The following is a 70401-nucleotide window of genomic DNA, read 5'->3' on the forward strand; positions in this document are numbered from 1 at the left end:
TTTCTAGAGGGAAGCCATTTATCAGGGAATATTTGGTGTTATTCAGCCTTTAGTATATAGTCTTCTGCTATAGAATTCTTGTGTACTACTAGGCCATATGGCAAACAGTTAAGCTTCTCAGACCTACTGCTGATCTACTAGGTAACACCCCTACAGTGCCTAGGAGACAGGTGGACTGTATATACATAGCTTTGTTTCTTATGCAAATGAAACTCAGACCATCCCTTTGCTTCAGGCCTAGTGGCATTCCAGAACTATTGACTCAGGACAAAAGAGTTTGTTTTTGGTTTTTGTTTTTTTTTGTGTGTGTGTGTGTGTGTTTGTTTTTTTTTTGTTGCTTGTTTGTTTGTTTTTGTTTTTGTTTTTGTTTTTGTTTTTGCATAACCAGGTGCAGTAAAGACTGGAGCAGAATTCCTGGTCCGGTCAGAGTCGCATGGACAGAGAGAGGAGAACAAGGCAGAGTTTCTATAGATGAGAAGGCAGACTAGCTCAGGTCAAGGAGTAAGGAGCAAGAAAAAGTTCTGCAGACTGTAGGTGGATTTGAACCAGGTCAGGAGAAGACAAGAAGAAGGAAAAATGGAGGATGAAAGAACAGAGGATGAAGATGAAATCAAAAGAGTAAGAGCTTAGTTATTACTAGGGCTATGAGAGGACAGAAAAAGAAGGGACAGAGAGGAACTGAGTGTCAGAACAGAACTGAAGCTATGTAGCTAGAAGTTCGTTATAGAGAAATAAAGTAAATGGACGTAAGAAACTGGTGTACATAGATTCTTTTCCCTCAGATAACTCCACGCTGGACGTAGCATCTTCCCAGGACTTCTTCAGGACTCTGGGAAGGATTTTCTCAAGACAGGCCCCTGGGAAAATTCCAATAACTGGGTGCTCAGCAAATGCAGACTCAGAAAGGCTGGTAATGTGGCTCAGTTGACAGAGTGCTTGCCTAGGAGGCACATGGTCTTGGGTTCCATTCCTAACAGCACATACACCAGGTGTAATGTTTAGGCACATGCCTATAATCCCTGCTATAAATAAGTAAATACATGCAGACTCAGAACTTAATGATGCAGGAAAGAGTTTCCTGAAATGCCAGCTCTGCTCTTCCCCTTCAGACTAGAAGGAAAACCCCATGCCCAGTTTCCTCAGCCCCTCCTGAGGCCAGGACAACTTCCGGCTGATTGCTTGCACAGCACTTCCAGCCTCTCTTCACAGAGCACATAAGGGAAAACTCAGCCCCACATCATTTCACTCCCTTTCCCCTTCAGCAACCTGGACAAGCACATGCAGAGGGGCAGTGTGCACCCCAGCTCACAAACTACTCATTCTTTCATCCTGCCAACCATCCACTTCCTTCCGATGTTCTATCCATCACCCCCTTCTCCAGATCCCCCTGTGGTGGTTAATAGTGAAGATCAAGTTGATAGGAGCCAAACCTCTGGGCTCGCCTGGGAGGGAGTTCCTAAATTGAGTTAATGAGGTGGGAAGACCCACCCTCAATGTGGCAGATCCCTTCCAAGGGCTAGGGTCCTGAGCTGAATAAAAAGAGGCAAGCAAGCTAAGCATGAGCACTCATCTCTGTTCCTAACTGCAGATGCTGACTGCAGATGCAATGTGACCAGCTGCCTCAAGCACTTATCTCCATGCCTTCCCCACCACGATGAATCCAAAGTGTGAACCAAAGTAAATCCTTTCTTCCTGAACTTGCTTCTGTTAGCTATGTGTCACAACATTGAGAAAAAGAACTAAAACACATCCCCATAGCTTGGGCCACATCCTCAAGTCCTATGTGACTCTGACCCACCCTGAGGTTCCACTGTGCCACAGTCTCATCTGTCAGCTGTACCAGGTAGAGGTAGCTCAAATTCTCAGCGGGCTGTGAGGACATGGTCTATGCCCTCAGCACCATAAGCCTGCAGTTTGGGCTTGATAAATATCTACTTACCAAATTAAGATAAGAACTTCAGGCTGGGCAGTGGTGCTACACTCCAACACTCCAGAGGCAGAAGCAGGCAGACCTCTGTGAGTTCACGGCCAGCCTGGTCTACAAAGCAAGTTCCAGGACAGCCAGGACTGTTACACAGAGAAACCCTGTCTTGAAAAAACAAAACAAAACAAACAAACAAAAAAGAGCTTCATCCTTACTGCACCCTTCTGGTGCAGGCAGGCTGATTAGAAGCACTCCATAGAAGCTCCAAGTTCCCCAAGGTCAAAGCCCAACTCCAGGCTGCCCTTCCCAGGTGGACTGCATACCCAAATCCTCATCTCCTATCCTCACAAAGCTCCTCAACACCCAGCTCCCTACCTGACAGGATACTTGATAGGTGTTCTACTGAATGAGTGAATGAATGGGTAGTGGTTTGAGAATGCCGCCCACCATGGGCTCATATACTTGCATGCTAAGTCCTCTGTTGACAAACTGTTTGGAAAGATTAGAAGGTGTAGCCTTGTTGAAGGAGGTGTGCCACTGGGAGTGGGCTTTAAGGTTTCAAACACCCACACCAACCCCAGTGTCTCTCTGTTTTTCTCTGGCTCTGTTTTTCTGGATCAAGATGTAAAGCTCTCAGCTACTTCTCCAGCACCATGCCTGCCTGCCTGCCTGCCACCACAGTCTGCCATGATGACAATGGACTCACCCTCTGAAACTGTAAGCAAGTCTCAATTAAACGCTTCCTTTTATAAGCCTTGGTCATGGTATCTCTTTCCAGCAATAAAACAGTAAGACAGAATGAATTCATCTCTTTCCAGATTTCTGAAACTTGCCCTCCATTCCTCTGGCAGTCAGTGCTACAGGAGATCAGAAGGCATGCAAGTCCTGCCCTGGGTGACCTGGAAGGTCTCCCGGAAGAGAAAGGAGTTAGTGAAGTTTGGGATGGCACCACTAAGCACAGACGTCATGCTGGGGATGTGTCCTCCACGTCTGGCCCCTCAAGGGACACAGTTGGGGCTCAGAGACAGGATGGGGAGCTATGGAAGATAGCAAGGCCAGATTGGTAGACTGTGGCTCTAGGGAGCCACTGAAGGTTCTGGGAGAGAGCAGCTTGACCAGCGCTTGGCTTTGGAAAGGAACAGTAGAGTGGAAGCCAGGAGGCAATCCATTATCTGGGTGTCTTCCGAGCCCCTGGGTGCCAGCATGTTTTATCCAGGGCCTAACATTCTAACTGTGGTCAGGTAAACTTGTCACTGTAGCATGTGACTTAACTCCCTGCAGCCAACTCTAGGACACTGGTAAAAGTATTAGATAAAATAAGGCAGCTACTGACAGAGGTCAGTGGTGACCCATGCCTCAGCCACAGTGGATCACAGTCAAGGGACTGGGAACTAGAGTCCTGGCCAGGTGACCTGGGTTCAAATCCTGTCTGCACCATTTAGTAGCTGTGTGTCATTGACCAAGTGACTTAATTATTCTGTGCATAGGTTTCCTCACCAGTAGCACAGGGATATCTAATGTTACCATTTCCAAGCACTCTGCAAGGTTTATGGGAGACAGTACAAGAAGACTCAGAGGAGTTGGTACTCTCTCTCTCCTCCTAACACATGTGAATTCCTGGAGGGCAGGAATGAGGTCCCTTTATCTGACTCATGACTGACCCTGGACCAGAGGACCCTGATTCATCTTGTGAGTGCCCAGCATTTGCAGAAGGCCTCTGCTCAAGGTGGGGCCTTCCCTGATGTGTGTTGAGGGTGCTGGCATTTCCCAAGTGATACAAGACAGCAAATAAAAAACCACGACCTGTGACATCCTGCTCTTGAGTAATCTGCCCACAACTCTGACTTCCTGACTAGGCTCCTTGCAGCTTGATGGGCCAGAGGTTGCCAGAGAGGGGTCCTATGCAAGAAGGTACCAGATCCAGTCCCCTGCTCAGGAGGCCAGGCAGGAACACTGAGAGCCTCAGTTTCCCCTTCTAAAAAGAAACAGAATGGAGCCACCAATGCTCTTAAGTCAGTCAAGGAAATATGAAGCTTAGCCCTGCCCGCTTGTGCGTGCAGTGGCCGTAGGGTGCTCAAGCAATCCCTTAGGATTACAGAGCACATGCTGGAGACAGAAAGACTTGAATCTGGGACTAGAGACTGGCTTGTGGTTACAGCACTTCCACATAAGTGTGAGGACTGGAGTACAGGCCCCCAGAAACCCCATAAAAGTCCAGTGGAAGTAAAGGCCCACCTATAATCCCCACAGAGATGGGGGACCCCCAGAGTAAGCAGGCTAGCAAGATTAGCCACATCAGTGAGATCTGGGTTTGACTGAAAGACCCTGCCTTAAAGAATAAAGTGGAAGAACAATAGAGAATGATTCTTCAGTCTCGGGTGTTCAAGAGCACACATGTGGACACACACACACACACACACACACACACACACACGCACGCACGCACGCACGCACACGCACACGTACACGTACACATACACACATGCATACCATACACACGAAAAGTCTAAAAAGAAAATAGTTCAGGGAAAGTGTGTGGAAACAAAAGCAGAGACTCCTTTCCAAAGCAACATATCCTTATATACAAATTTTGAAGTCAAGGTACCTTTAAAATTTACATATTTGTTTAACTCAACAGCTTTTACGATCAAATCTTTTTCTGCAGTTAAAAATCCCAAAGACAAGGCAAACCAGATTCTCTGTGTAATATCCATCTTTGTAAGACTGAAACGCTGCTGTGGCTGCTGGCTCTGCCCACCTCAGCTTCCCAACATGGCGGTGGTTCAGTTTACCGCCAGCTCTGTGTCTGGAGCCATGTGTACCATCAACTATCAGAAGCAGTTCTATCAAAGCAGTGCATAGCCCAGAAACCTTTTTTTTTTCTTTTTTTTAAACTAGCAAAGACTAAATCTACCACGCAGCAGAGTAAAGTGCCGCTTGTAGACTCCTCATTCCCGCCACACTGCAGGTCAGACGCACACGCCAGGAACCCGCCATAGTAGCTCAAACTGGCAGGCTGCCGCTAACTTGAGAGAAACAACTAGGAAGCTGTTTTTAGCTCTGTTTTAGAATCTTTTTTCTCAGGTTTTAGGTGGAAATTCTTGCCAACACGTTGGACGCCATTTGTAGTTAGAGTTTTCCTGCCTGGCCCAGTCAGGACAAATCCCTACTTGGATAACTGTGGTAATTCTAGAGCTAATACATGCCGACGGGCGCTGACCCCCCTCGCGGGGGGGATGCGTGCATTTATCAGATCAACTTTTATAACTGTGGGCCTGGCGGGTAAGAGAGATTTGTCCTGACTGGGCCAGGCAGGAAAATCTAACTACAAAAGTGTTATGTGGAAGGGCCGGCCTGACACAGGAAGGTCTCAAAAGTCATCCCGCACACCTGGAGTCCAGGCTCTGTGTCTACTTGCCTAGTGATAGGGTGAACATGATGCACGCCAAGTTTGAAGACCCTGGCTCTTTCCATTGCTGCACCTGGAGCCATGGGACTTGCGATCCCGACACTACCACTGAGCAGTGAGGCCTGGGCCACTCACTCTAGGAGTAGATGGCTGCATATCAACCACCACCTTGCCAGGCCTCTGGGAAATGGAACCTCCACTCCCATCTATTCCCATCTGGAACAGCTGTGGGTAGAGATGCGCTTCATGGCTCAGCCTGGGACCAAGCTGCAGAACTATGGGCAAACCTTGCCATCTTTGTTGGTTTAAGCCACTCAGTTCTGACACTCGTGGTTTTTTTGGTTTTGTTTTGTTTTTTCTTTGGGGGGGCTGTTTTTAAGACAGGGTCTCACATAGTCCAGGTTGGCCTCAAACCCACTTAGTAGCCAAAGGTGACCTTGGGCTTCTCATCCCCTCCTTCCACCTTCCAGGGGCTAGGATTACAGACATGAGCCACCATGCCTGTTTTTTCCTGTGCTGGGAATTGAACTCATGGCTTTGTGCATGTTAGGCACTCATTTTACCAACTGAGCTACACTCCCAGACCTTTCTGTGATATTCTGTCCCCTCTGATTATGGAGGATGGCTTGGATCTTATAAATAAGAACTCTGAGGCCAGAGAGATAGCTCAGAGCCTAAAGGTACTTGCTGCCAAGCTTGGTGACCTGAATTCAATACCTGACTCCCATAAGGTAGGGGAGAACCAACTCCTCTTTCCTACACACACACACACACACACACACACACACACACGCACACGCACACGCACACGCACACGCACACGCACACACACCATTCAAAATAAATAAATGTAAACACTTATATTCACAATTCTTACCAGCTACTTTTTTCTTTCTTTTTTAAGATTGTGTTATGCTGTCTTGAACTCCTGGGTTCAAGTCATCCTCCTGTCTCAGCCTTCTGAGTGTTGGGACCACAGGCATGGACCTCCACACCCTGACCTTACTGTCTACTTACAATGTCAACATGTTTGTAAAGCAAGCATGGGAACCAGCAAGTGTTTGTGTTGCTCACTTGGGCTAGCCAACTCCCCAACCTAGCCATAGCTCCCTCCACACAGTGCCCTGGGGGCTCTGTGAGGCACAACCTCCCAAATGTGAAATGGAGAGACATGCTCTAGATCTTGTTTCATTTGGGGGGCCCTGGAATGATGGGGAGAGCAGGACACAAGGTGTCTCTGTCCCAGTAGATTCCCCTGCCAGGCAACTGTCCCACATACATGTTCTAGACCTTGGTCTACCTGAATCTCAGAACACCCTCCTTCAAGGAATGTGACTCTGGCTGGCTTAGCTGTGTCCTTAGTGCCTAGCCAGAGAGATCAGAAAAAACCAAACCAAAACAAAAAACTACAGCTGACCCAGCCTCTTGATGCTATCCCTGTCTGTCCAGTAAAGAAGGAATTCACGGGCTGGGGTGATGGCTCAGTGTGTAAGAGTGTGAACTGGATAGTTTATGTCAACTTGACACAGGCTAGAGTCATTTGAAGGGAGGGAACCCCAACTGAGAAAACGCCTCCATAAGATCAGGCTGTAGGCAAGCCAGTAAGCATTTTCTAAATTAGTGATGGATGGGAGAGGATCCAGCCCATTGTGGGCGTGCCATACTGGGCTGGTGGTCCTGAGTTCTGTAATAAAGCAGCTGAGCCAGCCATGTGGAGCAGGGCAGGAAGCAGCATCCCTCGATGGCCTCTCCATCCACTCCTGCTTCCAGGTTCCTGCCTTGTCAGAGTCCCTGTCCTGGCTTCCTTCAATGATGGACTACAATGTGGAAGTGTAAGACGAATAAACATTTTCCTCCCAAACTTGTTTTTGATCATAGTGTTTCCCTGCAACAATAGAAACCCCAAGACAGAATACTTGGTAAACAAGCATTAGGACCTGGCTGGGTTCGAATCCCCAGCACCCATGTAAAAAGCAGGATGTGGCTATAAACACCTATAACCCAGAGCTGTGGGGGTGGAGACAGGAGGCTCATTGGGGCTTGCTGGTTGCCAGCCTAATTCCAGACTAAGTGAGAGTCCCCATCTCCAGGGAGTAAGATAAAAAGAGACAGAGAAGAACACCTGGCCTCCATGTGCAACACACAGACATACACAGACACAGACAGACAGACAGACAGACAGACAGACACACACACACACACACACACACACACACACACACCAAATCCACCTCCTTCTTAATTCCCACAGCACTGTGACCACAATCTAACTGAATCAATGTAAAGAAGGAAAGACGGATCTTTGGCTTGTGGTCTCACAGGGTTTCAGTCCATCAAGGCAGGGGAGTGTGTGGTGAAGGCTGTTCACATGACATGGAGGTAGTGACTCACAGCTGAAACTTGCCTCAAGACAGCTTATAACGTACACAGCATCAACGTTTACCCCTCACCACAGAGACAGCTAGGCCACCTGGATGCGGGGCGGGAACTGGAATCAGGAGGTGAGAGGTTGAGAGCATGGACTCCAATCTGGAACATTCCAGCGGTGGGCTGCTGAGCCATGACCCAGAGCCCAGCTTAGTGGTCATGGCTGTTCGTAGGAAGCATGGACACAGACTGCAGGAGGGTTTGGGGAAGTCAAATGCTCTTAAAAGGCAGCGACTATGGAGACGGCCAGTTGAGCTAGACGCTTCATCCCCATCACCTCTCAGCCTTTTGCCAGGTGAGAAGTCAGAGCACTCTGTCAATCAGGAAGCTAGGTGCAGGAGTGAGGCTGTGTGGCTAGGCATCGGCTGAGCCTGAACCTGAAGGCCTGTCTTGCCCATAGCCACAACCTCCACTATCTCCATCCATGACAAAGTGTCCCCAGAATTCGCTAGGCCCACTGATAACTCCTGTGATGCTCAGGTGACAGGAGTTATGCCCAGGGACCTGCGGCCTTCCCTAGACTTCTCCATCCACGTTTGGAAGACACCAGAAGAAAGAGGAACCTGATTCCCCAGCTCCCTCCTCCACTGTCTCCCCAGCAGTACCTAGGAGTGTTGTCTGGATGCCTGCTCAACTGCTTCCTGTTCCCAGCATCCCTAGCTTCCCCCTGAAATCTGCTCTTGGGACTTTTGATGCCATGTGATTTGGCTTTTGTTACTCACTCTGAAATGTTAATTATACTTACAAGACAATAAAACTAAGCCTGGAATTGTGTTCTTCTGATAAAATCTCAGTGCCTTGTGATGGCTCACCAAGCCTCCTTGGGCAAACTTCTCTCTGCCCACCTTTCTCTCCCCACCCTGGGCTTCCTCTATGGCTATATTCTTCCTGAATCTCGAGTTCAGGAGCTTTTCCACATCAGGGCCTTTTCACAGGCTAGTCTTGCCTTCTGATACTTGCTGACTTATTTCACTCAGATGGAGCAAGTGGGCATTTCCCCAGGGAAGCTGTCCCCAACCTCTTCCTTGTAGACACTCTGTCCCAGAGCCCAGATCAGGCTAATTCAGACTATGTACACCAGGTTGGATTTGAACTCACAGAGATCCACCTGGGAATAAAAGGCATTTGCCATCACATCACAGACTGGATCTTGAGCCACTACTGGACACAGGATCCCTGGGAGGAAAGCTGTGTGCCAGGAACTCTTTGCTAGCCTGGGCCTGGCTCAGATTGGGTGCTTTGGGGAGGGGCCACTATGAAGAAATACCTTGAACGGTGTGATCTGGAAGACCCTAGAACCACGAGGGACCTCAAAAATACACCCAGAGTTTTAGATGTCTAGCACATAGCAAGTCCTGACTAACGCAAAGGGCTCCCAAGGCACCTCACACAACAAGTAACCTGCCCATTGTGGGGGCAACTCAACTAGCATCAGGCTAGTCCAAACGTAGGTTTTGGAGCACCAGCCTTGGAACCAACCATCACTACGAACACTTATTTTTTTCTGAAACATGTGTCGAGTCTAATGCCCTCTGAGAAGAGACCCTCTCTCGTAAGAGGAAGAAAGCCTAAGAGCACAGGAAGAGCTCACTCTGGACAAGTGGCCACTGGTGTGGAATAAAAACCCAAGTCACTAGTCATAAGTGACACCCATGGGAAGCCCCACTGCGCTCTCAGGTTGAGACCAATACCCATTTCACAGATGAGGAAATAGAGCTGTGGGGTGAGTATGGTGAGGCCCCTCAAAGGGTCATGCTGAGATTCAACCACCATTGTAGCAAGAGTAGGAGGCAGGGACCCTAGGAATGCTGGGTCACTCAGGGCACTCACAGTCCATAAGACTGTAGGCCCCTCAGGAGTGAGTCCACACTGTCTGAGGACTGGAAGTTACAATGAGAACAGGTTGACCTACGTTTTACCTACTTGCCCTGGTTTCTGCTCCATAGTTGAGTCAATGTGAGAGCCTCTTTAGATGAGGCTGCCCAGGGTGGGTTTCCTATCTGCCAGGACCATGAGCCAAAATAAACCTTCTTTCTTAATACATTTCCCAGTCTCAAGTGTTGTGTCATAGTAACAGGTGATGATAGCCTTCAAGTGATCAAGCAAGCTCCTGGTTGGTCAGTGGGAGAGCTAGGATTTTAACCCGAGTCTGAGCACCAGTTCCCTAGGAGATCCATGGAGAACTGCAGCTGGAGACTGCAATACTGCCCGGTGTGAAGATGACCAAGAACCAGTCCTTGCATACTCACTGTTGGGAAGGAAGAACAAGAGGGAGAGGGAGGAGTTTGGGGGACTTAGCCCCCTTGTCCCATCACAGGGACCGGTGCCAAGTCTTGGAGATTCTACAGGACTGCCTCAGGAAGCAACAGCATCCAAGGACTGAGCACTTACCAACTGCAGACAACTGTTCAGAAAGAGGTGTGGGGGGGAGTTCCTCACCACACAGGGCTCCCCCCCTGAGAACAAGGGCCCATCTCTTCACTATCCTGGACATCATAGAGCTTAGGAAGGTCCCATCGGGAGCGCTCTGTCTCCTGACCTGACTACATGGCCAACCAGCATCTGGTTCAGTGTCAGGCTGAGGGGAGGCACAGGTGTGGGCGACGGTCCTAGGAACGGAGAGACAGGAGCCAGCGAGGAGAGACTCTGGGCTAAATTGCCTGTAGCTGGAGCTCTGCCCTGCTGTATGTGCAGGGTGGCAGGGCCTTTCCTGCTCAGCCATAGAAGCCCTGGGTTCCACAGACCCCCAGCTCTCCTAGCAACATGGAGTTTGCCCTTTTGCAAAGCTGTGTGGTCCAAACCTGCCCGTAGGAAGAAAGTCCTAGAGAGGCCAAGGATTTCTTCCTACAAATACCAAAGGGAGCCTTGTGAACAGAGACATTTATTTTCAACATCCTCAGAGGACAAGCCTTTATCAGGAAGACACTGCCTGGATGGACAAGGAAAGAGTTAAGGGGCACACAGCTGGTCACAGGCTCCTGTCCTCAGCTGTGGGTGCCCATGCACATGGGAGAAGAGAGACAACTGCCAGCCTCTGTGCTCAGGGGTCCCTCATCACTCATTTCTGCAGTAACCAGTCTGTAGCCTCACACTTCTACATTTTTGCAGGCCCTTCTGGATTTTTAGAGGGTCAAAAACTGAGTGAAGGGTCACTCTGCAAAGGAATATGTCACTTTGTTGAAGTGTGTGGCAGTCTGGCGTGGTGGCTCAAGCCTGAAATCACTCAGGAAGCAAATATAGGAGGGTCAAAGATTCAGGGTCAGCCTGGGCTACATATCGAGTTTGAGTGAATACAGAAAAAGATCCTATCTCAAAGAGAGAGAGAGAGAGAGAGAGAGAGAGAGAGAGAGAGAGAGAGAGAGAGTTAGTTTAGCAATATCTTCCACTCAGGAGTGTGGCATCCATGCATCCATGTGGTCATCATGACATGGCTTTAGGGTCACTGTGTATGTCCACACATCCACTGTGTACTTGCACAAGGCAACTGGGCAACTATCCAGCCCCCACACACATCCCTTCTGGCCAGTATCCAGACCCTGGTATAAGGCCTCTGATGGAACCCTGGTGGCACCCAGCTGCTCCAACTTTCCCCCAAAGATCCAGGCAGTTTCAGAAACTCCCCTCGTGATTCCTCACAGGGCCCCAGCTTCCTCCAGAAGTGAGCAGCTGGTGAGTAAACAGAACTCTCCCTGCCTGGCCCAAGGGTAAGTCCAGAGTCCCTAGGCTGCAACAGACGTGTCATCCAGTCAGCTACTTGTTTGTTTTAAGAGGCTGCAGGTCACTGGGAGTGAGCCAGGCTGGGAGTCACAGCAGCTTTAGTGCTTAGTGTGAAATGCTGGGGTTGAGGATATAAATCAGCCCTGCGACATTTGCCTGGAATGTGCAAGGCCATGGGTTCAATCCCCAGCGCCTCAAAAGGAATTAAAAAAACAACTAAGAGCAGAGCTCCAGGCATGTCCACCAGTGTTGCCTCCTCACAATGGGTACAGAGTACAACAAGCAATGTGACCAGGCTGCCTCCAACATCCAGGCTCCAACCTGCTAAAGCAGGGAAGCTAGATGCCAGGCCCGATCCTGGTGGCTTAAGGACAATGCTTCTTCATTTCCAGGGTGGAATCGAGGGTGGTGCAGAGAAGGGAGGACCCCCAGGACGGCAGTGCTCCCACCTCCAGGTGACAGGAAGTCCCTGGGCAAAGCAGAGCCTCTAGCAGCGCTGGGTTGGGGAGGGAGGTAACTGCAGCTGCCTGGGGGTCCAAAGATACCTGAGCCCCAAAAGGCTGCATGGTAGGGTCATCCAAGGACAATGAGTTGTATCTAGCCCATGCTGTAGGCTTCAGAACGGGGAGGTTGGGCCAAGAGAGTCTCACTGTGCACTCCCTGGGGTGCAGTCTTGTGTCCCACGGGTGCAGGCTGTCACGGTGCCAGTGGTGACGCGGGTTTGTCCTTTAACTTCCCTTTGCCTCAGGAGCAGGGCAATAGGTGCTGGTTCTGTTCCCCACAGGGAGCCGTGTGTACAGCAACTGGAGCCTGGTAGCATGCCAGTAAAGCCATCCCTTGAGACCCAGGGAGAGAAGGCAGGGCACAAGGGTGTGGGCAAGGAGGCTTGGAACCAGCCCCTGGCTTCTCCCTTAGCAGACACTAGCCTGGCACAGGAGCCATGTTCTTGATAGCAGCTGAAGGCTTCATCCTGGGCTATCCCACTGGATGCTGGAGCTTTAGTTCGGGCCACAATAGCTTCCCAGCTTGGAGCTAACCTGATCTCCAGGGTACACTCAGCTGCTCTCTAGCCCCAGCTAACACTGGGTGTCACTTCTCGGAGACAGTCGTGGGCCGGTGGTCCTCTTTTCCTCCTTCTTCTACTGAGAACATGACCTCAGTGCAGCTGCCCAGAGGTGGTTCTGTCTCCTGCTCCGGGTAGTGAGGGGCATGGTCCACTTCCAATTCAGCTTCTGACTCAGGTTCGGGTGATCCTGCTGGAGCCCGGCCTTCAGGAACTTCGGTCTTCACGGAGCCCACAATCACCGTGTCTGCCTTCATGATGTAGATTTTCTCTGTAAAGTAAGAGGATGGATGAGGGAAGCCATACCAGGGCCTCAGCCCACTTACACCTCACTTGCTGGGTGACTTCAGACAGATAAGTCCACCTCTCCTGCACAGAGAGATTTTGGGGGGCCGCTCATAATTTCCTAGGCATTTCATCAGAGACGAGCAGGGAAAGAACGCAATCAGTCCAAGAAATAAGCAGTAAAAGAGGCCAGGATAAAAAGAATACTAGGAGACACAGCAGAGCCACACATGTCCCTGGCTCTTCTCAAGTGCCAGCTCTAAGGCCCATTATTCCCATGAACTGCCCTTCACTACCACTACCATTAATCTAATCCACAGCATGGCTTCTTTAAGAACCAGAGGCTGTGTTTCTGTGGGCCAGCTCCTGAGCCTCACTGCCAGCCAGCAGGGTGGATGGTGAGTGACAAGGGGATGGATAACCCAGTTCTCAGCACTAGGGCATGCTACAGTCCTTAGCACAGCTGATACAGGGGAATTGCTGGAATGGCCTTTCCATGGGGGGAGTCAGGGAACCTTGGGGAAACAAAGCCTTTTGCACTGGGAAGCAGAAGAAGTCTGGATTCACAGGAGCAGCTGGCTCTGCTCACTGGGCATGGCACCTATGGCTTCAGCCAGGGGCTGCACCCCACCCATGCCCCATCCTGCAATGGACCCTGCAGATGGAATGGGGAAGCTCAAAAAGGAACTTAAGAGTGAGGGTGGGTGGAGGCAGGGGGCACATGGACCCCTGCCTCGGGTTACACCCTCAGATTCAGGAAGCCCAGAAGTCTCCCAGATGCCCTGGCATGCCTAAGAGCATTGCACCATGCCAGCTCTTCTATTTTGGTTTCTCACACACCCAGGAAAGAGAGAAGTAGAGGAAACAACAAGAAGTGGTGGGAAGGGCATCAAAAAAACACCAACTGTGTCCCCCATGGGTCCCACAGAAAGAGCAGGCCTCAGCCCACACCCCACATCCTCCATCGAAGCTTGATGGAACCTTCAGCTGAGGGGCTGGCCAAAGATGGGAGCCAGGCTGTAAATCTGGAGAAGCTGAGATAGGAAGACAGCAAGTTCAAGGCCAGCTTGGGCTACAAAGAGAGTGGGTTCAAGGCCAGCCTGGGAAACTCAGTCAGATTCTGTCTCAAGGAAAAATGTAAAAGGAGAGCTGGGGGCATGTGCAGAATTGCAAGCTCGGAACAGCAGCAATTGGCCGAGGCCTGAGGACAGGAAGTTCCAAGGTCATCTGCGAAAAGCAAGCTCAAGGTTAGCCTGAACTACTTGAGACCCTATCTTAAACAAACAAACAAACAAACAAAAACCAAAAAACAGACAAATCCAGAAAACAGACAAAGGTCAGGGAGGCAGCCTAGCAGGCAAAGTCCTGGTCATACAAGATAAAGACAATAGTTCAGATCCCCAGCAGCCATGTAATGCTTGGGTGGGTGTGGCAGCAGCCTGTAACAATAACATGTGGGAGGCAGAGACAGGGGATCCCTGAGCAAGCTGGCTAGCTGGCCTAAGAACCAGCAAGTTCTCAGTGCCAGTGAGAGACCATGCTGGAAGACGTAAGGTGGAGTGTGATCAAGATAACCAAGGTCAACCTCTGGCTTCTGCATACACACACACACACACACACACACACACACACACACACACAAACCAATGAATAAATAAATATTTAAGAGAGAGAGGAGGTATTGGAAAGTAATGTGGGGAGAGAGGTGCTTGGAGGGCAGAGGAAGCCAAGACTAGACTCAGGCTGTTGCCCTCTCACGTGCCCACCCTCTGGCTCCACCCATCACAGGCTGTCTCCCCCCCCCCCCCCCCCCCCCCCCCCCCAGCTGCTCAGATCCCAGCTCCAGGGAAAGTGTCCTATTCAGGTGAAGGAAAGGAGAGGGGGAGCACACAGGCAAAGAAAAAGGCTTAACCCCCTTTGTTCTTATTGGGAACGGAGTGGGGAGGCTGAGCTTCTGGTGTGTCCTAGAGGATCTCCAAGACCTTCCCTCAGCAGCCCCACCCTACCCCCAGCCCTTGCCACCTCCCCCCCTGCACAGGCTCTGGCTCTGTCTCCAAGTTCCAAGCCCTTCAGTCTTCTTGGACTCAAAGGCCAGAAGGACTTCTTGGGAAACGGAAAACCTTGGCAGTGTTTTCTCAAACACATTCTTTTCAAATAGTTACCGAAAGCTGCGCAGCAAACATTTCTTTGAGACAATGACAGCTGGAGAGCTCTCACCTCCACAGAGGGCCATGGACACGTGAAGAGCCCTCACCAATGCCCTTCCAGCCACACAGAGTAGGTGACAGGGCCCAGGGAGCATGGGCTCTGGAGAGCTGGGGGCCGGGACACTGGCTGGAGCAGCTCAGCAGAGAGCTTTGGCTCGTTGAGGGTAGACAGTGAGAAGGCCGTCTCCAGGACAGGAGATAACCAGGCTTCAAGGAGGGGAGATGCCTGCTGTGGGTGAGGAAACAGCCCTGTAGAGCAGCTTAGGGTGAGAGGGAGGGAGGGAGGAGGGAGGGAGAGAGAGAGCTGAAAATCAAAAAACCACTCCTAAGGAGAGCAGATGTGTTGGGTGTGATGGAGCAGAGGGCGAAGACCAGCCTTGGATGCCAGAGTGAGAATGGAATACTCTATCCTGAGATGGTGAGGACAATCTACATCAGGGGTTCTCGACCTCCCTAATGCTGCAACCCTTTAATAAAGTTCCTCATGTTGTGGTGACCCCCAATCGTAAAATTATTTTCATTGCTACTTTATAACTGTAATGTTGCTACTGTTATAAATCATAATGTCAATAAGTTTTGGAGATAGAGGCTTGCTAAAAGGGTCACAACCCACAGGTTGAGAACCACTGATGTCTATGTTCTGGGGTGGTAGGAAGGGAGGAAGGAGGCAGGGCCCACAGGAGCCACGGCAGATGTTTGTCCTGGCCTCTGGGCTCCTGCTGAGACCCATGGGTGGTATGGACAAACCCGTGCTTCCGGGCCCATCATGTGACTCAGCAATTCAACAAGAAAACTCACTCACTCCCCAGGCCTCAGTTGCCCCAGCCATGAAAGAGAAGTAAAGTCATCATTCCCAGAAATATGTGACAGACATGAAGAGATGTTGCCAGATAACTGTCTGAGGCCACCAGCCTGCTTCCCTTCCCCTGGCCCCTCAGGCTCTGTATTAGGCTAGTGAGGAAGGATTCTCTTTCTCTTTAATAATGACAAACACTGCACTCACTCAGTGAATGTCACTGAGTGAATGTCCCCTGTAGTCCCCATGAAGTGACACTCCTGTCATTCTTCCTGGACGGAAGCTTGACCTGGGGCAGAGTGAGGGGGGGGTGTATACCTCCCCCAGCCCCATCCATAGCTCAGCATCCATCTCCCTCTGCACACTTGATTAGACCAGGACCTCCCAACAGGAGGACTCACCAATCCTGTTATTCGTATGTTCCGTGGATACTCGGGGTTCTGGAGGTTCCCTGGGGGTCAAAGGATTCCCAGCTGTGCCTTCATCCAGCAGCGGCAGGCTCTCCAGGCAGGCTGCCGAAACATTGGTACAAGTCTCCACAGCCGGAGGGTTCACCGGGCTCAACGCGTGTCCTGTGATGGGGTCTGTCACTGACTCACTTCTCTTCAGCTGCTGTGAATAGGAGTAAGAGCTGAGGCAGGGTTCCCCGACTCCAACAAACTGCCAGGGAGCTTTAAAGCTGCCTCAAGCCACGTGACAGCATGAGGTACCTGTGTGTGGCATTCTCAAGAATGTCCAGGGTTTTGTTTTGTTTTTTTTTTCATGGTTTTGTTTGTTTTTTAATTGAGATAGATAGCATCTCACCATATAGCTATGACTGACCTAGAACTTAATATATAAATCAGGCTGGCCCATGGCCTCACAGAGATCCATCTGCTTCTCAAGTGCTGGGATTAAAGGTGTGCACCTGGCTATTGCTTTGTCTTTGTGTGACAGTCCCCTGTAGTCCATCCAGGCTGGCCTCAAACTTGCTATACAGCTGAGGATGACCTTGAACTTTTGATCCTCCTGCCTTCATCTCCCCAGCACTGACATTACAAGGGGGTGGGGAGAGTAGGGGGTGGAGGTGCTATCACGCCCAGTTTATGAAGGGCCGGGGCTCCAGCTTAGTGTTTTGTGCTTAATAGGCAAGCACTCTACCCACTGAGCCACATCCTCAACTCACACTATGCTGAGCAGCAGTCAGTGACTCACACACTCTGCTTCTAAGAGTGATGTGCCACCCTCACACCCACCCTGCACAGTACTAATATTAGCACCTGCCTCTCTTCCAGATGGAGAAACTGAGGCCTGGAGGAGTGGAGTAACTAACTCACCCAGGGCCATACAGACAGGAAGTTTCTAGCCAAGATCTAAATGCTGAAGTCTTCTCTGGCTCACCACCTTCTGGTACCTCTCCACTCCCAAATTCTGGGGAGAGAAGTTTTAACTGCATCCTAATACAGTTTTTAAAGAAGCACATCTTTAGACATGTGTTGGTTTCTCAAGTTTACGAGTTCAGTACAAAGGGAAATGAAATATCTGGTATGTGACATTCACCTTCTGTCTTCAAAAGGACCCAGGTTGAGGGATTCAAAGAACAGAGCTATGTAATCTTGATTATTCTTTTATGATAATTTGAAGGCTGGGGCTGATGATCTAGCTCAAAATTGTAGTGTTTGCCTAGCACTCTGATTTGATTCTGAGAACAGGAAAAACCAAACCAAACCAACAAGCCTCACTAATTTTAGCCAGGCATGGTGCAAGCCTGTAATCCTCACACTTTAGGAAGTGAAGGCAGGAGGATCAGAAGTTCAAGGTCATCCTCAGCTGCGTAATGAATTTTCAGCCAGCCTGGGCTACATTAAGACTGTCTCAAAAGTAAACAAATAAGGAATTGGAAATTCAAAACCAAACAAAACCCAGTGGTTGAAAGCATTAGCCGCCCTTCTAGAGGACCATGATTTGGTTCTCAGCACCTACAAAATGACTCACAACCATCTGTAACTCCAGTTTCAGGGGATCTGATGCCCCTTTCTGACTTCTGTGGGTACCAGAATTGTACGTGGTGCAGAGACATACACGCAGGCAAAACATTCATACACATAAAATAAAAATTTTTAAAAAAAGAGTAAACTGGAAAAAAAAAGTAGCTGTTATGAAAGAGAGAAAGGGCGGGGTAGAAAGAGAAAGAGAGATAAGCGATTCGCTCAATGGAAAAAAGGCAAAAACTGGGTGAGCCATAAGCACTTACCACATGGCCACATGCAGGTGCCTCATCTTGAACCCCTCTCCCCTCCCCCCTCAGCTTCACCCCACCATCACATGTCCCTGGGCAGCCTGACAATGGACAGGTCTCCAGAACAAGCTTAAAGAGGGGCAGTGGTGGTGGTGCACGCCTTTAATCCCAGCACTCACTCTGTGAGTTCAAGTCCAGCCTGATCTACAGAGCGAGGTCCAGGACAGGCACCAAAACTACATAGAGAAACCCTGTCTTGAAAAACAGAAAAAATAAAAATAAAGTAAGAGGGTTCAGCAAATGCACAGCCTCTGCCCCTGCAAAGGCCTGCACCTGGCACATATAGAGCACTCTGTAAGAAGTGATGCAAGTGTCCCCAAAGGAGACTGCTAGGGGACCAGGGTCCAGCACCACTTCTGAAGTCCCACAGTACAGGCTGGGGTTCTGATAGAGCCACCAACTGGGTAACCCCTAACTTGTCTGATTGCCATTTCCTCTTTAATCAAATGTGAGAAGACTACCAACTCCTGAAAGTCAGGACTCTCTGAGCTAACTTCTAGAAAGCACAAAGGTGTCTAGCAAGCCAGATGTGGTGGTGCACACCTGGACTTCAAGGTCAGTGTGGGCTACAAGGGAAAGGCTGAAGAGAGGGCAGGGGAGGGAGTATGCGTGCCTAGCAGATAGTAATTGCTCAATGCATGCAGCTAGCTTGGTAAGCCTTTGCTGCTGGTGTCTGTCATCCAGCTCGGAGGGCAAGCCTCCCAGAGTAAAAGGAGAGAAATAATCACAGCCTCCCTCCAGACCAGACTTAGTACCTCAAAGTGGCCCAAACCAAATTGCTGTGTGCAATCCCTGCTGGAAATCCCCTGGGGCTGAGCCAGGAGCTGGAGGTTGCTGTGGGAGGTGGGGCTCTCTGTCCCTGGCCAAACCCTACTATGGGGCCCCAGGTCAAACCCCTGGGCTCCTAGCTCCTCGACCTGGAACCCTGGGTGCCAGGGAAGGAGCTAGTTCTGTCTTCCTATGACCCCAGCAGCCCTGAAAGCACAGATCTGTGAAGAAAGAAGTCAAACAAGGTGACAGAAGTGGGGGGGGGGGGGGTGGAGATGGCACTTACAGCGGGTTTTTCAGTAGGTCTGAAATCTGAAAAAAAAAAAAAAAATTAGTGATGTCACCAAGTCACCAACGAGAGTCTGACACCCCTCCAGCACTCCCCATCTGTTGACAGACAACACCCTAGGATCTCAGTGGGGCTGAGCCTTGCCCACCCCCGGGGCTCAAGCTTCCAGGCTGGCAGTAGCTAATTTCAGGATGAGCCCCTGGCATGCCTAAAGCCAATTTCTAGAGGAGGAGTGAGCTGGGGCCTCCCTTCCACAAGCCAAAGGAGCCCAGGCTGCAGCCCCCAAGGGCACTCCTGCTCTGTCTGCCTCACTTCTCTTTGTACCACCCTGAAGTGGCATCTGAGGGCTCTGGAGATGTCTGGGCCACAACTCTCAGGGCCTAACCTTTCTCTGCTTACCTCAGCCCCTGCCATTCACCCCAGTAAACTTTTGTTGGTTACCCAAGAACATGGTGACATTTAACCATAGCTCAGCAGCCACCTGAGAAAGGAGGAGGTAGCCACATTACCAATGCAAGCTAGCCCAGGCCCACCATGGAACATGTTATAGGGGGACAGAGCTGTTACTGAGTCCCAGGAGGCCACCTAGGGACCCTGCAATGCCCATCAGGTTCACACTGACAAGGTAACCACACCAGGGAAGGACAGCATGCCAGATGACCTGCTTCTAGAACATGCTTTCTGGCTTAGCAGCTTGAATCCTCTTTGACATGTGCGCAGCAGATTAACCGACAACACACTGAAATGTCATGAGGCCACTGCAGCTTGGGATGAGCGCGTCTTGCAGGGAAATGGGCTGAAGTGATGCTCAGAACAACTCTCTCATAAAATGACCTGACCAAGTCTCTGGTTAGTAACTATGCCTCGCTTATGTAACCTGGAAACCACTGTCCCCAGAAGAAGGGTCACTTCAGGAAGTCGTGGCTTGTTCTCTTGAGGTAGCCACTAGCCACCAATCCAAGCCACTGACACTTCAGGTACTCTCTGGCTTGAGACACAAGGAGTTCGGTTTGATGGGTTGGGTTTTCACTTTTTTTATTATTCTATATGAGTGCAGCACGCGCATGTCTGGTGCCCAAGGAGACCAGAAGAGGGTGTCAGATCTCCTGGAACTGGAATTACAGACAGTTGTGAGCCTCCATATGGGTCCTGGGAATGGAATCCCAGTCCTCTGGAAGAGCAGCCAGCGCTTTTCACCGCTGAGCCGCCTCTCCAGCCCATGGTTTGCTTGTTTTATTTGTCTGATTTTCATTTTGTGGGACAGGGTTTAACTGACAGTTTTAAAAGTGACATCAGTGAAACTAAATCTTTGTCCTTTGGAAGCAATCTTGAGTTTTGCAATCTGTCAACTGATATGTGGTGCCAAGTCACTGTGGGAACCTGGAGAAGAAAACAGCGGTGTGCGCCAGACCGCAAGAAAAGAAGCAAAAATGCTGAACTCCGTCTTGAGGAAGAAGCAGGTGAGCTAGGGCTGGGATGCTGTACAGAGGGAGGCGCCATCTCTTCACAGGGCTTTCTGGCTAGGACCCTTGGTGCCTTTGAACCAGGGTACACCCCCCACAGGGACCACACCCCTCAGGAAGTCACACTAATGAAGACAAAAGCAGGAGTGTTTATAATTACTTCAAAATTGAAAAGATGCCAAGTGTCAAACAATAATGTGGCTCAGCCAGCCAGCCCAACACCTCCTTGGAGGGAAACCAGCTCTACTTCACAGTTCTAAGCTACAAAGAGAAACCCTGTCTCGAAAAACCTAAATAAATAAACAAATAAATAAAACGATATATTACTGTTTATTTATTCAACTGTGGTAAATGTACCACTCTAATATAAGAGGTCAATAATAAAATCAGCTGGGCATGGGCACACTGGAACTCCATTATTTTCTCAGTTTGGGGAGGGAAGTAAGACTGATAACTAATTGAGGATGACCTTGAACTCCTGATCCTACTGTCTCACCTTGCAAGTGTGTACCGTCACATCTGGCTTTGAAATAGATTCTCACTATGTAGCCCGGGCTGTATGAATACACATACATCCACCTGCCTCTGCTGGGATTAAAGGCATATGTCACCTGCCTCTGCCTCTCAAGTGCTGGGGCTCCAGGTGTGTGCCACTACGCTCTGTTTTGAGGTGCTGACAACCGTCTTCTTTTCTAGAACCCTTCCAGGTCGTCTCTCCACCTAGGGGCCCACTGACTAAGCCTGCCTGGTTCCCAGTTACAAACTTCTACACTGGGGCTGTCCTGCCTCCCGCAGCTGCAGGGGGAATGACAGGGAGCGGCCAGGATGAGAGGAACAGAGCTCTATCCTAAAACTCTTCTAAAAAGTGAAGTATTGAGCTGGGCGTACGCTTTAATCCTAGCACTGGGAGGCAGAGGCAGGTGGATCTCTGTGAGTTTTATACCAGCCTGGTCTATAAAATGAGTTCCAGGACAGCCAAGGCTACACAGAGAAACTCTGTCTTGAAAAAACAAACAACAAAAAAAGTGAAGTCCCTTTAGAACTTTTTCAAGTTAAATTGCTGCCAACGGAAGGTGCTCAGGATACCTATATGAAGCCCCAGATGCTACCACAGCTTAGACACTCTATGACAGGAGAAAGAAAATATAGATTCCAGTTCTCAGAAACAAGCACACACTAACATCAAGGTCTAAAAAAAAAAAAAAAAGGCAGAATCTAATCCAGGAGGTGAGGACCCACACCTTTGATCCTAGCACTCAGGAGGCAGAGGCAGGCAGATTTTTTTAGTTTAAGGCCAGCTTGTTCTAAAAAGCAGTTTCAGGACAGCCAGGACTACACAGACAAACCCTGTCAAGAAAAGCCAAAACATAAATTAATTAAATTTTTAAAAATTTTAAAAAATTTTAAAGGCATCTATCAACAGCCCTTTACAACCCATGAGTTCCCTGAAGAAGACCCGAAGCAGATCCTGCCAAGGGCAGAGTTCAGATTGCCCAAGTGCACTTCCCCTAAAGCCCCAGCTTTAGCCTGCTGGTCGTCATCACAATATTCTTGTAAATCCATCCAGCACCCTAGGATCCAAGTCCAGGACATTCTGTACAGCGGTGGCCCCGGGGTGGCATCTCCTGAGTGTTCCAAAGGCTGCACTGAACTCTCCCTGCCAGTCCCACTACAGGTGCAGAGGCAGGACAGCCCCATATAGAAGTTTGCAACCGGGAACCCAGCAGGCATCGTCAACGGGCTCCCTGGGTGGGGAAGACAGCCTGGAAGGGCTGCAGAAAAGAGGACAATCCCCAACAATTCAAAATAGCGTGGTGGTACACATCTGGAGCCCCAGCAACTTGGAAGCAGGTGGGTCTCTGTATTCGTGCCAGCCATGGTTACAGAGTGAGAACCAGTCTCAAACAAACAAACAAAAAATATAAAAAAGATACAAGTTCAAGGCTAGTCTCAGTTACATGACATGTTTGAGGACACCTGAGCTAAGTGAGACCCTATCTCAAAAAATCAAAAACAAACAAACAAAAAAAGGTATTGCCAACTCAAGAGGACAAGGACGTGTCCTGAGGGATTCCTGCTTCCCAGCTCTGGGGTAGTGATCGAGAGTCTGCTACAATAATGGCAACATTAAAATAGTGGAAGAAACCCATGGAGCCACACAAATTAAATAAACTCACGGTGTTGGGGATTTAGCTCAGTATTAGAGCACTTGCCTAGCAAGCACAAGGCCCTGGGTTCCATCCTCAGTTCCAAAAAAAAAAAAAAAAAAAACCAAAAAACAAAACAAAAAAAAAAGAGAGAAAGAAAGAAAATGCTGGGCGGTGGTGGCACACGCCTTTAATCCCAGCACTCGGGAGCAGAGGCAGGTGGATCTTTGTGAGTTCAAGGTCAGCCTGGTCTACAGAGTGAGTTCCAGGAAAGGCACAAAGCTACACAGAGAAACCCTGTCTCGAGAAAAAAAAAAAAACAAAACCACACACTCACAAGGAAACAAAAGCATGATAGAAAGCAGAACAGGTTATTGACAGTCTCAAAACCCTCCTTTAAGAGTCAGTGCAGCCGAGTGGACGGATGTTCAAGAGTGTAGAGACTCACAGAGGTTTCCTTGTGAGAACTTACTCAGGGTCTGAGAATCTGAGTTTGCTTTACCCAGCAGAGCTGCATAAGGGAATGGTTGGACCAGGGGTTACATGTGTTTAGAAGGGTCTGCACTTGGCTGTGCAGTGAGCTTTGACCTAGGTCTTTTGCCCCGCCCCTTGGCACTGTTATAAAAAGCCCTTTTGAAGGGGCAGAAGGAGCCAGTGGATTTTGATCCAGGTCCTCCCAAAGCTATTCTGTGTTTCTGTATGTCTCCTCTCTGCTATCTTTCTATCTAAAAGTTTCTTTTTTTGTTTGTTTTTGTTTTGTTTTATTTTGTTTCAAGACAGGGTTTCTCTGTGTAGTTTTGGTGCCTGTCCTAGATCTCATTCCATAGACCAGGCTGGCCTCGAACTCACAGAGATCTGCCTGGCTCTGCCTCCCAAGTGCCGGGATTAAAGGCGTGCGCTACCACTGCCACCTGGCTTCTCTGAAAGTTTCTTATTCCTCTCTCCTCCTTATAGGAACCCTTTAAAGGTGGGAGCTGGCCTCCCACACAAGAACGCTCCAAGCACCAGGAAAGCCACAGATGGAAGCCTGACACGAAGCTCCCCAAAGAGCTCAGTGTCAAAGACTAACACCAAGTCCATTTTCAGTGAAATACTAGATTGAGCCAAGGTCAGGACCACAGGCCGTCTACCTGGTGTCAAGGCTGTGATACCAAAGGAAGAGCCTGGGAACTGACCCAGATGAGAGGGAACCCCACAGAGCTGCTTACTAATGGCAGCATGGGATCCAAGCCAAAGATATTATTGGGACACATTGAGAAACCCAGTCTGGTCGTGTGTGGTGGTACATACTTTTAATCCCAGCACTTGGGAAGCAGAAACAAGTGGATCTCTGTGAGTTCAAGGCCAGCCTAGTTTACAGAGTGAGTTCCAGGACAGCCAGAGTTATACAGAAACTTCTGTCTCAAAAACCAGGGGGAAAAAGAAGAAGAAGAAATATCAAGCAAGCAAGCAAACACAGTCTGGCCTGAGCACTGACTGGTGGTGACAGAACAGGCTGAATTCTCTGAGTCTGATGGTCTTATTACAGTGCGCTGGTTATTATGAAATGCACAGGGAGGTATTCAAAGGTGATAAGAACTGTTTTGGAAGAGGTAAGTTCTCCGTACTGTATTTACAACTTTTGGAAATCTGAAATTCCATCAGAGCAAAACAATTGTTTTAGCCTCCATCTTCCTGTGATAACAGCAAGGTAGAGGCTGGAGAGATGGCTCCATGGTTAAGAGCACTACTGCTTAGCCAGGCATGGTGGCGCACACCTTTAGTCCCAGCTCAGGAGGCAGAGGCAGGCGGATGTCTGTGAGTTCAAGGCCAACCTTGTCTACTAGGTGAGTTCTGAGATAGCCTGGGTTACATAGAGAAATGCTGCCTTTAAAAAAGAAAAAGAAGGGCTGGAGAGATGGCTCAGAGGTTAAGAGCACTGACTGCTCTTCCAGAGGTCCTGAGTTCAATTCCCAGCAACCACATAACCATCTGCAACCCTCTTCTGTGTACATAATAAGTAAATAAATCTTTTTAAAAAAAAGAAAAGAAAGAGAAAATGACAACAACAACAACAAGAGCACAAACTGGCCAAGAGGACCCTGGCTCAATCCCTAGCACCCGTGTCAAGTGGCTCACAACCACCTATAACCCCCTGAAGGCAACTGTACTCACACACACACACACACACACACATACCTGCCCCCATACACACATCCTTAATAATTTCAAAAAAACCGTCAAGGCATTCAGGTGTATACTAAAATGAGGACTGAGGGGAAGGACTGAAGGCTGTGGATGCGGCTCAGTTGAAGAGTGCTCGCCTAGCATGTATGAGGCCATAGGTTCGATCTCCAGCTACACATCAACATCCTGTCAGCAGGATTCCTGTAATCTGCGTACTTCAAAGGCAAGAAGTCCAAGGTCATCTCAGCCACAGCGCATTGAGGTCAGCCCGAGCTACACCAGGCCCTGTCTCAAAATTAATTAATTAAAAATAGAGTAAAATGATGGGCTGACTGCCTAGGTACACTCTGGGCTGTCACAGCTGAGGAGGGGTGCTCCTGGCATCTGGCAGGCTGCTAAACATCTTACAGTGCTGAGCTCAAGCTCTCTCCGGCAAACAAGTATCCACTGACAAAAGTCAGCAGTCTGAGACTGAGACACCCCGTCCATGGAAAGCCCGGTGACGGTAACGGCAGATCTCTACCCTATTGTCGGCTCCCGTGTGGCCTCTGTCAGCTGACCTCATCTTCCTGTGCCTCACACAGCTCATCTGGGAAACGAAGGCAGTGTAGGGTTCTGCAAAGGCCACCCCAGTAGTAAAATGAGATGCTGTCTGGCCTTTGCAAAGGTACAAAGGACACTTGCCGTAATTAATGTCGGGGCCAATTTGGGTGCCGGTGACAGGCACCTGACTGTACCTGTATAGACCATTGACCCCTGCTCTTATTCCTCCCATTCCTCCACTAGGGGAATAAGAGTCTCCCCGTATAGGAGGAGTGAGTCCCACTGGCTGTCCATTCTAACCAGCTGCCACACTTGTCTGGAAGGTTGGAAGATCTAGGACAGCCTATCCCCAGACAAAGCCTGTGCTGAAGATGTGCTCACGACAACAGCAATGAAGTGAATAAATTCTCCTTTATGATTCACTGCTCCAGGAAAGACCCACGCTGCCCAGGCCATGCCCACCCTACCCTTGCCATGCACACCCTGCTCAGGCCCCACGCTGCCCAGGCCATGCCCACCCTTGCCTAGGCTATGGTCACCTGGACCCTGTGTGCTCACCCTGACTTAAACCTCCTCTCATTTCAGCCCTTGAGGCCCAGACATCAAGGGACCCACTGGAAGCCAGCGGTCCAGAACCAGGCTCAGACACAATATTGACCCTAGACTCACTCAGTTGCCTACAAGCCTAGCCTCTTCAGGTGTTTTTTGGTTTTTTGTTTTGTTTTGTTTTGTTTTTTGTCTTTTTTTTCTTCTGTCTTTCTTGTTATAACAAAACTGTTTCTCACGAATGTTTAGAGAGAGAGAGAAAGAACTGACGGCAATGGAAACTCTAATACTAGAAAAATGTCAAGAAAGCAAACACCGGTTTCAATGAGCATGCCTGACAGCTCATGGAAACAAGCTTGAAACCATCAAAATACAAAAACCCCCTCGACTGGGGAGTGCTGAGGAGGTACGAGCATGTACTTCTGAAACTTCTCCAACCCCCAACCCCCTCAGTGGACAGTGTTTTGGTGTGAGTCGGCCCTTCCTCAGAGCCTACAATGGTCACGTCATGCACCTGTCTGTCCATCCTGGCCCAGGCAGCCCTTTGCACTACCAGATACTCACCCGCCTGCTCCATCTTTGGCTGGAAGGTCTGGGCTAGGTAGTCCAGGTGGAACTCTGCAAAGATACCAGGAGTGGGGCTTAGGGGGTGAGCAGCAGGGTAGGAACAAGCAGGGCAGACACTCAGACCAGGCCAGCATAAAGCAGCCCACCCTCCCCAGGACCCCAAGACACTTACTCTGCTGGATCTGCCTCCTGCAGGCCTTCCAGTAACACAGAAAGAAGCAGCTGGAGCCAATCAGCAGCATCACCATGGCCACCCAGAAGAGCATGGGCCCTGAAACACAGTGCCATCCTGTACTCTGTGGACACCTAGGAGCCAGGACCCTTCCCTGCAGGACAGCCCTAGGCACAGCCCACTTCCTCCTTCTCCAGGGACATGGGTCCCACTGAGGTGAGCAGTTCTGGACCTTCCCCAAGCTGGACCATCTATCTGATTCAGCCCTTACCTGCCTGCCTTCCCTCATCTGGCTCCAGGAAGCTGATCAGCTAACTCAGAAAGCGAGAGAGACAAGCCATTTAGAGGGTGAAAAATGGAGGCATCAAGGGATCTTACTGAACCGGGTATAAGTGGTGCACACCTGTAATCCTAGTAGCAGGGAAGCAAAGGTATGTGGATCTCTGTAAGTCTGAGGTTAGCCTGGTCTACACAGCTAGTTCCAGGCCAGTCAAGGCTACATAGTGAGACCCCCATATCAAAATAAAAGTAATAATAATTTTTTAAAAAGGAGCCAGAATAAAGAAGGAATTGAACCCAGAAGGCTGAGAGCCATGGCTAGCTGGGATAGGGAGGGTGGAGGCTGGTTAGAAAAACTCTCTGAGACCGTCAGCTCCTGAAGGAAGGCTCAGGGTCAGCTGTGCACAGAGCACGTACAGCATGTGTTCTCTCCGTTAAAATAGAGGGGAGGGTTGGTGGGACAGTTCAGAGGGTACAGCACTTGCTGCAAGCCTGAAGACCCGAGTTCAATATCCAGACCACATAAAGGTGGAGGGAGGGAACCCCACAGAAGTGGCCCTCTAACTTGTATGCATACACTATGGCATGGGCGCGCACGCGCACACGCGCACGCGCACGCACACACACACACACACACACACACACACACACACACACACACAAATGAATGGGTTCTTTTTCAAAGCCAAAGGAGAGAACTGAAGCTTGTCCAAAGTGACCCTGAGAGTCACCACCCAAGCCTGGCCAGGCCAAGTGACTTCAGTATCCCACATCCTTTTTACACAATAACAAGGATCAAACACAACCTAATACATACAAGTCTAGTACTCTCTACCTCTGAACCTAGCTTAGACCATGCCTGTGCCCTTACACAGCCTGCTCTTGTGATCTTAATTATTCAATTGCTAGTTGGGTACAGGTCTCAGGTGTTACTGCTCAAGTTCCTTTGTTTGATATTGGGTCAAGATCCAGGATAGCCTCAAATTTGCTGCGTAGCAAAGGATGATAGAGATCTCAGGATCACCTACCTCCACCTCCTCAGTGCTGGGATTACAGGTGTGTATTACCACATCCGGCTTATGAGGCTCTGAGGATGGAGCCCAGGCCCTCTGGCAAGCTAGGCAAGCACTCTGCCAACTGAGCCACAGCCCCAACCCTCAAAGAATTTTCTATGCCACACTGAGAACTGTTAACTTGAGAACTATCGCCATCTTGTGTCCATAACTAGTACTGCTAGTCCTAAAACCAATTGCCTGGTGTTAACCTCATTAGCACTAACAACTGCCTCTATCCAGCTCCGGTAATATGCAGACCATACATGTGCTATATGCTGACAACCCTGGGTGCCTACTTGCTTTCCATTTTACATCTGAGGAAACGGAGGATGAAAAGAATTAAGCTCCTGGGCTGGAGAGATGGCTCAGAGGTTAAAAGCACCGACTGCTCTTCCTGAGGTCCTGAGTTCAATTCCCAGCAACTACATGGTGGCTCACAACCATCTGCAATGAGATCTGGTGCCCTCTTCTGTATAAATAATAAATAAGTAAATCTTTTAAAAAATTAAGCTCCTAATCATTCAGCAACTCATTTAATAACTTCTTTTTAAATAGGGTTTCATGTGGCCCAGGCTGACCTTGAACTACATGGCAGAAGGTGACCTTTAACAACTATTTTTTTTTTCTTGAGACAGGATCTCACTATGTAGCCCTGACTGACCTGGAACTCGACATGTAGACCAGGCTGGCTCTGAACTCAGATCTGCCTGCCACTGCCACCTGAGTGCTTTTAACGCCACCATACTTAGAGATTCTTGTTTGGTTTTAAAGAATTTTCTCTCTCTCTCTCTGTGTGTGTGTGTGTGTGTGTGTGTGTGTGTGTGTGTGTGTGTGTGTGTGTGTTAGGCTGGGTGTGTGAAATCAGTTCTCTCCTTCCACCTCTACATAATTTATAATTTCTGGGAACCAAACTCAGGTCCTTGAATCCTTGGGCAGTTGGGCAGGGCAGATGGCAAAGTGAGCCATGTCACTGCCCAGCCTTGAACTTCCCCTACCTCCATCTCTCAGCACTGGGGTAATAGACGTACACTACAATACTCAGCACTGGGATTATGGACGTACAGCACTAAGCCCCATGTATACCCTGGTAGGGATCAAACCTAGGGTCTTGGGCATTCTAGATAAATACTCGGCCAACTGAGCCACACCCCCAGCCTAGCAACTATACTTTGGGTAGCAATTATAGGTCATGAGTATGTAGTCATGAAAAAGGTCCTGTCCCAAGAATGAAATAGTACTAGGAAGTGACAGAGCCACAGCTTCAGTTCTAGAAGCCAGAAGGCTGGGATCAATCTTTACTCCCATATCCTATTTCAGGCCACAGCCCTGGAAGGAACCCCCACCCCCCCCCCCACTCTGCCCCTGGCTTTGGACAATGAGCAATCAATACCTGGATCCAGAAATGGTGTTCCTGTGGACAAGGGAGAGGTAGGCTGCATCCTACTGCTGGTCTGGGCATCTACCAGGAGGCTCTGGGTAGAGGCAGTACTGTACCAAAGAAAACCCAGGACAGAGTGACAAACACAATTCCATGCAAAAGGGGCATATGTCTAATGAAGGGTGATTCTTCCTCTAGAGAGGTAAAGAGAGCCTGGGAACCCAGAACATCAGCACCATCTTTCAGGCATTTTGGGGGCAGGGATTAAGTTTCTAGACTTTCTGGCTTTACAATCCCATCATCATAGAGACAGACACACAGTCATGCCCCACACCCAACCTTACCTGATGCCCCTGCACCTCCAGCCCAGACTACCTCGGGCATCACCTGAGCACACTAGGGGCCATTCCATCCTGCCTACAGGAGGGGTTAGGAGTCACCTGGCAGGCTCCTCGCTGTTTCCTGAGGTGCTGAAGTCAGGGAGGGTCCCTGGAGGTGGCAGCTCCAAGGTCATATTCATCACTGCATTATCTATATGGATGATGACATATTAGAATCAGGGCCAGAGACTTTCAATCTCCAGAAAAGACTTGACTAGCATGCAGTGGGAGGCAGTGGGAAGCAGTGGGAGGCAACAGAAGGCAGTGAGGGGCAGTGGGAGGCAGTGGGAAGCAGTGGGAGGCAATGGAAGGCAGTGAGGGGCAGTGGGAAGCAGTGGGAGGCAATGGAAGGAAGGCAGTGAGGGGCAGTGGGAGGTAGTGGGAGGCAGTGGGAGGCAGTGAGGAGCAGTGGAAGGCAGTGGGAAGCAGTAGGGAGCATTAGGAGGCAGTGGGAGGCAGTGAGGGACAGTGAGAGGTAGTGGGAGGCAGTGGGAGGTAGTGAGGGGCAGTGGGAGGCAGTGGGAAGCATTAGGAGGCAGTGGGAGGTAGTGGGTGGTAGTCCTCTGTAACACACAAATCTTGGCTACAGCTGGCAAAGGCCATCAGGATTGTGTTCTAAAAAAATCAAATTGGAAAGGCTATGATTGCATGGGAATGTTACCCAGCAGCTTCTGCTTTTATTTAAAAGAAGCCTATGGGCCAGAGAGATGTCTTAGCAGGTAAAGATGCTTCCTGCCAGGCATGACAGAACTAAGTTGGATCCCTGGGACCCACATGGTGGGAGGAGATAACCAACTCCCACAAATCATCCTCTGGCCTCCAGATGCACACTGTGGCACATGCACCATGTGTGCACACACACACACACACACACACACACACACACACACACACAATGTGAAGGGAAGGGAAGGAACTCCGATGAATATTGCAGTTTCCCATCGTGCTACTGGGAAGCAGTGGAGCTTCAGAAGGTGGAGCCCAGTGGAAGGGAGAAAAGTCCTTAGAGGTACGTTCATGAAAGAGACCCTGCTTCTCTCTCCCTCTCTCTGTGCTTCCTGGCTGCCATGAGGTGAGCAGCTTCTTTGGAGATGAGCTGCCTCAGGCCCAAGCAGCCATAGACCAAGATCTCCCCAACTGACAGCTAGAAAGAACCCCTTCCCTTATAAAGTGGGTCAGATATGGTATTCTTGTTACACAGATGGGAAGCATGCTATGAGTCACTACATTTAAAAAAAAATCAACTGACTTTTGCATTGGCCATAAGAAATTACAGGTTGTTGTTTAGTGGGTTGGTTGGTTAGTTGGAGAGGTGGGTGAGTGGATGAGTGGGTGGTTGAAATAGGGTCTCTGCTGTGGATATCGCTCTGTGTAAATAAAGTTCTGATTGGCCAGTGGCCAGGCAGGAAGTATAGGCGGGACAAGAGAGAAGAGAATTCTGGGAGGTGGAAGGCTGGGTGGAGAAAGACACCGCCAGCCGCCACCATGAGAAGCAACATATAAAGACACTGGTAAGCCACAAGCCATGTGGCAAAGTATAGACTAACAGAAATGGGTTAATTTAAGATAGAAGAAGTAGATAACAAGAAGCCTGCCACGGCCATACAGTTTGTAAGTAATATAAGTCTCTGTGTGCTTACTTGGTTGGGTCTGAGCGACTGTGGGCCTGGCGAATGAGAGAGATTTGTCCTGACTCTGGGCCAGGTAGGAAAACTCCAACTACAGGTCTCACTGTGTAGTCCTGGTTGGCCTAGAACTCACTATGTAGACCAGACTGGTCTCGAACTCACTGAGACCCACCTGCATCTGCTTCCTAAGTGCTGGGATTAAAGGTGTGCACCATCAGACCTGGTAAAGTTACAGGTTTGTTTTTTTTTTTTTTTTAAGATTTTTAACCCTAAAAAAAAAAAAAGCTAGGCATGATGGGCAGGTGGGCAGGGTACACCTTTAATCAAGAAAATGTCCCACAGCCTTGCTTGTTCACAGGCCAATCTGGTGGGGGCATTTTCTCAATTAAGGTGCCCTCTTTTCAAATGAATCTAGCTTATAACAAGTTGATTTAAAAAAACAAAAAAAAAAACCTAACAGAAGGGCTGGAGAGATGGCTCAGAGGTTAAGAGCACCGACTGTTCTTCCAGAGGACCTGAGTTCAATTCCCAGCATCCACATAGTGGCTCACAACCATCTGTAGTGAGATCTGGTGCCCTCTTCTGTATATATAATAAATAAATAAATCTTTTTTTAAAAAAAGATTTCTTTAAAACAAACAAAACAAAAAAACAAAAAAACGAGACACCGGGGTTATATATGAATTATGAGCCAGCTAGCACTATATAGCAAGCCTTCCCTCAAAAAAACAAAGACAAACTAAGATCAAAACCACCAACGACAAAGGCACCATAAAAAGTAACACTTCCCTCAAAGGCCAAGAGGGTGCTCTGAGCACAGCCGCAGAGGAAGGGCCTGAAGCCAGACTCAAGAGCCATCCTGTGACTGAAAGACAAACACAAGGAGTGTACAATTGTTCCATTCCCGTGAAGTTTGCCATCTCCCTGAGGAGATGGCTCCATCCAGAAAGTGCCTACCACACAAGTCCGAGGACCCAAGTTCACCGCCAGCAGCCAGATACAAAGCCAGGCACGGTGGAGCGCACTTGTAACCTCAGTGCTGGGGAGAAGACAGGTGGGTCCTGAGGACTCACTGGCCAGCCAGCCTAACTTAATTGCGAAGTCCCGGGCCAATGGGAGGTCCTGTCTCAAAACACAAGACAGATGGCTCCTACAGACTCTCAAGGTTGACCTCTGACCCCATGTACAGGGCAGGCAGGAGCACCTGTATACACACACACAGATTTATTTCTCACTAGTCACCCGGAGCGCCAGGGTGGAAACGTCCCCAACCTCTAAAAACCACTTGAATGAGCCATCGTGGTGAATCTGTACAGCACATGCTGTTCAATTTCTCAGAGGGGGAAGCAGCAGCAGGCTCCTCCATCAGGGGAGCCATGAGGAGGACATTTAGGAGCCACAGGCAGAGCCCACCTATTCTACCACAAGCACCCTGGGTACAGGGCAGGGACACCCAGCACCTGTCCCAGACCCTAGCACGCAGGACACTCAAGACATTCTGAGAATGAAATAGGTTTTGCAAGACCTCTGGCCTCAGGGGCTGTGTCCTAGAGATGTCCTTGTGTCCCAGTGGGTACCTATCAGACAGCACCACCCTGGGAGACCGCCACAGCTTCAAGTAAACAGTACCTGGGTCTGGGTTGGGCTCCCTTGCCCGGGAAGAGGGAGACTCTGGAACATGTCCAGCAGGATCTTCCTGCACAAGGCGGGTGCTCCTCATACTGTCAGTGGGTGGGGACTTCAGAGTAGGCATGGCCTGAGGAGCGGGATGGCTGGAGAAGAAGCCAGACATAGGTCTGATGACTCCACAAGCCACGAAAGTCTGGGCTTGGGGCTTAGTGTCTGTGGAGAAAGGCTCCTGCCTCAGCACCCACCAGCCCTGCTATGAGCTCCTGAGGGCAAGAGCTGTGTTCACTAGGCCTCCTGGGTCTCTCATGTACAACGGGCAGGGCTGGACACACACAGCAGCGTCTCCAGTGACTGGTGAGCTTGGCAGTGGACCATCCTGGAGCCCTGTCAGCCTGGGCAGACCCCACCCCTGCACCCTATGTGTCCCCAAGACAGAGTTGTCCATCCAAAGGTCACCTGGAGGGGGACAGAAGGGAGGCCAGAAGTCACCTAGTAAGCGTCTTGCACTCATCTGGATTGGAGCACTCAGGGTCGGATCCGGGGGAAGGAAACTCACAGACGGTGTCCTTCTCCGCTGTGCCTGCAATGGGACCACAATGGCTTGAGAACAGACACTGAGGAACCCAGAGTCCCCAGGAGCAGAGCTGTGACCTCCATAAGCAAAGTCATAGATGAGGTACTGGGCAAACACAGCGGCCATCCAGAGATGGTGCCTTTCCCAGCCTCTGCTCACTCTGGAGTGAGGAGACCCTATTCCTCCACTTGGGTTGGTCAGGGGGCAGACCTATGGTTGCTGGTTACTTACCGGTTCACAGACAAAACAACACAGATATAAAGGAGAAGTGGGAAAAGACAGAGTCCCTGGCTTCAGCCACACCTCCAGCCACTCAGCACCATTCTCCATACTTTCATTATAGGTACCCCAAAGCTGGAAATTTTAGTTGAGAGCCAAGGAGTCCCAAGGAACACTGGGTAAGAATAGAATGCAAAGTCACACACACACACACACACACACACACACACACACACACACACACACACGCCCCTGAGCTTGTCCTCCACCTCTACCACATCCTCACTAGGCCAGGTAGTCAAGTGGTCATAACACAAACCCTACAGGCCTGTAAATGAGTCTGTCATACTCTGTAATAAACAGTAAGTGCTCAACAAACAGAAGGTCCTTTTCCACACCTCAGCTCCAGTCTCACCACTGAGCAATGGAACCACATGGGTTAGAAGAAGCCCCACGGCTTCAGTGGAGGTGACCACAGCAAGGTCAGCTGTGGGACGAAGTTGACGAAGCTCAGCAGAGCGCACCCTGTCATGACCAGAAGTGGACGTTCTCTGTGTTCTTGGGCTACTCAACTGCCACCTCGGGGTGTCAAACACCCAGTTACGGAGAGAGGGGCTGCTGGGGTCTGCCTTGCAAACACCGTATACTTGTGGAGAAAGTCTATGATAGCTTGAGCGGGTGGTCGGCTGCGGTGTTGAAGCCAACCTCACTACAGTGACATCCTGGGATACAGAACAAGATCCGATCTCAAAAAGCCATCACCTAACAATGTAATGATCTATGCCAGTCAGTAATCGATATAAATATAATGAGATACATTACATTCTCCCTTACATATTAGGTCTTTGAAACCCTCTGAAATACACTGAACATCTCAACCTAGACCAGCCACAATTTCTTTTCAAGACAGGGTTTCTTTGTGTAGCCTTGGCTGTAGCTCTGTAGACCAGGCTGTCCTTGAACTCAGATATCCACCAGCCAATGCCTCCAGAATGCTGGGACTAAAGGAGTGCGCCCTCTCCTGGCTCCACGTGACATTTTAAGCATTCCTTGTCACGTGTGATCAAAGACAAGCGCTTCAGAGACAGGCCTCTGTCGCCCCCACGTGGCAGTCCCAGGAACATCACTCAGAGAGCCTGGCTCTGCTTGCGGGACGACGAGACCCTGCCCCACCTGACAAGCTAAACAGACCGTATTTTCAAAAAAAAAAAAAAAAAAGAGTTTCTGGGCTGGGAAAGCTCCAGAAGCCTCTAAGTCACAGCTCATCACATGGGTGGGGAGAAAGAGCAGAAGGAACCAGCCCCACCCACAGGTGCAAGCTTTGCTAAAGCCGGAGGCCCACCTGAGCCTTCAGGCTCCCTGCTCTTGCTTGCAGACAGTGGGATCTGTGTCCCTCGGTCTGGAGCATTCCATGATGCAGGCAGTCAGACAGAGCCCACAAAGCCAGAAACCAGAAATGCCAAGGACACCAGTTACCGAACATGGTCCCCACAGGGCCTGCAATGTCAGCCCTTACCATCAGTTCGCCTCACGTGCATGCTGTGCTGCTGTGGTGGCCTTTTTGCTCAGCCCCTTCCCCCTGTGTCTCCCTTCTGAAGAGCATATCACCACCCCATATTCTGAGAACAGAGTCTCACTATGTAGCCTAGGCTGGCCCCCTAAACAGCATTTTAATGATAACCAGAGAGAATCCACGATCCTTATCCCTTCATTGACCATGAGCTTCTCCTTCATATCATCAAGAAATTAGAAGCTTGGAGATGGTAAGGCCTGAGGTCACAAGGCAAAAAGGTTTTCTCAGCCTTGAATCTGGTATCTAATGTTTCCCACCCAATGCCTGATTCTGAGGCAGGGAAGCCAGCTCTATTAGTCAGGGGACTCCCAGGGTAGACACTTGAGGCTTCCTATTGTTTGTGGGCCACCAGAGAATCTCCCCAACACCAAGTTTCAGGCGTGGGCATCAGCCAGCAGAGTGCCTCTGATGGGACACAGATGTGAGCAGCAGAACCCCTGGGTGCTGGGCACATGGCAGTGCTTGGAGAGAAGCTTTGACCTGTCTGTCCGACAGTGGGGGAAGGGAGCACTCGGGGGCCTGTGGCAGGTACAGCAGCAGTTGCAACTGGACTAGAGATGGGGACACTCACCTGGGAACTTGACCACCTTCCCGCCAGGACAGTGGGAGTGTGCAATACAGCGGGCGCAGGAACTGACAGCTGGGGTTTTGCAGAACATGCCAGGCTGACACTCACAGATGCGGGAAGAGTTCCTGGAGCATGGAGCCTTCTCCACGAGACCTGAGGGACACAGAGAGGGTCATGGAAGGGAAGAGGGAAGCCAAGGGCATGCATCCAGGGAACACATGGATAGTCTAGAATGAGGGTAAGATGCCACATGACCCTCTGCAACTCTCCTCAGATCTGATATGTGTGAGAGGACAGTGTGTGGGTGGCCTTCGCCTCTAGCCCATACCCTTCACACTACTACAGAGGTTACAGACAAGTAAATGTGGGGCTAAAGAGATGGCTTAGTGGGTAAAGTGCTTGCTCTTCAAGCATAAGGTCTCAAGTTCAGATCCCCAGAACCCATGTGAAAAACTGAACTGAGCAGGGCCCCACATGTCTGTTGCAGAAACAGGGCTCCTGGGGCTGGCTGGCTAGCCAATGTAGGTAAGTCAGTGAGCTCCAGTGAGAGTCTCTGTCTCAAAAAATTAGTTGGAGAGTGATTGAGGAAGACAGCTGACGTCTCTGGCCTCTTCATACACACACAACATGCATGTGTGCATACACAAACATGCATATATACAAAAATAAATGTCCCAGGACATGGGAGGAACTGAAGTACATGTCGCTGGGCCTCCTACAAATGATGAGGTTCTGATTATAGAGGAAGGAGGGCCATCAGTGGTTGCCGTGGTGAGGAGGATGGAAGAATAAACTCCAGAAGCACAAGGAGTTTTAGGAAGTGCACTGTATGTTCTGGGTGCAGACATACACTGTCCATTGCTAAAACCCGCAGCATGGGCACCCCAGCTGAATCAGGGGGAGGGATGGACTTGGCAACACTATATCCATACTAGCTCATCCCCTGTGCTGGGGTCTAAATATGAAAAGGGAGGTGGCTGAGTGAGCAAGCCGCTTGCTATAAGGACTTGAGTGTCATCTCTGGAACCCATATTTTAAGAGATCAGGAGCAGGGGGATGGAGAGATGGTTCAGTGGCTAGAGCACTGCTTGCTTACCATGCTCAAAGCCCTGCATACCATTCCCAGCCCTGCATGAATCAGGCATGCAGTGCACACCTATGATCCCAGCACTCAGAACATGGAGGTAGAAAGACACACATACACACACACAATTAAAAAAGAAAATATAACCTTACAAAAAGAACTTTGTATGCAAGAAACAAAATACAATTTTAAAAGACACTGAAAACTTTTTAAAATATGATTATTAGGTTTTGTGAAAATCTCAATACATCTTCCAACCTAACCAGACCCCCAAACCCCCACAAAATCAAAAGAAAATACCAAACCCCATCACTAAACATAAGCAATCAACATAAGAAGAACCTGTTTCAAAAACTTTTCTGGCCAGGCGGTGGTGACGCACGCATTTAATCCCAGCACTCGGGAGGCAGAGGCAGGCGGATCTCTGTGAGTTCGAGGCCAGCCTGGGCTACCAAGCGAGTTCCAGGAAAGGCGCAAAGCTACACAGGGAAACCCTGTCTCGGGAAAACTTTTCTGAAAGCATCATGGTCTCTGGAAAGGATGGTGAAGGTCTTGGGAAAGGTAGCTCTTGATGCCAGGCCACCTGCCAGGCCACCAGCTCAGACTCTACCTCTACTCTTCACCAAGTGTCCTAACTCCAGGAAGGCCCTTCACATCACAAATCCTCAGGTTCCTCACTACAGAAATGAGCTAAGAAAAGGGTCCTCCCTCCAGGGAGCATGCTAGGTCTCTCTGAAAAGTCTAGATGCAAAAGATGACCGCTGATAACAATTCTCAAATCCGGAGAGGTAAACGGAGGCACCAGGGGACCAAATCCTGACACTTCCTGCCTCTCAGATTCCCCTTTAGGACACACTCCAGGGAGAGAGACAGGTTCTTACCTTCCAAACAGGTCACACAGGCTGTACAGTACCCATCTTCATTCACATAGTGGTCGGGATCACATTGCTTCCTGCAGTGGGCAGGACCCTCTGGGCAAGGCTGTGTTGGAGACAAGCCTGGAAAACACAGCAGAGAAGTTCTAGACTAGGTCACCTTGATAATGAGCTGGTCTTTCCTTCCTCCATCTCTCATACCTAAACCCCACCCATGCCTACTTCAACCCATGGTTGCATCAGATGACTCTTGTGTTACAGATAGAGGAATTGGGCCTCACTAGAGGTCACTGACCAGCAAAAGGAGCGACCCATGTGGTGATATTTTGTTTGTGCTCTGACAAATAAAGCTTGCCTGGTGATCAGAGGGCGGAGCTAGCCACTAGTTAACCATGGAGGCCAGGCAGTGGTGGTGCACACCTTTAATCCCAGCACTTGGGAGGAGGAAGTAGGAAGACCAGAAGTTCAAGACCACTCTGTGCTACTCAAGATTGAACCAGTCTAAAAGAGAAACAGAGCTAGGCGATGGTGGCTCATACCTTTGACCCCAGCATTTGGGATATCACGCCTTTGATCCCAGCACATGGGAAGCTCACACCTTTAACTCCAGCACTAGGGAGGTGGAGATGGGCAATGACGTCATTCACACTAACAAGATCTGCTTCTCCTAGCACTGAAAGGGTTAAAGGGGCTGTGAAGGTCAGCATGCACAGGCTGAGTGCTAGCTGTCATTTGCAAGGGAGGGAGTCAAGACCATGAAGATCCTGACCTAAGCTGACTGAGAGGTCCTGGAATCACCCAGCAATCTTCCTCCCATTCTTTGAGGACGAGGACTGGAGATACACGATGATGACACTGAGACAGGGTATAAATGAGAAGTGGGCATCCCCCCATCCCCATCCTCCCACCTCCATATCTGCAAAAGGTTCTGTCTGCTCTGCCAGAGTCTGCCATGTTTGTTCAGGTATATTTCCCACACCTTGGTCACAGAATGAGCGCATGACCCCAGCGGACCAATCAGAACACTTCATTTTTTCATCGTTGTTGTCGACGCCAACAGACGGATCCAATCAGAGCTCGCCATTTTCCCCACCAACTGTGATAGGCTCAACCTGGGCACATGACCCCACCAGCCTCTAAGCCCCATCTCTGAGCGTTTTCACTACTAGAGGTTCTGGTTTTACCGCTGGATTTCTGGAAGAGCCTGACTTGGTGGCGTATCCTTTAATCACGACTGGGAGTTGGGTTGCAGTATCTGAATTCCCTGAAATGCTGCCAGACTCTCCAGGATGGTTGTCTCTGTTTCCAGCCACCATTGAGTCCCCGGTTGCAGGGCCTGGCTCATATTGAGGGATAAGGGTTCAGGACTCTTAGCCCAGGCTGAGCTTCCTAGCAGGTGATTGTGGGCAAATCTCAGAACCCTTTCATGTCCAAGCTCCCTCTCTGGGTTCCTACGAGGTTCAAGGGCTAACGCGGGTAAAGGACTAGGCCTCCATTGTAGTGCCCTGCACCATCGGTAAGCACTGTCGGTCATTGTGTGAGGCAGGGTGAGCTTGTCACCAAGGGTATGTAAGTCAAGAACTGGGGAGTGGCTGTCAGGAGTGTCGAAAGGCATTGTGGGCCTACGTAAGTAGAGACATGGGACGACCTCTCTAATTCAAAGGTCTCCCAGCTTCCTTCCTCCACCAGCCCACCCACGTGCAAACCCTGCCACACAGCTGAGCGCTGATTTGAGAGGGCAGGCAAAATGTCAGAAATTTCCCCAAAACACGGAAGGAGGGGGTTTTTTGGTTTTCCTTTGTGGCTTGCCCGGAAGCACAGGGTTAATAAAACTCCAGCAAAATGCCCCGCCCACTCCACAGACCTGAGGCTACTTTCAGCACTGGGCCTTAGAGAGGGGAAGTGGGAGGAAGGAGCAACCCCTCTTTGTAAGTCTCGGCTGTGGAGAAAGCGGAAGATGGAGGTGTCTTTCTTTCTGTGATGGAACTGTAGCGTGTCACAACTCACTGTGGCCACACCTCGCTGTGGGCAGAAGGGTGAAAACCGCCTAGAATAGAGAGGTGTGGGAGGCAGTCCCCTGCAGCAAAGAAAGGCTCCCAGAGGTGGGGTCTCCGCTGCAACAGGGTTGAGATGGCAGGAAGGGGCGTCCAGGGGTGAAGGAGACAGGCATAACTAGAGGACTAGAGGCCTGGAACTGGAGAAGGGGCTTGAAGGAGTGACCTCTTTCAAGAGCAGGCAATGAACTTGCTGTTGGCCTGAAGAGTGGGTGGGTGAAGGAAAGAGATGAGGAGGGAGAATAGGTGAGAGGATGGGGGAGGGAGATGCTGTGGACTAGGATTGTGCCCCCCCCCCATGAAATCCTTAGCTTCAATGTAATTATTTGGAAAGACAATGTAATTATTTAGGAACTCACTAAAGATAAAGGAGCCCTAGTCCTGTAGGATGGGGGGGCTCTATGAAAAGGGAGCACTCAGTTGCCTTTAGCCTACTGGCTATGGGTGGGTTAAGACTTCTGTTGGTCTTTTCTGTGTTGAACACACAGACTGCAAGCCCAGCGCCACTTAGAGATCTTTGGCAACAGTTAACTCTGCAGCTCTCACACGATTGAGCCTGTATGATAATGAGTATTCAGAGACAGGTAATGCCTGGGGGCGCTCACCAACCTAAGACAGAACGCCTGTGTGGCCTGGACAGGTGTCTCCATGACGGGTAAGGTGACCTGCTGACATCCCACGCAACCCAAGTCAGAAGCTCATTTTTTAGTAATAGGAGGGGACCTGTAGTTCCCTGGCCCCCATTTTGGGTAACTGTTGCCTTGCTTGCTGACCTTGACCTTGATATCCTCCCTATGCTAATTCCCTTTGAGATTTCACCCTCCTGAATGCTTTAGGGAAGCTCCTTGTCTGTGTATCCAGCATATTGGGCATTAACAGCTTAGATGCAAGATTGTGAAACATCAGAAGCAGGGTTGGGGATTTTGCTCAGTGGTAGAGCGCTTGTCTAGCAAGCGCAAGACCTGGAGTTCAATCCTCAGCTCCAAAAAACAAAACATCAGGAGTGAACTTCTGCCCTCCGGGGTTCTCCCATTGTGCTGTAAGCCTGTATTTTAGACCTCCTTCCTCCTTCAATAAATGGCATTCGGCATTAAAAAAAAGGGGGGGGGGATTGAAGACAGCGATGTTCTAAAAAAGGAAGTGATGATGATGTCATGGGCCTATGAGGATGCTGGACTAAAGTCTATCAAATTGTGCAAACAGGAAAATTGTATACTATGTGAATTATCTGTCAATAAAGATATTTTAAAAAAGAAAAAAAAGGGGGGGGGGAGCACACACCATTGGAAGGTGGGCAGGTTGGACTGCAAGCCAGGAAGATCGAAGAGCCCTCAACAGAAACCTAATCACCCTAGAACGTTGACCTTTGGCTCTCCATTTTCTAACCAGAGGAAAGTAATGGCCAGGAGGACCCCAAACAGTAATAGGAAGGAAGATAGGCTGGATGGGGGAGACCAGTGGGGGAGGGACCCAAGAGAAGCTGGGTATGGTGGTACAGGCCTGTAATCCCAGCATTCAGGAGGCAGAGGTAAAAGGATCAGGGGTTCAAGCCAACCTCTACTACACACAAAGTTCATAGCCAGCCTAGACTACATGAGGCCTTGTCAAGTTGTCGTAAGAGACTGGTCACGGGAACATTTAAATTTTGATTTTATTTCTGTGCATGTGTGTTTATGAGTGCATGTCATGTGTGTGGGTGTCCTTAGAGGCCAGAAGAGGGTGTCAGATCCCCTATCCCTGGACTTCACAGGCAGTTGTGAACTGCCTAATGAGGGTGTGGGAACTGAACCTGGGTCCTCTGGAAGAACAGGTAGTGCTCTTAACCACCAAGCCATCTCTCAAGACCCACAAAAACATTTTGAAATCATTTTTGGGAATAGACACAATTAAGTTCTTTCTCCAATACTTCCACTGGTGGCCTGTAAAAGGCTAGAGTCTCATCTTGTGGGTCGTTCAGAGAACATAGGTCTAAGAGCTGCTATCCAAGAATCTTACCCAGCCCAGACACATGCCCCAATGACCTTGTATAGTACTGCCTGTCTCCACCTCCAGACAGTGTGCCTAGGAAGATTCAATAGTGGGTACATAAGCCTGCTACTCCCTACCGACAGGAAGCCCTCCAGACACAGTGACCTACCTCAGATGCATTGCCGTCCTAAAAACAGGGGGCAGTTACACTGAGCCAGTAACAGACTTCCACCCACCCGAAACTTTCATAGCTAATGTCTTCCAAATAGATATCTATTCCTGGAGCTCAGAGACTGCACCGCAGCGTCACCTCACACCAGCCACCAATAGCCCCCACATGTGTTTGGGACTTTTGACCATAGTTACAGGGGACCAGAATGCTTCATAACCCTTTTCTACTCTTCAGGCCTGAAGAACGTTCCAGAATTATTTCCTGATGTTCCACCAGAACTCATTCTGTGCTAGGGGTGGGTGAGCATTCCAGGAAGCCAGCAATGGTTAGGCAAGCCCTGTTCCCCAGAAAGTTTCAGCCTGGAGCACCCTGGGAAAAACACATGTTCTGGCTCGGAGCAGACAAGAATTGCAAAGGTCAGGGAGAGGTGATGTTCTGCAGTCCCGGCACTAACAATGCTGAGACAGAAGGACAGCAAGTTCAAGACCAACCTGAGCTACAGATTGAATTAAAGGCCAGCCTGGGAAATTTTATGAGACCCCATCACAAAAAAAGAAAGAAAGAAAGACTGCCATGGATATAACTCAGTGGTTAAGAGCAATTGCTGCTCTTGAAGAGGACCCAGGTTCGATTCCCAGCAACCACAAACACCGGTAACTCCAGTTCCAGGGCACCTGACACCCATTCTGATCTGTGCAAGAGCTGCCTGCACACAGCACACACATACAAGCAAGCCAAACTCATACACAAAAAATGAAAACAAAACTTCAAGTCGGGGAGAGGAAGGAGGCAGTGAGAAGAGAAGGAAATACATTGCAAAGGGTTTCCAAGCTCCAGAAATGACAGCTGGTCAGGGGAGGGGGGTGGGGTTGGCCGCTGGGATTCTGGGGTCACAAATTCCGGCGCTCCAACCACAGCCCGTGCTGCCAGTGCCTCAGCCCTGTGACCCTGGGCAAGTCGATGAACCCCAACGGCCTTAGCTGCAAAACAGAACCAGTGTCTAACAGGAACAATGTTAGGCTCTCAGACCCGGGACAATGGCTGAGGTGCCTACGAACCTATCAAAGCAAACCTGGCCGCCAGGTTTTCCCAGCATCCCTCAATCCCTGCCCCATCCTCTACCCTGAACTCTCCAGCCCAGGGGCTGGGCTACCCTTCCTCTGAGGCTCTTCCCTATGTAATCCAGCCATTTTAGTTACCTCCCCCCCTTTTTTCTTTACCTTTGCCCCCCCTGGCTGCTGCACCTGGTTCCCCTGTCTGTCCTCTCCCTTCCCCTCCCCCTCTCCTCACATGGCCGGGCTCAGAGTCATGTCCACTCTGGACTTTCCCAAATGTCTCTGTCTCTGGCTATGCTCTCCCTTTTATCCACAACAAGCGTTCCCCTCCACCACACCTAGGGGCAGTCAGGGCCTGTCCTTTCTGTTTCTTCTTTTCATTCAGACAGCAGTAAGTGAGGAGTTAGCTGAGACAAAGGAAGTCAGCACAGCCACTGGAGTCCAGCAACACCAAAGCTTAGAGGAGGTTGCGTCCTGTGGCAGCAGTGACCTAACCTGTTCCGTGGCCTGGCTCTTCCCTAGACCCTGTGGCATTGGGGATGGCCTTTGGAAACCTGTACTCCACCATGACCATGTTTACTAGCTTCTATCCAGCCCTCCCCAACCCCCACCTCATCACCAGGTGTATCACCCACGAGGGGCATTCATCAAAACAAGCAATCTGTGTCCCGCCCTCAGTACCCAACTCACCTGAGGGACAGCGGAAACAGCAGCTCCCAGCAGCCTCCCCAGGGGAGTAGCTGGGGTCTCCGGCACAGGTGGTCTTGAGTGGTCGATCCTGGAAGGTTGGAAAAACTGATGAGACAAGGCTAGACTTCTATCCTCAGTGCCCTGCAGTCCCAGGAGGCCTGGTGTCCGCTCACTGTCAAGGCCAGGGTGAGACATATTGTCTTGGAGGTCAGGAAGAGAATCCCCGACTCAACTTCTCCCCAAGGAGCTAATGGCAGCTTAGTTGTGGCTGCAGCACCCGGGAGTCTCCATTCCCTGCTCTGCTCAGTCACTCCCTCCCCCCCCACACACACCAGCCAGTTTTCTCAGCTACCTTTAAGCTACCAGCCATGGCTGCAGCTGGTCCCACCTGGCATACCCCTTCAGGGGACTGACAAGCCTCCCACCCCATTTCTGAAACAAGTCCAGCAGTAAAAACATCGGTAAAGTTACATATGAGTTGAAGTTCTGCATACCCAGGTGGATAAGTACTCAGATTCCTCAGGCAGGACCTCACCTGTACCCAGCATACTCTGAATACCTTCTCTGGAAAGAAAGCATTGACCCGCCTCTACATCCACTAATAAGTTCTCTCTGCTCTTGAATTTGACATCAGTCAAACTGTCCAGTCTTTTCCTTTACAACTGGCTTTTTAAATAGTTAGTGTACAAAATAATGAGTTTTGTTGGGTATGGTGGCACACACTTTACTCCCAGCACTCAGGAGGCAGAGGCAGGATGATCTTTGTGAGTCCAAGGTCAGCCTGGTGTACATACTGAGTTCCAGGACAGTCAGAGCTAACTCGTGAGACTCTGTCTCAAAAAAATAAAAATAAAAATAAAAATAAAAAAGTTTATATCATTGTGTTATGCTTGAATTCACTCCTATAGCCAGCTGCTCTTTAAAATCTCTCTCTCTCTCTCTCTCTCTCTCTGTGTGTGTGTGTGTGTGTGTGTGTATGTGTGTGTGTGTGTGTGTGTGTGTGTGCCTAGAAGCCAGAGGAAGACATCAGAGTCCTGCTCTGTCACTGTCCACCTTATTCCCTTGAAAAGGGGTCTCACTGAGCTCAGAGCCAGGCCAGCATCCGGCAGGTCTCAGCAATCTTCCTGTTTCTTCCTCACACAACACTGGAGCTACAGGCACTGTGACCACAGCAGGCTTTTAAGTGGGCTCTAGGGATCTGAACCCAGACTCTCGTGTTACGTAGCACACACTCTTCCCCACTGAGCCATCTCCCCAAGCCCCTGTGATCAGCCTCTTTAAGTCATTATTAATTTTTAGGAATCATTCACTTTTTTGGAAGCCACCGATGCCCATGGCCTTGCAATGGCTAACGGATGTCTGTTTTACTCTAGGTGGACACTGGGTTGTTTTCACCTTTGTCTCACACCTGAGACAGGGTTTCTTGGTGTAGTCTGGCTGTCCTGGTACTCGCTCTGTAGACCGGGCTGGCCTCGAACTCACAGAGATCCATGTGCTTCTGCCTCCCGAGTGCTGGAATTAAAGGCGTGTGCCACCACCACCCCAGCTTTTTTCTTTCTTTCTTTTATTTTTTCTAAGACAATGTCTCTATATGTAGCCCTGATGGTCTTAGAATGTCAGTTTTAATTATTATTATTTTTACTTACTCTTCTCTCATACAGTACATTCAGACTGAAGCTTCCCTACCTCCACTGCTCCCAGTCCCTCCCCTCCAGTGCCCCTGCTCCCAGAACTTCAACCAAACAGGGCACAAGATGTAACAAGACTGGGCACAAACTCTCACATTAAAGGAGGAAAGGGGTCCCGATGGCAGGCAGAAGAGCCAGAGACACCCCAACTCCCACTGTCCCAAAACACCAAGCCAATGGCCATAACATATATGCAGAGGGCCGAGCAAGGACACATGCAGGCTTTGCGATTACCTCTTCAGTCTCTATGAGCCCTGCTTAGTTGATTCTGGGGCGTGCTCTCCCTGTGTCCTCAACCCCTCTGGCTCCCACAATTCCTCCTTTCCCTCTTCTTTGGGGTTTCCCAATCTCCAAGGGGAGAGACCCAGTAGAGATCTCCAACCTGGACTCTTTTTCTGCCTAAAGTTTGACCGTGGGTCTCTGCATCTGCTCCCATCAGCTGCTGGAGGCAGCCTCTCTGATGATGACTGGACTAGACACCTATCTATGAGTATAACAGAACATCTGGGGGCCTGGAGAGATGGCTCAGAGGTTAAGAGCACTGGCTGCTCTTCCAAAGGTCCTGAGTTCAATTCCCAGCACCCACATGGTGGCTCACAACCATCTGTAATGAGATCTGGTGCCCTCTTCTGGCCTGCGGGGGTATGTGCAGACAGAACATTGTATACATAATAAATAAATAAATCTTTATTAAAAAAAAAAAAAAAGCCAGGCGGTGGTGGCCCACGCCTTTAATCCCAGCACTTGGGAGGCAGAGGCAGGCAGGCGGATCTCTGTGAGTTCGAGGCCAGCCTGGGCTACCAAGTGAGTTCCAGGAAAGGCGTAAAGCTACACAGGGAAACCCTGTCTCGAAAAACCAAAAAAAAAAAAAAAAAAAAAAAAAAAAAAAAAAAAAAACCAGAACATCTGTCTTAGAAGTTCTATGCAGACCAGGCTGGCCTAGAACTCACAGAGATCCACCTGCTTCTGCCTCCTGAGTTCTGGGATTAAAGGCAAGTGCTAGCCTATGTGCTTATTTCCAAATACAACTACAATGAAATGAGTGCCAGCTCTGATAGACTGGAATCCAATTTTCTTCCTTCTTTTCTTCCCCGACCCCCTTTCTTTTCTAGGTAGACTTTCATGTAGGTCTGCCTGCCTGGCCTCAAGTTCACCATCAACCAAGGATGATTTGATCTCCTGGTCCTCCTGCCCCTAGCTCCCAAGTTCTGGAATTACAGGCATGTGCCACTACACCCAGCATCAGCTGGAACCCAGGGTCCCAGGCAAGCTGGAAGCTGGGCAAGCACTGTACCAGTTGAGCCCCAACCCAGCCTGATTCTCCATCTGATGTTTTTCGAGCACCTACGCTTGTTGCCACTTAGCTGCAGTGTGTGAGGCTGCCACCCGTCCAGCATGCTTACTAGTACTTAGCGATGCATGACGGTTACCGAAGCGGGTTTTCAAGCAACAGGAGTAGCTTTGGTGGGGGTGCAGTGATATGGTTTCTCTGCATTTCTCTCATGAGTAACACCAGCCTCACTTATTCTTGGAAATAAACTCCTGCTTTCTAGAGTTCTTTGAACCATAAGCCCTGCTGTGAAACGGGCTTTGTCACCGTTAACACTGATTTTCAACTTGATAGATCTAGAATTGCCCTGGAGATAAGCCTCTGGGCACACCCCAAAGGAATTTTCTAGATTAGGTTAATTTTGACGTGGGAAGACACATCCTGAATATTGCCAGCCTGGGAATTGGGGGGGGGGGGGGGGCGCGTGAGGGTAGAGAGGGGGCGGGGAGAAGGGAGGATGGGAGAGAGAAAGAAAGATATTTCTGGAAACTTCAGAGAGCAACACCAAGGTCACTGTGGCTGGAAGTGGGTATGTGGGTGTTAATTACATCTTTTTTTTTTTTTTTTTTTTTGACACATCTGAAACCATGTTATACTCACTTGAAATGATAAATATAACCTAACATTGAGGGCTGGGGTGTAGCTCAGCAGAGGAGCATTTGCCTAGCAGGTATGGAGCCTGGGTTCCGACCGCAGCAGCTATGGACACCATTGGCAAACACAGTCAGGAGACACAGAGTGTCTCTGCTCTCATTTCGTTCGGGTTCCTTGGAGCAGCCTCTCTTTCTTCTCAGGTCACTGGGGCCCCCAGAAACCTCCAGGCAGCACCAGCTGTAGTTTGTATGAGTGTAGAAACCTGAGGTAGAGCTAGCTGAGCGGTCGGGACTCAGCCCTGTGGGGCCTTAGAGTGTGGGAAAGTTCTGTGTCCTTGCCCTGGGCTTTCCCTGCTCGCCTGCCCCATCATCTCACTGACCGCTAGAGTCTGAGTGAGTGTGGGCCTGGGACATCTGAGAGCCGTCTGTCTTCGTACCTCCCTGCTGTTCCCCGCCGGTCAATGGGGATGTGGTATCATTCCTTCAAACCGTCCTGGTTTCGTCCAACTCCTGCTTTACAGATAAGAAAACTGCAGCCCAGAAAGGCACAGCTGTCTGCCCAAACTCACACAGCAACCGGGAGCCAAAAGGAGAGTCGAGCCTTGCCCTGTCCCCATTTTCTCCCTTCTTAGCCACAGGCTATCTTTAAAAAGTCCAGTGTACCAGAAAGGACAACGTGTCACCCCATAATCCATATCACATCAATGACTCAAAATTAAGAGACTTTCTACAATTTACCATTTTTGGGGCATGGGTTTGTTTGTTTTTTGAGACAGGGTTTCTCTGTGTAGCTCTGGCTATCCTGGAACTCACTCTGTTAGACCAGGCTGGCTTGGAACTAACAGAAATCCTCCTGTCTCTGCCTCCCTTTGAGTGTGCCACCACCACCTGGCTCGATTTATGCTTTATTTATTTATTTATTTATTTATTTAGGTTTTTCTGAGACAGGGTTTCTCTGTGTAGCTATTTACACTTATTTTGGTTTTTCTAGAGAGGGTTTCTCTGTAGCTTTGGAGCCTGTCCTGGACTAACTCTGTAGCCCAGGCTGGTCTCGAACTCACAGAGATCCACCTGCCTCTGCCTCCCGAGTGCTGGGATTACAGGCGTGCACCACCACCGCCCGGCTATTTACACATTTTTAAATGTCAGTACAGATACTGAAGAGATGGTTCAGCTCAAGAGTGCTTACTGCTTACTGTTCAGCCCAGCAGTGGTGGCTCACACCTTTAATCTCAGCACTCGGAGGGAGGCAGAGGCAGGCAGATCTCTGCGTTAGAGGCTAGCCTGGTCTATAGAGTGAGTTCCAGGACAGCCAGGGCTACACAAAGAAACCCTGTCTCAGAAAAACCAAAAAAGAAAAAAAAAAGTGCTTCCTACTCTATGATGTGGACCAGAGTTCAAATCCTGGGCCCACATCAGTTGGCTCACATAAATAATAATAAAAATGTCAGCTCAGAGCTAGGCATGCCGACCCATACCGGCGACCCAGCTCTCTGAAGACAGACACTGCGAGATTAAGGGCTCAAGGTCTCCCTCAGCCCCATACCAAGTTTAAGGCCATTGTGGGCTACTGAGACCCTGTCTCAAAAGGTTAAAAAAAAATGTCTGTGAATATAGTTCCAGCACTCAGGAGACAGAGCGCAAGAGGATCATAAATTCAAGTCCAGCCTGGGTACCTGGTGGAGATAAGGTGAAATTTTATCTCAAAATAAAAGGACTTGGGATCAGGGGAAGAGGATATAGTCCAGTGGTAGACTACCTTTCTAGAATGAGTGAGGTCCTAAGTTTAAACCCCAGCAACAAACAAACCTCAGTGTTTGAATTACAGGCTGCTAAGGAATGTGAGGGCAGAGATCACCCTAATGGGCAATATTTGAATAGCCAGTAAAATTAGAACACAGGCTGTTTGTTTTGCTTTTCTTTGTTAACAAAGGGTCATGCTGTGTAGCCAAGGCTGCCTTCTGAGTAGCAGGGATTTGTATGGACGCAGTAAACCACGGCATGAGTGAGTTTACAGCCTGCCAGCAGGGTGTGCTGTCTTCTCACTATCCAGGGAAGCAATGGGAGCCTGCTACTCAGAGCCCCATGGAGGGAGCCCCAAATGGGGCTTAGGGAGAAAGGAGCAAAGGGACTGAACCACAGACCATGTGGAGGTCCATCTTAGCCCCAAAGCCCACCCTGAATGCTCCCAGGCCACAGAGCCAGCTTCTCCTGCACAGCCTCAAGGAATTTTTGTTGTTGTTTTGTTTTTTATTTTTTCGAGACACGATTTTTCTGTGTAGTTTTGGTGCCTGTCCTGGGTCTCGCTCTGTAGACCAGGCTGGCCTCGAACTCACAGAGAACCTCCTGGAGTGCTGGGATTAAAGGCATGCACTAATGCTGCCCAGCTCCTCAAGGAATTCTTACCCATTCTCATCACTTTGGAAGAGGCAGGAATACAGGTTAAGTGAACAAAGTCTTGTGATGGCTGATGAGATGGCTCGGGGTAAATGTGCTGCTTGCTGCTAAGTCTGACCACCTGACTTTGAAACCCCAGCACACACATGGTGGAACCAACTCCTAATCTGTCCTCTGACCTCCACCAGGGGCCCTGGCAGAGAGGTGGCATCAGCCTCAGTGTCTGTTTATGTCAGTCCTACCCTCTGAACTGTGAGGGCCCACCTCTGCCATTGGAGATGGGCTCAGACAGCCACTGGTCAACTCCAGTGTCCTTTACAGAGTTAGGAGGGAGGAGACTAAGCAGCTGGGCTCTAGCCTTTGCCTGAGAGGGAAGAGGGGGGTCAGAAGGGAAGAGTGGGTGGGGGAAGGCCAAGAACCAAGGGAAGGATGCTTTTAGGTGGGATTCCCCATAGATTCAAGGCAAAGCGACATGTCTACAGGGTGCTGAATTACACGACCAGAGGCTGAGCAGCCCTAGAATGAAAGAGTACCCCCAAACCTCACCATCTGCAGGACTATTTTCAAGTTGGTTTGGTTTTCGCTAGCAGACCTGGTAAATTTCATGTTTAGAAAGTCCCACCTGGCATCAGCCAATAGAGAGAAAGAGAACAGCTGGACCATACCTGTGGGAACTAAGTCACTAAGTCAAAGCAAAATCCCCAAACAAGCCAGCACTGGGCAGAACTGAAGAGGTGAGGCCCCTCACCACTACCTCTATGCACAACACCTAGTGCTCCCGAGGACCCATTTGGTTCCCAGTACCCACATTAGGCAACTTTCACCTGCCTGTAACTTCAATTCCAGGGGATCTGATGCCCTCTTCTGGCCTCCAGGACACCTACATACACATACATATACAAATACATATACATATACATATACATATACATACACATACACATACACATACACATACACATACACATACACATACACATACACATAAGGGTTTAGTTTTGTTTTTGTTTTTGAAAGAAAGTATGAGACAGGCTGGAAAGGAAGAATTTCAAATGCTGCCCCCTTCCCAGGAAAAGCCAACTTCACCCCATTTTAAAGATGGGGAAACTGAGATGCAGGGAAGATAAGAAACTGGGGCTGGGGATGTAGCTGAGTTAGTAGAGTGTCTGTATACAAAGCTCTGTGTTCTAGCCTCAGTACCACATAATCCAGGTGTGGCAGTCCATGCCCACAATCCCAGCACAATCCCAGCATCAGGGAGGTAAAGACAGGGGGATCAGAAGTGCACCCTTGGCTACTGATCTGGAGTTCAAGGCCAACCTGAGATATATGAGACCCTGTTTCTGAATGTTGTGGGCAGGACTTGAACCACCCTGGCCAATGCTCCCGCCCACAGGCTTGGCTGCTTTGGCTGCAGATGTGGCTGCACCCAGTGGTCTGAGACCCCCGTTCCTATCTCTACTGCCCCAGACTTGGGCTGCATTCTGAGATGCTTCCTTCCCCCTCATTCCCACCTGTCTCTGCCTCTACCTGAATTGTGTTTTTACCCCATCCCAGTCCACCAGCTCCTTTTCACCTTCCTGCCATCTGAGAGTCCCCGCACACTCACCCTGTCCCCACATCCCACTCACAACACAGCTGTCAGAAAAGTCTTTGTTTTTGGTTGTGAACCTAACCTGTTAACAGCTGAACCATTTCTCCAGCCCTGAAAGGTCTTGGTTTTATTGGCTTTGTTTCTGTGGTACTTGAGAAGAACCTACGTCCTGGTATGTGCTGGGCAAGCACTCTGTCACAGAACTACATCTCCAGCTCCTCTTGTTCATCCTCTATTTTTATTTCGAAGGTCTCACTAAATTGCCCAGGCCAGTCTTGAACTTGGATCCTCCTCAGCCTCCTGAGTAGTTGGGATTACAGGCCTGTACCAGTGGTTCTGGCCACCATCGGAAGCTTTTTTTTCTTTAGATGTATTCATTTTACTTTATGTGTGCGTGCTTTGTTTGCATGTAGTATGTGTACCACATGTGTGCTTGGTGCCTGTGGAGGTCAGAAGAGGGCACTGGATCCCCTGGAATTTGAGTTATGGATGGTTACGAACCACCACGTGGGTGTTGGAATCGAACCCTGGTCCTGTGCAAGAGCAACAGGTGCTCTTAACCACTGAGTATCTCTTCAGCCCCTGCCAAGGGATCTTTGAAACTGCATGTCTGAGTTTCTGTGCCACAGGGTGCTGGTACCAAACTGTTTAGACTTTCCAGACCCCATAATCAGGAGCCAAAGAAACCTCTTTTTTTGGTTGTGAGCCTAGCCTTTAATAGCTGACCTATCTCTCCATCCCAGAAGCCTTTTTTTAAAAAATGTTCCACATTTTAAATATTGATGATGATAATGCCTGTGTGTTTGAGTATGTGTATATGAGTGTGAGTGTGTGTATATATGAGAATATATGTGAGTGTGTGTGTATATGTGTGAGTGTGTGAATGTATGAGAGTGTATGTGAGTGTGTATATGTGTGTGTGTGTGAGTGAGTGAGTGAGTGAGTACATGTGCACACAGTCACATACATACCATAGTGCACTTGTGGAGGTAAGAAGACAGCTCTCAGGGGTCGGTTCTCTCCTTCCTTCTTCAAGTAGGGTCTTTCATTGTTTCTGCTGCATCGACCCATCCCCACCTCCCATCTCACCTGGGATTATAGGCGTATGCTTCTGTGTTGGTTCTAGGGCATCAGGCTTGTGCAATAAATGCTTTCACCCACGGAACCATCTTGCCAGCCCCAAATCAAACCTCTCTGAAGCACTCAGCCTCATGTATGTTATTACAAAAAGCACATACTACCAAGCCAGGCCACCTCTTCCATCTGCAAAGCCAGTGATAGCAGGCCAAGTCCTCAGAGTCATGTCTACTTCTTCTACATCTCTCCAAACTCTTTGCTGTAAGGACCCGTGACATTCGCCAGAGCCCACCCTCCCAACCCCCAGGGATCTCCCACTTGAGGACTCACACAGTCTTGGCATCACTCAAATCCTCAGTAGGTAAAGGTGCTGGCTGCCAAACCTGATGACTCCAAGCCCCAGGACCCACATGGTGAAGGAAGAGAACCAACCCTGTAAGTTGTCCTCTGACCTCCACATGCACACCATGACAGGCATGTTCACACAGACATATGCACAAACAAATGACTGCAATCATAAAGAAAGAGCTGGGGGGATGGAAAGGAAGGAGGGAGGGGATACTGGTCAGAATGTAAAATAGACTGATAAATTTAATTAAAAAAGAAAGAAAGAATTGGGATGGTGATACATGCCTGTGATCCCAGAACTTGGGAGGATTTGGATTTCAAGGCCAGCTTTGGCTGCACAGCATAGTGAGTTATCAGGCTGCATAGTGAGTTATCAGACTGTATAGTGAGTTATCAGACTGCATAGTGAGTTATCAAACACCATAGTGAGTTATCAGACACCATAGTGAGTTATCAGACTGCATAGTGAGTTATCAGACACCATAGTGAGTTATCAGACACCATAGTGAGTTATCAAACACCATAGTGAGTTATCAAACACCATAGTGAGTTATCAGACTGCATAGTGAGTCATCAGACACCATAGTGAGTTGTCAGACTGCATAGTGAGTTATCAGACACCATAGTGAGTTATCAGACTGCATAGTGAGTTATCAGACTGCATAGTGAGTTATCAGACACCATAGTGAGTTATCAGACTGCATAGTGAGTTATCAGACACCATAGTGAGTTATCAGACACCATAGTGAGTTATCAAACACCATAGTGAGTTATCAGACTGCATAGTAAGTTATCAGACTGCATAGTGAGTTATCAAACACCATAGTGAGTTATCAGACTGCATAGCGAGTTATCAGACACCATAGTGAGTTATCAGACTGCATAGTGAGTTATCAGGCAGCATAGTGAGTTATCAGACACCATAGTGAGTTATCAGGCAGCCTAGTGAGTTATCAGGCTGCATAGTGAGTTATCAGACACCATAGTGAGTTATCAGGCTGCATAGTGAGTTATCAGGCAGCATAGTGAGTTATCAGGCTGCATAGTGAGTTATCAGGCACCATAGTGAGTTATCAGACACCATAGTGAGTTATCAGGCTGCATAGTGAGTTATCAGGCAGCCTAGACTGTCAGTAGGGAGGAGGGGAGGGCGCAGAGGAATGTGGTAGGAAGTTGTCAGGTGTTAGAAGACACTGATGTAGTTCTCAAGGAACCTGGTCTCCATGTGAGTTTTAGTGAACATTTAGTTCGCCTCCATGGGACCCAGTGAGTCTGCAAAGTCTTTAGAAGACGCGGGCAGGTGGGCCAGAGCCCTGGAGAGATGCGGACGGAGGAAGGACAAGGGGCCCCTAGAGACTTCTGAGATCTCCCCTCAGCCTCCCAGCCTCCAGAGCCATCAAATTATATACCTGTGTTACCCCCGGCCACCAAATTTGTGACGGTTCATTACAGCAGCAAGAGGAAACTAATACAATGTCACCAGGCTAATGAAAGATCCTACCCCGGGCTGGAGAGATGGCTCAGCAGTTAGGAGCACTGGCTGCTCTTCCAGAGGACTCAGGTGCAGTGCTCAGCACTCAGATGGCAGCTCATGCCTGTCTGTAACTCCAGTTCCAGGTGATCTGACACCCTCACACAGACATACATGCAGGCAAAACACCAACACATACAAAACAAGTCATTAAAAGAAAGAGAGGGGCTACCCCTGGGCTGGCAAGAATCCTATTGAGGATGAAAGTCCCAAAATACATCTTAGGCTACCTTAAAAAGTAAGACAATTCTAGTGAGAAGGGTGGATGTCCCTCAGCGCTGACCCAGAATGCACCGGGAATTCTGTAGTCACTCTGATACTAGAGATCCAGAGCAGAAACTGAGTCCATACTTGAATACCCACTTGACACCTGAGCCTGGGCAAAAATAGACCATGTGTGTTCCTCCCAAACACCTGCTGTGTCTCCTCAGGCTTGCCCCACCATCCAGCCAGCTGTCCACCTCCAGATACAGCTGGAATACCCCACAACCCCACCTCTGCTTGCCCTGCTCCCAACAGCTGCAATGGCTGGCTTTGTTGGTAAGGAAGATGTGGCATCTGATGGGCTAACCAGTGATAGTGGGGCCACAGCCCACTGAGGTCTGCACCACTGGACTCCTCCCCTGCCTCCTCCTCACAGTGCTCCTTCCTTGCTCATTTTGGGGTGGCCACACTCACCCACCTTCTTCCCGTCCCCACTTCCTAGCCCTAGCTCTTCTGCTAATCTCTCTTGGACTGATCCCTCCCTTTGGGTGTGTGTGCGTGTGTGTGTTTGTGTGTGTGTGTGTGTGTGTGTGTGTGTGTGTGTGTGTGCGCAGTTGGTGTGTCCTCTGAGAGGCTGCCTCGTCTGCATGTCCAGCTAGGACTTCTACTTGGAAAACTACAGACTGAGGATCTTAGCTAGGCCATCCCCTAGGTCAGGGCACAGTTCAACAGAATTGCACAGGCCCAAACATGCTGCCCATGCAAGGACACCCCCCCTCCCGGCCTTAAGGGCTCCCCAACTTTCCCTCTGTCCTGAGATGCAGCAGATGCCACTTGCTGTGCACAGACCTAGAAAGAAATGAATCACATCTACTCACGAAGCCCTTGGGTCACATATGAGTGGGAGCCGCAGAAACTTCCAGGAAGGGTTGTTTTAGTCCCAGCAGACCTGCTCTCAAGCTGAGTAATGTGGCTGCCCTGCCTTGGCCTCCGAGTTCTGCTGCTGCATCCATCTCAACCAAGCAAGGCAACCTTTAACTAAGAGAAGCCATAGTCTCCTTTGGCCCACCTCTTCCCATATTGGTTTCTGGGGCATCGTATGGAATTCTGCCTCCAGGCAGGGTTTGACTGGTTTTAGAAGTCACTTTCCCACCGGAGTCCAAGAAAGCTCTCTTGCCCTCTATCATGTACCAGGGTCACCTTAATGGCCACTGGGCATGCTCCACCAGTGGGAGCCCAGCAGCAGGCTGCATGCTGCAGATTCATTCATGAGAATTCCCCTATGGGAACCTTGACCAAGCCAAAGCTGGAGGAGGAAACTCAGGCTGGAACTGGGGGCAAGACAGAGCTGGGAAGATGTGAGGGGAATTCTAAACCCATGGAATTCACCAGAAGTCAGGGCCCTATACCATCCCTGAGAGCCTGGAAGAAAAGAATGGAACCTGGGGGAACTGTCTCTCTGGACTTGTGCCACACGCGTCCCGGATAAAATTACAAAACAAGGCCCGTCTCTTTCTCAGAAACCATGCTGCCACTGAGTGACAACGGCTGAGAAAAAGCAGAAGGAGGTGGGAAAAAGATTTGAAATTCCAGACAAAAAAATTTTTAAAGACAGGAACTTTCTATGTAGCCCAGACTACCAGGGAACTTTAAAAAAAAAAAAAAAAATCTATTCTATTTTATTTTGTGTGCACGTGCATATGCATGAGCATTCTCACACATGAGCCACCGTGTACATATGGAGATCAGAGAACAACACCCAAGAGTTAGTTCTCTCCTTCCAACAAGTGAGTCCTGGGGATCAAACTCAGGTGGTCAGGCTTGGTGGTAAGCGCCTTTACCTGCTGAGCTGTCTTGCTGGCCCTCCCTTCAGACTTCGGATCCTTCTTGCCTCAGCCTCCCAAGTGCTGGGATTCTAGGAGTGTAGTGTTTTATAAATAGGGTTTTTTTGTTGGGGGGGGGGGTGTTTAGTTGGTTGGTTTTGTTTTTTGTTTTTTTGAGACAGGGTCTCTCTACATAACCCTGGCTTATTCAGACCAAATTGGCCTTGAACTTACAGAAGTCCATCTCCCTCTGTCTCCTGAGTGCTAGAATCAAGTCACACACCACCATGCCCAACTTTAAATAGTTTTTTGTTTGTTTTGGTTTTGTTTGCTTGTTGTTGTTGTTGTTTTAAATAGGATTCCAAACCTCAACTGGACAGGAAGGGTGACAGGAGTCTTGAGGGGCCAGAATGGAGAACCTCCTTGGACAGGCAGCTCCTCCCCCACAGATACCCCAGGTCCTGTCATGAAAGGCCCACAGACTTGAGATTTGATGTTCAGCCTACAGTCACTGGGAAATGCAAATTAACACGAGAAGGACACAGCCCCATTCAAGACCACAAAATAGAGATTGATAAGATCAAGCGTCGGTTAGGATGTGGGAAGCTGCTACTGTTTTACACTGTTGTGGGAAAGGACATTGCCCAGCACAGTGGATGGCATGTCATTTCACTCCAGTGCACGTCTGCCCTGTCAACCACCAGCATTTTCTTGTTTCTTCTCTAGGAAAGAACCACCCTTACTCCCCAGACAGCAACACACGAAAGACAAGGATGGGGCCACCGGGTGGTACACGCCCTTACTCCCAGTATTTGAGAGGCAGAGGCTGGCAAATCTGTCAGTTCAAGGCCAGCCTGGTCTATACATCAAGTTCCAGGCCAACCAGGCTGACAGAGTGAGACCCTATCTCATAAAAACAAAAACAAAAACAAAAAAACAGTGGTGGGAACCTCATTGTCCACTCACCAGGCATGTGAATGGGCAGATGGTCTGCTCTCCAAGACCTACTGTAGACTCTGTCAAAGCCAATGAAGACTCATGATTGGGTGTGGCACATGCCTGAAATATACCCAGCGCTCTGGAGGTACCAGCAGAAAGATTAGGTATTTACAGACATCCTCGACTACCTGGGAGTTCAAGACCAACCTGAGCTACACAGACCCTATCTCAAAACAAAAACAAAGACAAACTATGCTTGCCTAGCACACCCAAAGCCCTGGGCACAGTCTCACATGCTGCATATGTCAAACATGGAATCTAAACAACCAGGAAGTGGAGAGGAGAGAGGGGACTCGTTCAAGATCATCCTTGTCTACACAGCAAGTTGGAGGCCAGCCTGAGCTACAGGAGACCTTATCAAAAACAAAACAAAACCCTCTGTGTATTTTGATAAAAAGTGATCCAAATACAGATATGCATTTGTAAAAGCCTGTAAATCAAACTGTAAAGCAAGAACATGGTTACAGCTCAGAAGGAATCAGTGAAAGACAATCAGCTTTCTCAGAGCACTTACAGTTTTTGTTTGGGATATTTTCACATATTCCAGATGGTATTAAGCACATTGTGTATTTTCATTTTAAAAGTGCTTTCTTCGGCGTACAAGATGGTTCCACCAGTAAAGGCACTTGTTGCCAAACCTGATGACCTGAGTTCAATTCTGACCTCCCCATTGTACATGAGTGTGTGTTCCTGCGCCTGACCAAAAAAGCCTCCAGTTTGTAGACTAAAGGAAGCAGATGCACTTTACTACTGGCCAAGCCTCCAAACTCTCACCTCACACCCTTCCCTTTATTGCCCAGAGTCCTATTGCTCTAAACTCCTACCTTCCCCAGATGAAGGCTTGGGGCTTGGGAGGCAAGGGGGCTCCTCTGCTCACCTCTGCCCTCTTCCACTGCCCAATGGAGATGGAAGGGCCACTTTCCTACCAACTCCCTCTCGCCCTTTCTTCATACCTCCATAGCAGAGATACCACATGCCCACACCAGCCTGCTGCTGTCCTTTGCCTCCCCTCCCCCAGCTTCCATTCAACCATGGACCCTTTTTCCCATGCAGTCCCTAGGTTCCACGAAGTCTGCATGGCCCATCTGAGTCCCCTGTCCTTCCCACATCCTATCGCCTAGTGTGGTGTTGGCCTCTAGGAAGTGTCCAGTTTTCCTAACTCGTTGCCCAGACTCATTTCTGGGGCTTCCAACAACGGAGCCAGAGACACCATGGACTTTCCTCAGGGACAAGTGTCCACCATGTGCTCCAAGGCACCCAGCCCACACCACTGGCTGGCCAGATCCTCACCTCTGCTCCTCATCCACTCCCTCCTCTCTTTCCTGAGACATTCCAGCTAATATGGAAGCACCAACAGCCCGATACCATCCTCCAGCCAAAACGGCCCACACAGGTTTCTTTTCATCCATCCAGGAACCTCACTGGACCTGCAGTAAGGGGACACGAACAGCTTTCTCTTGCCTTGGATTCAACTCGTGGTGAATGAATGAACTACTCCCAGCCACACCTGTGGGTGTGAAAAGGAGGTGCTCTGCTTTTGTCCTTCAGTTTATCCGCCCACCTGTGGATACATGTATATTACAGTTGCCTCCTCGCCCCCTCACTCCAGTTTGGGTGGGTGGGATGAGGTGACAAGTGGCCCTGTGTTCCCCTACTTCAGCCACTGGCTGGGGCTGCTGTCATCTCCTTACCTTTGGGAAGGCTCGAAGCATCCCCAGGAACAGCAATCCCATTGCCGCACGGAGGGCGCTCATTCTGGCTCCGGGAGTTTAGCTCCAGCGCCTGGCCACCTGCCGGCACCCTGCGTCTCGCGGTGAAATCACTTCTAATGTAGCTGCGCCTTCCTCGGGTTCAGCCCTAATTCTTCCCTCCCTCCCCCTTCCCTTACCACCTGTGATGCAGCGATCTGCTTCCCTGTGAAGCTAAGAGAGAAGGGGCCACCGCGTGCAGAGATGACTCAGGACTAGCCACAGCGCACACACTCAGGAGGCTCGCCTGAGGCACGCGCCCCGCAGTTTGAATGGTCCGCCCCGGATTTGAGGAGGAACCGGGGACTGCAGTTCAGCCCTGAAGGTGGAGTTTGAGAGGTACCTGGAGTCCTGAGGCCCCTAGCCCCATCCTCAACCCAAGGAAGGGTGAGACAGGACCGGTTTCCTGCTCTTGACACTACACAAGAAACCTGGCCTTCTATGTCGTTGGGATTCTTTGGAAGGGACAGAGTCAGAATATTTCCGAGAAAGTGAGCTTTTCTTGATCGTGAAGATTTGCTGTAAAATAAATGAGTGCATGGGGAATGAATGGATGTATAGAGAACAAATGGATGGAAAGGTGGATGGGTAAATGGGAGGATGAGGGAATGTATAGATGGCCAGACAGATGGAGGATAGATGCGTGGATAGAGATGGATGGATGAGGGGATGGATGGGAGGATGGATGAACTGATGGATGGTGAGATGGATGAAGAAATGAGGAGATGGGTGGGTGGACAGATGAAGAGATGGGGTCAACCAATGGATGGGTGGGTGGTGGCTAAGTGGGTGGGAGGGTGGAGGGATGTATGAAGAGATTAGGAAATGGATATATGAGTGGGTATGTGAGTGATATGAGGACCGATGAGATGAGGGGATGATAGATACCTGGGGTAATGGGGAAATGGATGAATAAAGTGATATGTGGATGGATGCATGTATGCATGGAGCATGGGTAGGCAGGTGGGAGGGCTGACTACTGAAAGATCTATGTGAAGACCAGGGCATCTGTGTATAGATCCACAGCTGTCCCTGCCCGCCCCCCATACTTTTTTTACCTGAAGGAAGTACCTGGCACCCTTACCTACAATTAAGCCTCACCTGAAACCTTATTCTATTCCCTATGTGTGGGGCTGCTGTTCCCACCCACCCACCCACCCGGGGCTCCCCCAAGCCCCAGGCTCCCATTTTCCTTCAGTTAATACCTTCAGCACATGGTCACTGATTGGCATCGACTTGCAGGTGCAGCCTGCTCTTGTCTGTTTTTGTTCATTTGTTTTGTTTTCTTTTCAAACATAGAAACCAACACTGAGAAACAGGCAAGCTGTCTGTGTGTTCTAACGATAGAACCCAAGGACCTTTTGGTTTCCACACTTCAGTATGGGTTCGGTGTAAGGCCCCCCTTTGGTAGGGGACCAAGTAACCAGCTGCCACTTCCTATGAGGACCTTCCAAACAAAGTCCCTACAAACTTCCTATTCCACACTCAGGCCTCTCTGAGGTCCACATCCTGCCTGGAAAATCTATCTGTCCCTCCTGTACATCTTCTGTAGAGCCACTAAGAATCCTCCCCCAACCTGATGATAAAAGTGCCCACCTCTAATAATCACAGGGCCAGGGAGGAAGCTGGAGCCCCCATTTCCCAGAATGCAGCTGGTGTTTGCAATGAGCTGCTGCTTGTTAGACACTCACAGAGAAGAAAACTGCAGCATCCAAATAGCTTGCAGCAGACGAAAACCAAACAAAAATCACACGTCGTGAAACTCCAACCTTCCTACTAACCAGAGGCATGCGATGAGAACAGTCTTCGTTAGTGTCCTGGGCCTGGTAGGTTTGTTTGTTGCTTTGAATTCACAGTAGCAGTTAGGGCAAGCAGGAGAACTTGATTCCTCTGTCCGGGGCAGCAGTGGTACCACCTCCCTCAGCATCAGACGGTTCTTAGCAGAAGCAAAAGAACAATTTTTTTTTTTTTTTTACAAGTGTACAACTTAGTGCTCCATAATTTCACCAGCAAAACAATGAAAAGTAATGGTCCAACTTGGAAATGAAAAAAAGAAAACTACAAATTCACCAATGTCTCCTTAAATGGTTTTTTGTTTGTTTGTTTGTTTGTTTGTTTGTTTGGAGCTGAGGATTGAACCCCGGGCCTTGCGCTTGCTAGGCAAGCACTCTACCACTGAGCTAAATCCCCAACCCCCCTTTAAATGGTATTTCTACATGTTGGGAACACTCTGAGTCACAGTAGGAAAGGAGTAGGAAAAGTGAGGTCCACCAGTTAAAGGGATATTACACATCCAAGCAAAATGATAATACTATGGATGAAGAAGTTTGTCTGTATACTATCCTCCACACACAGGCAACTTCTGCTACACACATGTCCCCAGGCCTTTGTTCAACATGCACCCTAACAGAGGTTCACTGTGACTGGGAGAAGGGCCTCACCCCTAGAGACTTTTATTCTTTAAAACAGCTGGTTAATTATTTTAGTGTGTGCACACATGCATGTGACACACGTATATGTGAATCTGGATGCACAGATGCCACGGAATGGGTGAAGCTCAGAGGACTGCTTTCCGGGGTTGGCTGTCTCCTCTCTCCTAACTTGTTTTGAGGCAGGATCTCTCCTGTTGTTTCTGCTGGACTTCTGTGCACTCCAGGCTAGCTGGTCCAAGACCTCCCATCTTGCAGAAGCACTGAGATCACAAATGTGTCCCACCTCATCTGGCTTTTTACGTGGCTCAGAGGTTCAAATCAGGTGGTCAGTCGTCTCAGAATGAGCTCAAGCTGGACTATACAAGGACTTCTGGCAGTTAGACAGAAGCCAGCATTCCTCAGGAACATGTGAAATGGTTCCAAAAGGAGTCATTTCCTTGCCTCTGCCAGAAGGGACATGGGTTCCATGGACATAGACCTGTGGTTGCCTATCAAAGACCCATGCAGGCCTCCAGGCTCCCTCGGTCCCTGCTCACAAGTACTTGTGATACATTTCAAAGTCCACACTAGCCTCCTGGCCCTTCCCATCCCCCAGCTACTGTCCTCCTATAATCCATGTGATTTGTCCACCCCCACCCCCACCCCCCTCTCACTTCTCTCGCGGGTAGCCCTGGTCAGGCCCAGTCTACTTCTCTTTCTCTCTGTTCTAGACTCTTCCAGATACCTCTGGATATTTTCTCTCTCCTGTTCCCAATAAAAATCTTTCCCTTAACTATACCTTGGAGTGGCCATGTCAGTGGTTTCTTTACTGCCCCCACCCCAGGTCAGGCTTTCACACGAGTGCTTTTACCCAGTAAGGCACCTCACCAGTTCTGTACTCTTGATTGGACAGTACAAACTACAGCCTCTTTTGCCTGCTCACTCTGCTAAGGGTCTACAGAACTCTCATGAAGATCTGACTGTTGAGCCCATTCAGCAAGTGAGAAATTAGGGCCCAGAGCGGCTGATCTGGGATAACTTCCCTCCAAGAGGAAATCATTGGGGGTCGCAGCTGCTGCAGTCCGTGCCCTGGCTCCCTCTGATTTCTTCTCCATCTCCCTGCAGCACTTGACCTGCCCTCACACTCTCCACTCAGAGCCCAGGGCCATCATTCTAAGGACAGTTCCGAATTTGTAGGTTACTTAGCACGGTTCCCTTCACTTTTCAGTCTAGAACCGTTTCTGCTGTTTTGGGTCTCAATTCTAGAGCTGATCTAAGCATGTCATAACATGACGTCTATACTGGCAGGTTTTGCGTCAACTTGACACAAACTAGAGTCATCAGAGAGGAAGGAGCCTCAGTTGAAGAAATGCCTCCATGAGATGCCGCTGTATGGCATTTTCTCAATTAGTGATCAATGTGGGAGGACCCAGAGCATTGTGGGTTCTGCCACCCCTGGGTTGCTGGTCCTGGGTTAAGCAAGAAATTAGGCTGAGCAAGCCAGGGGAAGCAAGCTAGTAAGCAGCACCCCTCCATAGCTTCTGCATCAGCTCCTGCCTCCAGCTTCCAGCCCTGTTTGAGTTCCTGTCTCCAATGATGGACTATGATCTGGAAGTGTAAGCCCTGACTACTTAGCTGGAGAGAAAACTGCATCCTGCAGCCAGGGAGTTAGTGGGCGAGATCTTAAGCAAAGAGTGAAAGGCAAGCATCCTAGGGAAGCAGCTGCTCCTGGGACTCAGAACAGAGGCCCTGGTGCCATCAGCAGGTCCCAGGCAGTTCATGAACCCCTAAGCAGGTGTGAAAGTGCTTTGAAGACCAGGAGGGGAAGTCCCTAGGTTGAGAGCAGCCCCTGTGTGACTGCAGGGGCCTATGCCCGCTGTGGAGGCTGTGTCCCCACACCTGCCCGAGGCTGGAATCTGGCGGTATGAGCCACTAGCCCCTTAGCGTTGTCTTAGCCAGGTCCCCAGAGCAAGGAGAGGGCAAGGGGCACGGTGGGAAGCTGTCAAGGGAACAGGAATCGTGCTACCTAAAGGATGCTGAGCAAGATGCCAGTCCTGACTAGGCTCAGGAAATTCAGGGACTTCCCCAGTGGCTGGGAACCCCAGCCCCAAATGGCCCCAAAATACCCTCAAGCAGACAGAGATTGCTTCTGCCTCAATCAGCAGCAGGCAGGTAGGCGGCTAAGAGTGGGAGAGAAAAGCGCGGACTTTTCTCCTCACATCGGCCCAGGACTTTTCTTTCTTTCTTTCTTTTTCCTTCCTTCCTTCCTTTTGAGATAGGGTCTCATATAAAATACCCTTAAGCTCATTACGTAGCCAAGGATGACCTTGAACCTCTGTTCCTCTTGCCTCCACCTCCAAAGTGCTGGGATTACAGTCATGTACCCCTATACCAAATTTACACTTCCTGCGTGCTAGGCAAGCAGTCTACAACGCCCCACCAGGGGGTTTCCTTGATAAAGCAGGCCTCTCCATTAGGTGGCTTCAGGGAGTCATCTCTAGTCTGTCTCATAGCTGGGTCTCAGGCAGCTGTACTGTATGTCAGGTTACATCCAACCCAAGTTCTCATATCATTTGGTGTCCCCAAGGTCTGTGTGTTAAGAGCTTGATCTCCAGCGTGGCAGTGTGGAAGCTGCTAGTGGATTCTTGAAGAGATAGGGTCAAGCCAGTGATCCTAGGTATTTGGGAACCTACCCTCAGAACAGATTTGGGACTCTTACTCTGTGTATTCCTGTTCTGGGTTGTTGTTGTGTTTTGATTTTTTTTTTTTTTTTTTGGTTTTGTTTTTTCCTTTTCTGAGACAGGGTCTTATGTAGTGCAGGCTGGTCATGAACTTGCTCTATAGCCAAGGATGACCTGCCATTCCCCTTTATAGGTGACCAAAGTGAGTCTCAGAGTTGCTGAGTAAGTCCCCTGAGACCACACAGGTAGGGCTGCTAGGATCTGGTTCAAGCCTTGTCTGGCTCTCAGGCCTCCTGCTCTGTCTTCCTTCCTCAGCCCCGCTTGCCCTGGCTTTTGCTCAGAAGAAAGAGCACTTGGGGAGGAGTCTTGCTCAGGCCCCATGGCTGTGGGCATAGCACTTCACTCTGAAGGTGATGTGCACTATCATTGTCTCTATTCTACATGCCAGAACCTACGGGAAGCACTGCCTAGCACTTTCTGTGGGGCAGCAATGTGGGAGGGCTTGGTAAGGGGTGGGTAGAGGGGAAGAGGTGGGGGAGTGGGCTATGGCTTGGGATTCCTCATGGGATTGCAGGTAAGAGGTGGACAGGGGCTAGAGGATGGATTCCCTGAGCCACACCTGTGGAGTGGGCAGGTAACAGTACCTCTGAGCTGTTGAGCCCTGACTGTCTCCCAAGGAAATACATGCAACTAAACAAGACAGAGACCACCATGTCTTCGATGACCTAGCTTCAGAAGTCTCCAATTGCAGGTTCCAGAATATTCTGTTGTTACACAGGCCACTCTCCTCAGTGTAGAGGAGACTGTATACCCAAGTCAGCACCAGAACCAGGGAATCCGGGGCTCAGATTCCAGTACCTTCCTCTGCCTGGCATATAATTCAGTGGGCAGCCCACTCACAGTTACTATGAGATATGGGATCACCATGCCTTTAGTGTGTCTGTATGTGGTTCCTTTTAAGACAGTCTTGAAGCCAGGCATGGTGGTATATGCCTTTAGTCTGAGCACTTGGAAAGCAGAGGCAGGCAGATCTACAGAGCAAGTTCCAGGACAGCCAAGCCTACACAGAGAAACCCTGTCTTGCGGTGTGTGTGGGTATTTGTGTGTGTGTGTGTGTGTGTGTGTGTGTGTGTGTGTGTGTGTGTGTGTTCTTGTGTCTGGTGTGGGGGCCTATGCCTTTAATCCCAGCACTTGGGAATCAGAGGCAGGTGAAGGTGAATCTCTCCGAGTTCTAAGCCACCAGGGCTACACAGTAAGAACCTATCTTTTTTTTTTTTTTCAAGCTGAGGAGCGAACCCAGGGCCTTGCGCTTGCTAAGCAAGTACTCTACCACTGAGCTAAATCCCCAACCCAAAAATCAGACAATTTTTTTTTTTTTTTTTTTTTTTTTGAGACAGGGTTTCTCTGTGTAGCTTTGCGCCTTTCCTGGAACTCACTCTGTAGCCCAGGCTGGCCTCGAACTCACAGAGATCCACCTGGCTCTGCCTCCCGAGTGCTGGGATTAAAGGCGTGCGCCACCACTGCCCGGCGAGACCCTATCTTTAAAAAAAAAAAAAATCCAAAAAACAAAATAAGAGGGGGCTGGAAAGACAGCTCAGCAGTTAAGAGCACTGGCTGCTCTTCCAGAGGAGCTGGGCTCAATTCCCAGCACAGGACAGCTCACAATTGTCTGTAATTCCAGGTCCAAGGAATCTGACACCCTCACACAGGCATATACTCAGGCAAAAGCACCAATGCACATACAAAAATAATAATAAAGTAAGAATCTCAAGTAGCCCAAGCTGGCCCCAAACATACTATGTAACCAAGGATAGCCTTTGGCTCCTCATCCTCCAATGTCTGCTGCTTCCTGAGGGCTGAGATTAGAGATACTTAACCTGATTCACCGACTCTGGAGCAGAGCCCTGTGCTCAAACTCAGGCTTCCACTTTCAGGTGGGTAACCACTTCCTACTCCTCTGCACTGGTCAGCCTACTGGTCACACGTTTTCTTTTTTTCTTTTTCTTTTTTTTTTTTTTTTTGTTTTTCGAGACAGGGTTTCTCTGTGTAGTTTTGGTGCCTGTCTTGGATCTCACTCTGTAGACCAGGCTGTCCTTGAACTCACAGAGATCCACCTGGCTCTGCCTCCCGAGTGCTGGGATTAAAGGCATGCACCACCACTGCCTGGCTGGTCACATGTTTTCTAAGGGAATACTTCCTTTGGTCTCCAGCATCAAGTTAGGGCTTAGCCTAGGCTTCAACCTGAGGGTCTGGAGACTTAGTGGAGCCCAGGTTAGCATCAATCACAAGACTTTCCACCTTGGGCCTCTAAAATGTAGGTTGGGAATCAGCAATCCTAAAGTCCCTTTGAGAAGCCAGGGAAGGACAGACAAGGTGGCTCTGGAAAAGATGCTTGCCACCAAGCCTAAATACTTGATTGGATACCCAGAACACACATAGAACCTTGCCACATATGCATACACATACACATCTGCACATAGTAAATAAGTGTTAAAATTTTTAAGTCAATAAAAAGACATGTCCTAGCCGGGCAGTGGTGGCACACGCCTGTAATCCCAGCACTCGGGAGGCAGAGGCAGGAGGATCTCTGTGAATTCGAGGTCAGCCTGGTTTACAGAGCTAGTCCAGGACAGGCTCCAAAGCTACAGAGAAACCTTGTCTCAAAAAAACAAAACAAACAAACAAACAAAAGATGTCCTGGGAAAATGAAGAGATGGGAGCTAAACCCTCCCTCAAGGCATCCCCATCTCACTGAAGCCACTGTGAATGGAAGTGAGTCATTTAGACTTGCCGGAAACCCAGCCTAGTCCAGTTTTAATCACAGTTCAGAGACACTGAGCACAATAAGGAAACAGAACCAACGGTCAGTAGTGGCAGCTTCATTTTGAGGTACGCACAGAAGTGTTTCCATGGGTGTGGCCCTGTGGGGTGATGGGGACCCTGTGCAACTGGACCAGAGGGTGTATGGCATAACCTCAGCTTCGAAGGGAGGATCACCTCTCACATGACCTTTCTTCTCCCTTCTGGGAAGTTCTGCCCCCCCTTAGACATGGAAAATACAAGGTCCGAGTTTGCTGGTTTCTTGAGAGGAAAAGAAACTACCAGGACATGGATTTTGTCCATCTTGTTCCATGCCTGGAAAAAGTGGGTGTTTAAGACAAAGTATGTGGGCCTGAGAGAGTCACTCAGAGCCAGAGCATGTGTTTAGCATGTTTGACATCCTAGATTCAGTCCTCAGCAACACACAGACAACACAGACATGGAGATACAACCATATATACACATGCATAATCACAAAGACACATGCATGCATACACATACATGCATATACACACATGCACACAGAATGAGTAAATACCACATGCTTACAAGTTATGCACAGTAGGCTTACAAAGAGATAATTGTTTCCAACTCTGGGAAAATGGATACTCTACAAAGTGACTTGATGAACCAGTGTGTCCAGAGACACAGTAAACACCCAGAGCTGTGGCTCCAGGGTGAGACAGACAGACAGACAGACAGACAGACAGACAGACACACACACACACACACACACACACACACACACACACACACACACACGGCTGTCATAGCACACAGTTCCTGGCTGCCATGGAACCAGCTCTGGACTCCCCAGGACCCTCTGTTGTAAAGGAATTTCTCTAAGGAAACTCACCTCACTTAATGAACGGTTCAGCAGGTAAGAACAGTTGCAATTGCAGAGGACCCAGGCTAGTTCCAAGCACTTTCATAGTAGCTCACAACCACCTGTAACTCCAGTCCCAGGGGTCTGACACCCTCTTGTGACTTCTGTGGGCACCAGGCACACACATGGTACACATACTTGCAAGTAGGCAAAACACTCATACACATAAAATAAAATAAATAAGTCATATTTTTACAAAAAAAGTTTTTACAATTTTGAGGCCACCCTGGGCTATACATGACCCTGTGTCAAAAGAACAAAATACAGTAAGTAAATATAAAATCAATAGGTACCCTATTGTACCCCTGTAAAGCTGATTAATTTTTCTTGTTTTCATTTATTTATTTGTTTGTTTATCTGGATGTGGGGACAGGATGTATGTGGAGGTCATGGAAGATTAATTTTTCTTGTTTTCATTTATTTACTTGTTTGTTTATCTGGATGTGGGGACAGGATGTATGTGGAGGTCATGGAAGAACACCATTCATCCTTCTTCCCTAGGTGAGTGCCTGAGAGTCTCCCAAGAAGCAGCCTGAAGGGTCTAATGGGCCCCAAGGCCTGCCCTTATCAAATCACATTTTACAACTCTGAATTTTCTAGAAACCAGGACCCTAGGATCTCCTGAAAGTCAGCATTTCAGAAGCTGGAAGAAGGGCTGGTGAATCTACCAGCCTACCCTGAAAAGCCACCGTTAGTCACACCGTTAGTCAGGGTCCTGGAGGATTCTGTTAATGTATAAATCATTTCTGGAGAAACTGCTTGCTAAGTCATTGGCCAGTGTCACACCTCACATGGGCTGTTTTCTCAGAAGAACCCTGGAGAACAGGGCCAGAAGAGTCTGAGTCAAGCACAGCCTGGCTTCTGCTACAGCCTCAGCACATGACAGCAAAGGTCTGAGCTGCCTGCCTCAGCCAAACAAGTCCCTAGGTGGGACACTGGAATTGAGCCCCTGTCCCATTTTCCCACTGGCCTCTTTTCTGTTTCTGGTACCATCAAACTTGTCCCTGCCACAGGGCCTTTGCACCTGCTGGTCCTTCTGTCTGAAATCCTGTTTTCTCAGATCTTCAAAAGGCCACTGTGCCAAGTGATAGACATATCCATCACCTTGGTCGTGGGGACAGATAGAGACATGTCACAACCCGTAAACTTTTGTGCTTTCATCATTTCATTATTTTTTACATTTATTGTGTGTGTGTGTGTGTGTGTGTGTGTGTGTGTGTGTGTGTGTATGTGTGTGTGGAGAGAGAGAGAGAGAGAGAGAGAGAGAGAGAGAGAGAGAGAGCACCCACTTGTGGAAGTCAAAGGACAGCTTGTGGGAATAGGTTCTCTTGGGGGCCCCAAGAATTGACTCAGGTCTTCAGGCTTTGTGACCAATGCCTTTACCTGGTGAACCATCTGAGTGTTCCTGAAACTTATATACTCTAAGGAGGTCAGTGGTGGATGTGATGCAGCAAGTCTGTAATCCTTGTTCTTAGAAGGCTCAGGCAGGAGGATTGCTTTGAGTTTAAGGTCAGCTTGAGCTACATAACACATCCCAGGCGAACCTGGCCTCAGTATGAGACCCTTTCTCAAAAACACAAGCAAACAAAAAAAGCAGGCATGGCAGCATACCACCTTTAATCCCAGCACTGGGAGGCAGAGGCAGACAGATCTCTGAGTTCAAGGCCAGCCTGGTCTGCAGAAAAAGTTCCAGGACAGCCAGGGCTACACTGAGAAACGCTGCCTCTAAAACAAGAAGAAAGATGGAAACAGGAGGATTAAAAAAGTTTGAGGCTGAGGGATGGAGAAACGGCTCAGCAGGTAAGAACATTTGCTGTTATCACAGAGGACCCAGGCTAGTTCCAAGCATTTACACAGTAGCTCACAACCACCTGTAACTCCAGTCCCAGAGGATCTGACACCCTCTTCTGACTTCTGTGGGCACCAGGCACACACATGGTACACATATTTGCAAGTAGGCAAAATACTCATATGCATAAAATAAAATAAATATGTCTTTTTTATCGTTTTTAAAAATTTGAGGCCAGCCTGGGCTATGAAAGACCCTGTTCCAAAAGAACAAAAAATAGTAAATAAATATAAAATAAATAGGCTAGGTTTACTACACCTTATTGTATTCAGTAAAGCTGAATAATTTTTGTTTTCATTTCATTTATTTGTTTGTTTGTTTATCTGGATTGGGGGACAGCACCCATGTGGAGGTCAGAGGACAACTTAAAGAGTCAGTTCTGTCCTTCTACTATGTGGAGCCATCTAGATGACCCTAAAACAAAGTTTTCAGATGTTGCCTGCCCTCTCTTATTTGAGACACAGTCTTTCTGTG

General features: G+C 49.3%; 1 protein-coding gene across 1 annotated transcript; it reads right to left on the reverse strand.

The window, feature by feature from the left end:
* Positions 1–12566: 12566 nt before the first annotated feature.
* Positions 12567–59265, reverse strand: Tnfrsf8 (TNF receptor superfamily member 8). Its single transcript, XM_036178638.1, has 14 exons — positions 59224–59265; positions 50221–50320; positions 43949–44053; positions 38016–38132; positions 36054–36203; positions 33606–33696; positions 33117–33259; positions 29920–30010; positions 29492–29589; positions 26768–26866; positions 26593–26646; positions 19161–19186; positions 16230–16440; positions 12567–12811 (listed from the first exon to the last, which is right to left on the reverse strand). Exons 1-14 carry the CDS (start codon positions 59263–59265, stop codon positions 12567–12569), a joined length of 1572 nt encoding a protein of 523 aa, XP_036034531.1.
* Between the last annotated feature and the right edge of the window lie 11136 nt (positions 59266–70401).

The sequence above is a fragment of the Onychomys torridus genome, chromosome 2 (genome assembly GCF_903995425.1).
Source record: "Onychomys torridus chromosome 2, mOncTor1.1, whole genome shotgun sequence".
In the NCBI taxonomy this organism is placed as follows: Eukaryota; Metazoa; Chordata; class Mammalia; order Rodentia; family Cricetidae; genus Onychomys; species Onychomys torridus.

Coding starts and splice junctions, on each gene's coding strand:
- Tnfrsf8 (XM_036178638.1), bottom strand. CDS start 59,265: ATGGGATTGCTGTTCCTGGGGATGCTTCGAGCCTTCCCAAAG. Junction 44,054..50,220: donor GCCCATCTCCAATGGCAGAG/GTGGGCCCTCAC, acceptor TTGTCTCATCAG/TTTTTCCAACCTTCCAGGAT. Junction 29,590..29,919: donor AACAGCGAGGAGCCTGCCAG/GTGACTCCTAAC, acceptor TCTTTGGTACAG/TACTGCCTCTACCCAGAGCC.